General features: G+C 41.4%; 2 protein-coding genes and 2 pseudogenes across 2 annotated transcripts; 2 read left to right on the forward strand and 2 right to left on the reverse strand.

Moving 5' to 3' along the window:
- Positions 1-14698: 14698 nt before the first annotated feature.
- Positions 14699-15192, reverse strand: LOC147451385 (uncharacterized). The gene is made up of 2 exons (XM_086520915.1): positions 14966-15192; positions 14699-14858 (listed from the first exon to the last, which is right to left on the reverse strand). Exons 1-2 carry the CDS (start codon positions 15190-15192, stop codon positions 14699-14701), a joined length of 387 nt encoding a protein of 128 aa, XP_086377041.1.
- Positions 15193-28831: 13639 nt separating this feature from the next.
- On the reverse strand, positions 28832-29411 carry LOC147451386 (uncharacterized). The gene is made up of 2 exons (XM_086520916.1): positions 29097-29411; positions 28832-28987 (listed from the first exon to the last, which is right to left on the reverse strand). The coding sequence occupies exons 1-2, from the start codon at positions 29409-29411 to the stop codon at positions 28832-28834; spliced, it is 471 nt and encodes a 156-aa protein (XP_086377042.1).
- Positions 29412-40942: 11531 nt separating this feature from the next.
- Positions 40943-50902, forward strand: LOC147451387 (uncharacterized; annotated as a pseudogene).
- LOC147451388 (uncharacterized) lies at positions 43350-46713 on the forward strand (annotated as a pseudogene).
- Positions 50903-72089: the final 21187 nt, after the last annotated feature.

Raw genomic sequence — 72089 nt, forward strand, 5'->3', positions numbered from 1 at the left:
GTACAGGATCGTGTCACCCAAAAGTTAGATGCTTTCTCTTCGGTGTAGTCCTTTTTTAATTGTGGTGCTGTGGTCATTGATCCACTCATGCATGGATTATCACAACGTACGTTTGGTTTTAGCACGGTTGAGTTTGTGATGATATCTAAAGAGATACCACTTGACCTTTGTCACTATTGGCCCCTACTTAGGTCTTCTAGTATGTACATATATCTACATGCTTATGTGCATATATACTTGTGTCTACTACAAGAGGTTATGTGCACTTGTGATGGCTATAGCGATGAAAATACAATGGGTTTTTTTACCCCTTGGAGTCGCTAAAAGCGTCGCAACAGAAATGGCGTTATAAGCATCGGTATTAGCATCGCTATATGCGACGCTATATGCGTCTCTTTATAGGGACACTTATAGTGACGCATAGGGATTCTAATTTGGCAACTCATATAGCGACACTGTAGAAACTTATATAAAGACACCTATAGTGACGCGCCTGAGAATATTTTTTTTTTGGGTTGCACTGCATTTACCCATCAACCATGTTGAACATTGTTTCCAGAGTAAAGATACAAAACTCGCAAAAGTACTTTGACGAAAGTGAATTTACAAAAGTAATACAATGACAAAATTAGGCAAAATCACTTTATTGTTAAGATTTGACCAAAATATAACAGTTTTACAACACAATTGTCATTATTGAGAAATTAGATTGTTGACCAATAGTTACAAAATTTCATCTCATTATACATGCTATGCCAAAAGAAAACTAGTGCTATCCAGCTACGGCTAAATAGATATTGTCTAATCAGACGTCTCATCGCGTGCACGCAGTTTTTGTCATATTTTGCAGAAAAAACAATAAGACTTTCTGTAAGTAAGTATAAACATATAATTACAAAAGAAACTATTCTTTTAGCTTATCATTAAAATACAACAAATGTAAGAGAGTAAAGTGAAACACAATTGCTCGAGGGTTTACTGTGCACATTACATGGTTTCCTCCATTCTGATTATCATTTTGTTAAAAGATTTCCAGCTTAATGACGCATCCGTGGAGAGGAAAAGAGTGACCACCATAAACCTAACTCCAAATTTAAACCGTAATCCTGAAGGTAAATTTTAATATAAAAACTAAATCCAAAATCTAACTTAATCTCTCTCTCTCTCTCTCTCTCTCTCTCTCTCTCTCTCTCTCTCTCTCTGTCTCAAACATGCATGCACATACACATAACAAAAATGCAGATTTTTCAAATGAAAACTGCTCTTGCTACTTCTTGCGCTTCAACTGCTCTAATTTCTACTCAGCACCGCGAGTGCTCCCTCTCTCTCTCTCTCTCTCTCTCTCTCTCTCTCTCTCGCACACACACACACACACACACACACACACACAAGCCAACTTGATACGTTGTGAAAGTCTTGAGTTATCCACTTTCCTCTTCCATCACTCAAGCTCAACAGATGGAGAACGCTTTCAACAGCTAATGTTGTTGCATACCCTTTGAACGTTCCAAAGCTAACTAGCTTCAAACACCTTTAAGCTCTACAAAACACAGAGAGATGGTTGGGTCTCTTCTTCGACTCTAAACCTTAAATCTTGAGTTAAATCATAAACCTAACCCCAAAGCTCTAATATTAAATTTAAACATAAACTCTTACTTAAATATACAAATTAAATCTTGAACCTGTGTCAACTCTCTTTGTCTATCTTTCTTTCCCTAAGTTTCCCTTTATCTGTACACATCATAGTACCTCTATTTATAAAAACAAACGTTGATGAAGCTCTTCACCGACCAATGCACTATTTTCTTGGACAACACAGACAATATATTCAATCCACAAGGAGTTTATCGTATTTGTCTTATAAATCATTTTGAAATTTTGAAGACATTTAATATAACATTTCATTTCATATTTTCTCTCCTTTTCTCTATTTTTTTAATTCATCTCTCTCTCTCTCTCTCTCTCTTTGTTTTTTCCCCTTATCTCTCTCTCTTGCTCTCTCTCAATGCGTGTGTGTATTTCTTTTTTGTTTATGCATGTGTGTACATTCGCTCTCTCTCTCTCTCTCTCTCTCTCTCAATGCATGTGTGTATTTCTTTTTTGTTTATGCATGTGTGTACATTCTCTCTCTCTCTCTCTCTCTCTCTCTCTCTCTCTCTCACACACACACACACACACACACACACACACATACACAATGTGTGTATGTGTGTATGTGTGTGTGTGTGTGTGAGAGGGAGAGAGGGAAAGAGGGAATGAGAACATGAGAGAGAGGAGAGGGAAGGAGCATACCTGGCTCTTCTTCATGTCTTCATGTGTGTGTCTGTGTGTGGGCGGGGTGGGGGGGAGACAGAGGGAGAGAGAGAGAGAGAGAGAGAGAGAGAGAGAGAGAGAGAGAGAGAGAGAGGTGTTGGTATACCTGTTTTGCTAGAGCACCGAAACTAAAATCTGAGATTTGAGTTTTTGGCGCTCTCGGTTTATTTTTTTACTTCGTCGACGTCGCTATGCGATCGCTGTGCAAAAAATAACATAGCGACATGGATAGCGACGTCGTGGATTTTCACATTTAAGCATTGCACTGCTAGCGTCGCTGATATAAAGGACAACTTGTAGTGTACAGATATATCTATATATATATATAGAGAGAGAGAGAGAGAGATAGATAGATAGATAGATGAGTGAGTATGCGAGGGAAGCTAAATCTCATATTTCTCTTTATAATGTAGATGTCACATGCATGAGAGACCACCTGGTGGGGAGCAACTATCTGGATATTCTTTTGGTTGGTTCACATCTGAGTGGGGCTCCTATCTGGGGTGGACATGGCCTCTAGTGGACCCGAGTCTTGAGGCAATGAGATGAAGCAAAGAAAGAAAGATTATTTGTGGGTAGTTAACCCTAAACCATGAGTGTTATAGATATTTTTGTAAATGTAGATATGGCAGTCCTATACCTATCTACCTAGGTTCCTCCATAGGTGTTAGATCCAAACCTATAGCGAGCTATCTCTTTACGGGACCAATACCTCTGTTTGACGTATGCATTGTTTAGATGGTACAATCCGCAGTAGCTTGCGACCTAAGATCTTTTTCCACAATCGACGTGATGGGGGATTCAAGGAGGAGCTCCTTACATCCAGAGCCTCGCACGGTCAGCACCTCAGTCTATGGCCCCTTCTTACCATCCTACTTCCCTTCCATCGTAGCGTCTCACTCCCATGGCATCGCAGGGTCCCACGCCACTCCATTCCACTCCTGCTTTGCCAGAGTTCCGTCGACGCACTTCTTCTAGCGGTATATTCCCATGACTATTACCGCATATATTGCTTTTAAACCACTATCGTGTTTTTGGCCGCATACGCATTTTTTGTTCTATTCTCCTTTGTTTTTTCGCTGCAATGCTAGCGGTTGTGGAATGCTCCTCTCATAGTGTACTTGAGAAAACACAAAAAGTGCTTGAGGAGCTTATTGTTGCCTCTTCGAATGCATTGATTGGGAGAAGTACAAGAGCAGGGCCAATAAGCCCTAGGTTGTTTTCACTGGATGCAAAGCATTGAAATGTATCGATCGCCAAATACGCACAACAGGAGAGGGGCGAGTTGTGGAATGTGTGCAACAAGAGCAGCACAAGAAGGCATTGAAAAAAGATGTTATATTTGGCATTGTCTTGTTTGATATGTATGCCAAATGTGGTGCGCTTCAAAAAGCACAAAAAGTGCTTGAGGAGCTTAATGGTCTAAAATGTCGCCTCTTAGAATGTAGTGATTGCGAGATGTGCGGAACTAAGCGACATGAAACATAAATGTAGACCCTCATCCCCACTTTGCAGCATCCCAAAAAGCATGATGTACTTAGAAATCTTGATCCGCCAGCAGAGTCAATAGTCCTGCAGAGATCTCCACCATTTATTAGCTTGCATACACTCCCAATACAAATTATGTTTCAAAGATTCTAGTTTTTCACAGTGAATAGATTTTCCTTGTGTCACATTCTTCCTTGCCAGCAGCTCCCCAATGGGCATGGCCCCTGTTTTGATTCACCAAAGCAAGACTTTATGTCTGTAAGCATAGTTTGCATCCCAGTTGGGCTCAATTCTATATAGCCACCATCACCCCGGGTGTTGAAACCCCCACATCCTGTTGCATCTCTCATGGATTTGGCTTCCCGACACCAGCAATTGATAGAAGATCTTCGTCAAAGAAGACCACCAATTGATCAAAGTATTTGGGAGTTCCCAATCCCAAAACCTTTGAGATGAGTTTTGATTACATAGAATGTGAAGATTGAAGACAATAGTTGACAACAATGCCCAGGGTACTCTAAAGCCATCTCCGAGCCTGAACAATCTCTTAGCAATGTAACGAACTGTGCCATCCGAAACCAATTTCGAGCATACATATTTTCATGATTGCACAAGCATGTTATTGGTATTTCCACATAATTTCAATAGCGTAGTAGAGAACAATTTATCCCACGGAGACATATTCCAAAAACCATGAAAACACACAATAGCTTTGTCAATCAAAAATCATAATATCTTTCACTAGCATTTATCATTTACCAACATATGTCTCACGAGTGTAGCCTACCTAGCCAACATTAATTTGTGATTTCAAATGCAAAATTCCCCAAGCAATGGAGGTCTTATGGCTGGAGCCCCAAAATAAGAATTGCAGGTACCTAGATCTGAGACGGTTCAGAGTAGTATCAGACCAGTCAAGCAACGGTAAGAAATACAGCAAGTATGGAACGAGAATGGCCTAGATCACTCTAACCCAAACATGGAAGGCCATTCATGAGACTGCCAAGATGCCAATTTAAAACAGACCCTCTCTTCCACCCACTCAGTCAACTGTTTAGAGGTAATTATATATGATCATCAGAAGTCCAGACAATTAAAAAATCTGATCTCTCCCTCTCTCTCTCTCTCTCTCGGAAGTTGTTTCTATATTACATTGTTTTATACATGGCTATAGGATCTCAGCATAGCATTGCAATGAAAGTACTAGCCCAATGTGCAGCAAACTCAAGTTCAAAGAGAAAATGGAGTATGTACAAGTATGTTCACAGCACTATTCGCAATAGACTATTAGTAGACAGAGCGAACAAATTAGTGTATATATTTTGCAACGAAAAGGTATTGAATCACATTGAAAGTGCTAGCTATGAGGAGGAAATGCTAACCTAGTTGTATGATTGTCAAAACGAAGACGAAGAAGAGTTCAATGTTGGTGTATCCCAATGCACTATAGACAAAATAGAAGAGAATTTGATAATAGATGTGGAGGTTGAAATACAAGGAGAACCGCAACACTCAAATTACTTAGAACTAGATAACAACTTTACAGATTCAATATAGCCTCAGAGTAAAATGAAGATCATGTCAAAAACCATTGTAAAAGAGCTTGTATTCAAATGTGTTTTAGATTTCTAATTGTGCTAGGGGTATCTTGGTGGGCTTTCTTGAATCTATACTCATTTGCCATGCCAAACATAATATATATTCCTTGTGGAATATCTTGTGAATATATTACACATTGGTTACTATTTTGCATTAAACGAATAAGACAAACAATACGATAAAAATGGCCGCATGTCAATGTATAATATCCACTCCATCCATCAAAATTCTTGTAGCAAAATGGACATTGGGAAGAAGAGGATGCATCTGAAGTAGATGAAGGGACCAAATCTGGATGCAAGACAAGGTGGTTGATGTTTGTCCCTTGTACAGGTGTTGGATTCACTCGCTGTGTTAGATTTTGAACGTCCTGGTTGAAGCGGTGAATGATTTTCTCCATCCGCACTTGTGAAAGTTGGGGTGTCTAGGTGGCTATAGAAAGCCGTGTTATTTTTGCATCTTTCTTTGTCAACTGTGTCGTGTAAATATTTTTCTCTCTCTTTAACTGTAGGTCGGCGCCTTCCACTATCAATGCCAACTCATCTCGAGTGAAAGTGACACAACTCTCCCTTATATCATGAGTGGCAACAGTTGTCTCCTTTGACGAAAAGTCTACTTGTCGCTGTTGCACAAAGTGAACATATAACATTTTTGCAAAATATAGCGCACAATCTGCATTGTGCATGGGATGGCCATAAACTTTCAAGTAAATCCTCTCAGCATTTTCTTTGATCGCCTCATGGTTGCACTTTAAAACCTTCCACCTTCCTTTCTTGATCTCTGCGTCCTCACATGGCCATATTGTCTTGATCGTGTCCTTCGTCACTTCTTTATTGATCTCTTTCCATTGCATATGGTTTGGATTTGCCCATTTTGAGAGTCATCGAGCAGTGCACATCGCTTTTTGTGCCAACATATTGTGTGCTAGATGTTACCATATAGATGTGGTAGTGATGTGTGTGAACACACTAGGACCGCCGGGGCATTTTTTCCCTCTTTAAGAGGTTTTTTCCCCCGTGCATTGTATATATGCCCATCACTCTAGGGCTATCTATCTTTCCATTGCACACTAAGTAACACACTCTCTATTGTGTGCCTTGAGCTTTGTTCGTCTTCTCCAAGATGTGTGTGTTTCTCTGCAACCCTAATTCCAACAATTGGTATCAGAGCAGGTCACGTCCTCCCGGGCTTAGTCGCCAGCTGCTCTAGCACACGCCTGCTCACTTTCTCCGATTCAATGAGCTTTGGTGAGCGTTCGCAGGTCGACAAAAATTTTGGGAGCGCTCAAAGAGCTTGGTCTTCTCAAAATTTTGATTTGGGCTCATTTTGGTCTCCGTTTCCACTACAGCTAGTATTGCACAGGCTATTTCGTCATTTTGTGCAGAATCTCTGTCAATGCCGTTTTCTGGATAACAGGTGCCTTATAGTCTTCTATGGTTTGTGCTATATAGCTCAGGTTGTTCCCACTCCGTTTCTCCTATTTTCAGGCAGTTTTCACATCAGGTGCAACATTTACCATGGCTGACAACAACAACACAGATGTGTTCAAGATGTTTGCTGCTGAGGACAGGTTGGATGGGGACAACTACCCTATGTGGGCTTATATGATGCAACATGTTCTTGTGTCAAAGGGTGTCTGGAATATTGTGCAAGGCATTGATGTACGTCCTTGTTATGAGGATGTAGGCGATGTTGAGGATGTTGCACGTCTTGCTGCAAGGATTGCAGCTGTTAGAGTTGTTTTGCCTACGGCAGAAAAAGCTCGTTGGGATGTTAAGGATGCGCAAGCTCATGCATTGGTTGCGTTTTCTGTGAAGCACACCATTGTTCCTCACATCCGTTCAGCAAAATCTGCAAAACAAGCTTGGGATATTCTAGCAGGTCTTTATGCAAGCCGCAATGAGGCTAAAATTGCTTTGCTGCATAAAGAGCTGGAGTTGAAGATTATGCATGAGGAAGATGATATGGACACTTTCCTTGCTAGTGTCAAGGATATCAATGAGCAGCTTATTTCTGCAGGTGAAGTCATTTCAGACAGATCCCTTGTGAAGATTGTTCTTGATGCCTTACCAGATTCCTACCAGACTTTTGCTAGTACTTGGAGACTTATGACCCAAGGGAATCCTGAAGTTGTCAAGTTTGATGCATTATGCACATTGCTATTGCAAGAGTCACTTTCTAAAAAAAACAGGACTAGGCAGCGTGCAGTTGAACAGGCTTTTATTGCTTCTCAAAGAAAGGGTGGTAACAGTAATGCAGCCACTTCTTATGGTTTTGCTGCGAGTGGCAAAATTTTGTTCCTAATGCTTTTGCTGGCAGTACTTCTTCTGGAAATTCTGGTGATAAAGGCAAAAACAATATGCGTTGCCATTATTGTAAAGCCAATGATCACTTGATCAAGTCGTGTCCTAAGTTGAAGGCCAAAGAGGCTAAGAAGAAAGAGGGTGGTTCCACTGCAGATGCTAGTTCCACTACAAATGCAGCCATTGTTGAGTCTTCTGTGAAAGGAGACTGTGATGCTGATGTTGATGCAAAATGGGCTTTTACCGCAGACTGCACTTACAATCATGCTGTCCATGATGCATGCTTGTCAGTTACTGCAGATTCACATGTGTGGTATTTCGACAGAGGTGCTACAAAGCACATTACCTCACATCGTGAATTGTTTACGTCTCTTGAGTCTGTCCCTCATGGAAATTCAGTCACTTGTGCCAACAACGCCTCTTATCCAGTTCAGGGAGTTGGAAAGATTGTGCTCACTGCTGCTAATGGCAGTTCCTTCACACTTGTTGATGCACTTTATGTACCTGGGATCAAGAAGAATCTCTTGTCTGTATCCGCACTTTCTAGGCTTGGACTTGTAGTCAAATTTGTGGATGACAGCTGTATAGTTCATGATCTCAGTTTTGGTGATGAAATTGTTGCATCTGGGCTTTTGTGCCGTGGGCTGTATAAGCTCACTTTGTATGACAAGTGTGGACAAAATTTTACAAATGCTGTTGCAGATTCAAGGGCTATTTCAGTTGCAAAACTTTGGCATGCACGTTTTGGTCATCTGAATTTTGCCAGTTTGCTGCGTTTGCAGAAATCTGATATGGTTGCTTCTTTGCCACCTCTTGAAGCACTTGTCAAACATGTTTGTGAAGGCTGTATCTTGGGTAAGATGCAGCATTCTAAGTTATGGTTCAGTTCGGGCCACATGCAGGTTGCAGCTTGTGCATAGTGATGTTTGTGGGCCCATGAAAACTCCGTCCTTGGGCAATTACCTGTACTTTGTGACTTTCATTGATGATTACTCCAGGCATGCATGGGTATTTCCGCTTAAAGCGAAGTCCGAAGTTTTTATGTGCTTCAAACAATTTCTGGCTATGGCTGAAAATGTCTCGAAATGTACTATGGGCACCCTCCGTTCTGATCGAGGGGGGGAGTATATGTCTCATGAATTTAATGCATTTCTCGCTAGTTGTGGGATAAAACACCAATGTACAGTGCCTTATACACCTCAGCAAAATGGTGTTGCTGAGAGGAAAAACAGGTCACTGATGGAAATGGCATGATGTATGGTCAAAAGTCAAGCTTTGCCGCATTCTTTTTGGCTTGAGGCCATTATGTGTGCCACTTATGTACTTAACAGGTGTCCTATGAAAGCTTTGCAGTCTATTACTCCATATGAAGCATGGCATGATAGAAAGCCTTCTATTGAGCACATGTGTGTTTTTGGTTGTTTGGCATATGCTTTGGTGCCACAAGTGCAGCGTAGAAAATTGGATGATAAGGCTGTCACATGTATTTTTGTTGGTTATAGTGCTGAAAGCAAAGGTTACAGGTTGTATCATCCTCAAACAAAATGTATTCTGGTTTCACGGGATGTAGTGTTTGTGGAAGATTCTGTTCAGCCCTTGCTGTCATGTACTAGAGACAGTAATGTAAGCTCACAGGACATTTATGACACTTTGTTGGCTCTTTTCAGTGGTGGAAATAGGAATGTAAGTTCCAATGAGGCAAATCATTAAGAGAAACTTGGACTCAATTCTGGGCCCTGTAAGAAACGCCAACTCAGCATAGAGAGAGGTAATTATGAAAAATGCAAAAGTTGTTTTTTGGAATTCTATTTCTCATAGTACATACGTAAAAGTTTGCTCAATCACTTAAATGCATGTTCATACAAAATGCTTTTCGAGAGCCCAACTTAAGTGTACACAAAATTCCATGTCTGTGAATCTTAATGAGTGATGTGATGTGCGATGAGAGGAAACACATAAGAGTTGTTTTCAAAATACAAAAATAATGCCACTGAATAGAGGCACAAGTATCAATCACCTTTTTATGAAGTACTCGCAATTTAAATTCGAACAGATTGTACTTGATAGTGATTGATAGGTACTATTTACGACTATGAAGGAGTCAGAACCAAGCGAATAGAGGCGCTTGAGGGGTCTTTGGGATCTCTATTCGCTTGGTTCTGACCTTATGAGGCCCTAGGATTAAGATATAGTACTTTTTAAGCCCACGGATGCATCCGGAACGTCCAAAAACCATAGGATAGCTCTTTAAAACACAGAAATCTGACGTCTCTAGCTCAAGATATAGCATTTTTAAGCCTAGGGCCTCATGAGGTCAGTACCAAGCGAATAGAGGCCCTTAAGATCCCTCAAGGGTCTCCATTTGCTTGGTACTGACCTCGTGAGGCCCTAGGCTTAAAAGTGCTATATTTTTAAGCTTTGGGCCTCATGAGATCAATACCAAGTGAATAGAGGCCCTTGAGGGATCTCAAGGTCCTCTATTCCCTTGGTACTGACCTCATGAGGCCCTAAGCTTAAAAATGCTATATCTTGAGCTAGATACGTCAGATTTCAGTGTTTTAAAGAGCTATCCTATGGTTTTTGGACATTCCGGATGCATCCATGGGCTTAAAAAGTGCTATATCTTAATCCTAGGGCCTCATAAGGTCTGAACCAAGCGAATAGAGGTCCCAGAGACCCCTCAAGCGCCTCTATTCGCTTGGTTCTGACTCCTTCATAGTCTTAAATAGTACATATCAATCACTATCAAGTACAATCTGCTTGAATTTAAATTGCGAGTACTTCATAAAAAGGTGATTGATAGTTGTGCAAGATGCACAAGTACAAGTACTTCACTTTATATGATAGCAACAACGGGTCATAAAAAGGCGTTCGGCGCTTGTGCCAGATGTCATTATCAAGCGCCTTACTTTTCTGATGATAGTGACAATTTCACCAAAATGGTTTTCATGGACATTTTCAAAATGAGAAAAAATGTTTTTTGAACGTAACGTTAGCCTTCTTCCTATTGGCTAAGGAGCATTCTCTCACTAGAGTTGAAAGGCCCGAAAATGAGTCCATTTCTTTCCTAATGGTACAGCCTATGGGGGTTTCTGAAAATGTTTTAGATCAGCCTATTACTGATGCAGATGTACATGATGTACTTGATGAGGAAAGGGATGAAAATGAGCAGGCTAGAGGTATGCCTAAATGGCTGTTGCACACTTTGCGTGACAGTAAATTGGATGCACGTTTGTCTAGCCGTACTCGTTCAGGCTCTTGCCATACATATTATGCATCAGATTGTTATGCTTTGGCTATGTCTAGCTTACATGATGTTGAGGAGCCTCTGACTTTTGATGAAGCACAAAATTCAAAAAATTGGATGGCTGCCATGCAATCAGAATATGATGCACTTATAGAAAACTTACACATGGACTTTATGTGATTTGCCTCTTGGCAAAAAGGCCATTGGTACGAAGTGGGTTTACAAGTTGAAATGCAAGCCGGATGGTGAGATCGATCGCCATAAGGCTCGACTTGTTGCAAAGGGTTATGCACAGCAAAAAGGAAAAGATTATGAAGAGACTTTTGCTCCCACTTGTCGTATGACTACTGTGCGTTTTCTATGTGCATTGGCAGCTCATTTTGGTTGGGATGTACATCAATCAGATGTACATGGGTGGCAATCCTGCTGATGTCACTCTTTACCAAACTGCTGTTGGTTGCCTCATTTATGTATGCAACACGAGGCCGGATATTCAGTTTGCAGTCTCACAGGTCAACAGATTTATGTATAGCCCAGGGTCTAAGCATTGGCAGGCTGTCAAGAGGATTTTCCTCTACCTTAGTGTCACTTTACATCTTGGCTTGTTTTATCCCAAGGGGGGGATCATTACCGCCAGACTTACATGCTTTTTTGGACTCGGATTGGGCTGGTTGTTTTGACACGCGAGTGTCCACAAGTGGTTTTTGTTTCATGCTTGGCAGTTCATGTATATCATGGTTGAGCAAGAAGCCACCTACTGTGGCCACTTCGAGTTGTGAGGCTGAGTACAGGGCAGTCTTCACAGCTACGGTTGAGTGTGTATGGCTCAGACGCCTTATGGCCGATTTGGGTGTTGGACACGACATTGCCAACACTATCTAAACTGACACTCAGAGCGCATTGGTAGTTGCGAGGAACCCAGTTTTTGATGCTCGCACAAATCACATTGAGGTGCATTACCACTATGTCAGGAAGAGGCTCTCAGCAGGAGAGATCAGCTTGGCTTATGTGCCAACACAGGACAACCTTGCAGATCTTTTCAAAAAGGCATTGTCTCGTGAGAAGCTTGAAGCTTTCCGCAAAGCTTTGCACTTACTCCCCTTTGTGGACTGATCCTGTCCTCAGGGCATGGCACTTCCCTTTACTCATGTGCTAGCTCTCGTTCACCGCATCACTCGAGGGGGGATTTTTTACCATATACATGTGGTAGTGATGTGTGTAAACACACTAGGACCACCGTGGCATTTTTCCCTCTTTAGGAGGTTTTTTCCCCCCTGCATTGTATATACACCCATCACTCTAGGGCTATCTATCTTTCCATTGCACACTAAGTAACACACTCTCTATTGTGTGCCTTGAGCTTCCTTCGTCTTCTCCAAGCTCTGTGTGTTTCTCTGCAACCCTAATTCCAACACTAGAGACTTCATGCGCTGAAATGCGTTAACAGCCGCTCGTTGTTGATCATCAGGCACTGAGGATGTGCCAATATCTTGTTCTTCATCGGCCATTTTCTCTTGGAGCTGCAATCACATATAGACGAATATTCAATATCATTGGCAAATATATATTCTCACAATTAAACAGTCTCACTGATGCACAAGATATATAACAACTTCTCGTCCACTACATTAGACATCAGAATCCACTAAATCAAACCACAACTAATGCAACTAATTGAACCACAAGGAAAATTTGAAATACCAACACTCAACACGAAAAATTTGAAATGACTAAAGATAATTGACTCAATTAGGTGAACCACTTAAAACCAGATAATACACTTCAATAAAAAATAGAATACCCTGGACAAGACATGTATATCATAAAAAATTTTAGATCGGATAAAATGATGGTGCAAGTTCAACAAGGGGACGTTAGACAGGGTTAGGGTCTGTCTTTAATTGTTCATTTAAAAATATCAACACGTCAGAAGCATTTCTTCTTTGTTCCCGCTCGTTTAACTTCATCCAACAATCTACTTTAATCCAAATAGCCCTTATAACATCTTCATTCGGGTGGTGAAAAACTTCTTTTGAAAAATAAACTTTTCTAGCTGCACTCCAAAAATCTGCCAGCATGTAGAATAGATAGCCCAATGTATAAATGTCGCTCGATTTTGTGTATGCATCTTTGCACCGTGGATCGTATAGTTCTGGAGCAATCCATGGTCGCGTAGCCATCTTGGCATCCCCTGCTCTATGTGCCTCCAAAATTGTAGAATCCGATTGTGCGCTTGGATGTAGATAATTAATTGATGCGCGCTTAGCTGGCATTCTAAGCATCATCCCCCAATCAATGATGCCAACGCGGGGTTTATTGGTGCCGGGATATATATATTAAGGTTTCTATATTTAAAAAGAGATAGTGTTACTATTTAATCAATTGAGAAGCTCACCGATATGCTGTAGTGTGAAGTGCATGAGAAGAAGTCTCTACTCCTGCATGTGGCTGGGAGGATGTACCCTGCCCAGGACGTACGGGCATGCTGAATCTCCCAAGAATCTCGATGGTGGTATCTAAATCGGTATCATCCATCTCCTCATAATCTTCCATAGCCTCCGGCAAATCGTCTCGACATACTCTAGTGGCTCGTAGCAAACCCTTGATGATTGTTATCTTGACTCTACGACCTTGGTCACTCATTGCATCTATATATTTAAAACAAATATATGTCAAATTAGTGATATATTTAAAACAAAATCACTGCAAGCACCACCCCAATCAAATTTGATGTAGCTTCCAACACACATGCTTTCCATTCCTTTAGTGAGAGAGTACAATGGACACAAACAAAGTGATGACACTGTGAATGAAGGTACTGAGACTGAGAGATAGAGAGAGAAGAATACGACACCAGAATGTTGTCAAACCCTCCTCGGAAGGCCCCACTCTCTGTGGCGAGAATGGTCTACTATTGATTGCATAAAGATTCTCTACAATGTTTGAACTTCCCGATGATGTGGACGACAATGAGAACGACACTGAGACAGGCTGAAATCTGAAAACGCTAATGGCTGAAATTTTCACTCTTTATCTGCTGAATTCTGACTCTATGTCGGCGCCGATGTTGATGGCAATGATGCGACAACGACGTGCTGAAAACGAAGATGTTGAAATATGTGTTTTGTGGACGGACATTGCAAACAACACTGGATCTGACCGTGCGGCGAGGATCTGTTGCGGGAAGATGAGATCTGCGAGGTTTGGGACTTCTACTACAGTATTTGACTGCTGAAAACTGAAAACGCTAGTGCTTCTTGGGATTCCATCATGGTGAATCTACAAAACCTTGAAGTGTTATGTTGATACAAAAATACTAGGGCTGAAAATTGTCTCCTTGCAAAAAAGCTAGGGCTTTTGCTGGTTCCATAGACCCGACCTTGGTATTACAATTGCTGAACATTATCTATACCTAGCAAGCTCTATACAAGGGCTGAAAATGCTTTTATAATAATCTCTTGCTGTGCACTGGCCTTTCATATTTCCAGGCAATCTGCCATATACAAGGTGTGTTGATGTTATAAAAGGGAACATGTCCGAATGCATTTCCCAGTATACACTCAAGTCCTAGTGCTTGCATGCTTTTAATATCGTAAAACTTTATGTCCTATAATACCTTTGGTTGGCCATGTGGCCATACGAAGTGCCACACATGTTATTTCCATAATCCATGCATCTCCTGTTGCACTACAGCTGCATGCATGTCTCCAAAGTCCTGCTTCTTTGAAACATCTTGCTCCTCTTGCTACTATATAATTTGCTGAGTCCTCATCTGAGTCTCCTGAGTCTTGGTTGGGACCAAATATATGTCTCTCAGAGTGCTACCCAATGAGAAATCGGCCACCCCCTCCGTGCGGATCTCTGCATCCTCTTTTCTATCATCCAACTTGTAATCATCCGTATTTTTCCTGCAGTTTTATTATGTACCTCAAGCCTCGTCTCCAACGTAGTCACCGAGGGCAAAAGAGGCCACTTGACGATTGCCCCATTATTCTCACCTGTGTCATCATCTTACTTTGTCTCTGTGTCTGAGACATCATCCTCCAAGTCGTTAGTGTAGTACTCATCCACCACTGCTGTAAGATCATCCAGCACTTTGCGCTTCCTGTTTACCATTGACCTGCACCTTCCTACCTTGCCATTCATATATAGCATTCCAAGAAAATCCGCCTCGTTCTCTTGAATACCGTACTCAATCTCTTCTTGTTTGAGAATGAGCTTCTCACGTACAGTGATTGACATCTTCACATCCCTCAATCGTCTCCTGAGCGTAGAGAGGTTCTCCTTTCAATCTTCCTTACAATCTAGTAACTCTTTGATTTCATAGTCTATGCTCTTGTGAAAGCCTCGCCAGACACAACACGCCTTAGCTGTATTGCCTTAGCTTGCCATAGGCATCAGAGATATTTGCTGCAACCTGTTCCTCGTTGATCGCACCATGACAACATGGCGAAAATGCCAAGCTGCATGATGTATATCATGGTGTAGATGGCCAAAATGTCATGCTGCCTGATGTGGACAGAAACACCTATATGTACATGTATGATATAGAGGCAAGTAACTCCATGCCTAGATGTAGATGGAGCAAATCGCCATGCTGGCGAAAGAGAGATCACTAGAGCTAGAGCTAAAGATAGAGAAATGTCTTGAACATGTGTGTGAGCTCCATCCACGAGATTCCTTTCAAGCCATAATACATTGGCGTTGTAGAAAAGCTTCAGTCACTTGGGAGTCAATTGAAGTATCATGTAGCAAGTGTAATGCATCCCATCTCCCAAACCACTTCTTTATGTCTTGCATCCATCTCGTGCTCAAGATCTTGCTTTTATGTGTCTTTTGAACTTTTTTGCTTGCTTCCCATGCAATTGTAGGAAGTCGACGTGAGGGGTTTTGAAGCATCTTTATCATGTACTCCACAACCCTTTCCATGCCCATAACCTCAATTGGAAGACATCTTGAATCAAGAAGTAGGAGCATATATGGTGTTTGTGTGCTTCACTTGGAGAAAGTTTGTAAGAAAATGCTTTTGGACATTCTCAAACTCTTTCCAAGTAGACTTTGAGATGGTCCCACCCCACACTTCAACTCTATATAGAAGAATTGGTGTCACCAATGCATCAAAAGATACTTCTTGAGAACCCAACACTTGATGTTTCCCGCATTACACATGTTCTCAAACGCATAATATTCTCTCTTTCCCGCTTTCAAACGACGCATAGCACATTTATGCCACTTGTGATTGAATGGAACCTCAATGCATGGCTTCTATTTATGGTTGGTTTTCACAAGCATAACCTTTGTTTTGGATTCATTCACAATCAGCCCACTATGCAAGCAAAAGCTCTCAAGGACAACCATAAGCTTTTGTGAATCTTCTAAAGTGTGTGCTAGAAGCACTACATCATCCGTATAGAACAAAAACATGATTACCGCATTGCAAATAGTGACCTATTCAATGTCTTCTTCTTGCATAAAGTCAAGTACCATTTGTTCCAATTGATCAATGCATAGACCAAAGAGACTTGGTGACAATAGACATCCTTGTTTAACCCCAATAGTGCTTACAATTTTTTTTGAAATTTCTCTTTCAATGCGCATTTGAGAAATCACCTTCTCATACATTCGAGAAACCAAAAGCATAAACTCACTTGGCACTTGGATTTCGTCTATCCTTCTCCACAAATTGTTACGTGGAATCATATCAAAGGCTTTCTTAAAGTCCATAAAACAACAATACAATCGCTTGCCTTTCAACCGACTTTCCTCCATGAGAACACGAAGAGTGACAAGATGATCAATGGTGCTACGGTATTGACGAAAACCCGCTTGTCCCTTTGCACACTTGTCATTATCTTCAGTCAATCACTAAATTTCATCTCCATTACGCACCCAAACAACTTTTCCATCAGAGACCCAATCATTATAGTCCAGTAGTTGTTTACATTCTTTACATCCCCTCCTTTATGCAAAGGCTTAACCCAATTAGTACTCCAATCATAAGGCATACCATGTTGAAGTTCAAGGTTGAACATATCAAACATCAACTCATGGGTAAAATCGCCCGTCCATTTGATCATTTCCGACTTGATACCTTGAAGATCTTCCGCTTTACGAGTGGCCAGATTTTCAAGCCCACCATGTACATCGTCAATAGTAAAAAAACAGAGCATACATGGGAGTGAACCATAAAATGGCATTTTTTCATAATTTGCTTCCTCATATAATTGCCTACAATGTGGGCACATATCCACAAGACTCAAGTTACCAAAATTTTCAACCCGCTTGTCCCTCAAGTGTCTCCAAAATTTTCCACATGCATGTGCCTTTTCTTGGACTTGAAAAAGTTGTTGCTTTACTTCCCATCTTCTTCTCTTCTTTTGAATCAATGCCTTGTATGTATGCAAATGACTTTGATAGTTGTTTTTGTCCATAGTTGCATCAAGCTTTATCAAGGACTTTCGAGCATCTTGACATTCTTTATCAAACCACCTTTTGTGTGATCTATCATTGTTGATACCATGGATATTCTTTATGGAAAGGAATTCTTTGGCACTAGAACAAATAACTTTCTTGAGAGAGAGAGAGAGAGAGAGATAGAGAGAGAGAGAGAGAAATGATTGCAAGTAAGTAAAGAGCAACGATTATAAGCAAAGCCACCGTTTTGTGAAGTGCATCATGTGAGAGTGTAGAGGATTCTATAGAGTGCTTTGAAAAAAAGCTTTTTTACGTCCCCAAGATGGAGTTCAGAACTGACTTTCTACGCTTTTCTCTCTATCTTTCTCTCACTCTTTCTGTTTATCTCTCTCTTTCTCTCTACGGATGAGTCATTAGGTCAAAGAAGCAATTGTTGTGAAGAGATGTTGCACAAGAAGCACAACAATGAAGATCTTCTTTAAAGCACCATACAGAGGGAAAATCACTCTCACAATGTGCACAACACAAAACAATGGCTACATTTACAACACTAGCTCTTTACCCTAAACCCTAAACAATGGCTACATTAACGTATTTGTATATACTTACATTATACTTAATTGTAGAGAGTCTGTAACTATATATACTCAAATTAATGGGGGGTCAATAATACTTATATCTGTTTATGCATGTAATAAGGCACTGAGTACAGGATCGTGTCACCCAAAAGTTAGATGCTTTCTCTTCGGTGTAGTCCTTTTTTAATTGTGGTGTTGTGGTCATTGATCCACTCATGCATGGATTATCACGACGTACGTTTGGTTTTAGCACGGTTGAGTTTGTGATGATATCTAAAGAGATACCACTTGACCTTTGTCACTATTGGCCCCTACTTAGGTCTTCTAGTATGTACATATATCTACATGCTTATGTGCATATATACTTGTGTCTACTACAAGAGGTTATGTGCACTTGTGATGGCTATAGCGATGAAAATACAATGGGTTTTTTTACCCCTTGGAGTCGCTAAAAGCGTCGCAACAGAAATGGCGTTATAAGCATCGGTATTAGCATCGCTATATGCGACGCTATATGCGTCTCTTTATAGGGACACTTATAGTGACGCATAGGGATTCTAATTTGGCAACTCATATAGCGACACTGTAGAAACTTATATAAAGACACCTATAGTGACGCGCCTGAGAATATTTTTTTTTTGGGTTGCACTGCATTTACCCATCAACCATGTTGAACATTGTTTCCAGAGTAAAGATACAAAACTCGCAAAAGTACTTTGACGAAAGTGAATTTACAAAAGTAATACAATGACAAAATTAGGCAAAATCACTTTATTGTTAAGATTTGACCAAAATATAACAGTTTTACAACACAATTGTCATTATTGAGAAATTAGATTGTTGACCAATAGTTACAAAATTTCATCTCATTATACATGCTATGCCAAAAGAAAACTAGTGCTATCCAGCTACGGCTAAATAGATGTTGTCTAATCAGACGTCTCATCGCGTGCAAGCAGTTTTTGTCATATTTTGCAGAAAAAACAATAAGACTTTCTGTAAGTAAGTATAAACATATAATTACAAAAGAAACTATTCTTTTAGCTTATCATTAAAATACAACAAATGTAAGAGAGTAAAGTGAAACACAATTGCTCGAGGGTTTACTGTGCACATTACATGGTTTCCTCCATTCTGATTATCATTTTGTTAAAAGATTTCCAGCTTAATGACGCATCCGTGGAGAGGAAAAGAGTGACCACCATAAACCTAACTCCAAATTTAAACCGTAATCCTGAAGGTAAATTTTAATATAAAAACTAAATCCAAAATCTAACTTAATCTCTCTCTCTCTCTCTCTCTCTCTCTCTCTCTCTCTCTCTCTCTCTCTCTCTCTCTCTCTCTGTCTCAAACATGCATGCACATACACATAACAAAAATGCAGATTTTTCAAATGAAAACTGCTCTTGCTACTTCTTGCGCTTCAACTGCTCTAATTTCTACTCAGCACCGCGAGTGCTCCCTCTCTCTCTCTCTCTCTCTCTCTCTCTCTCGCACACACACACACACACACACACACACACACAAGCCAACTTGATACGTTGTGAAAGTCTTGAGTTATCCACTTTCCTCTTCCATCACTCAAGCTCAACAGATGGAGAACGCTTTCAACAGCTAATGTTGTTGCATACCCTTTGAACGTTCCAAAGCTAACTAGCTTCAAACACCTTTAAGCTCTACAAAACACAGAGAGATGGTTGGGTCTCTTCTTCGACTCTAAACCTTAAATCTTGAGTTAAATCATAAACCTAACCCCAAAGCTCTAATATTAAATTTAAACATAAACTCTTACTTAAATATACAAATTAAATCTTGAACCTGTGTCAACTCTCTTTGTCTATCTTTCTTTCCCTAAGTTTCCCTTTATCTGTACACATCATAGTGCCTCTATTTATAAAAACAAACGTTGATGAAGCTCTTCACCGACCAATGCACTATTTTCTTGGACAACACAGACAATATATTCAATCCACAAGGAGTTTATCGTATTTGTCTTATAAATCATTTTGAAATTTTGAAGACATTTAATATAACATTTCATTTCATATTTTCTCTCCTTTTCTCTATTTTTTTAATTCATCTCTCTCTCTCTCTCTCTCTCTCTCTCTCTTTGTTTTTTCCCCTTATCTCTCTCTCTCGCTCTCTCTCAATGCGTGTGTGTATTTCTTTTTTGTTTATGCATGTGTGTACATTCTGTCTCTCTCTCTCTCTCTCTCAATGCATGTGTGTATTTCTTTTTTGTTTATGCATGTGTGTACATTCTCTCTCTCTCTCTCTCTTTCTCTCTCTCTCTCTCTCTCACACACACACACACACACACACATACACAATGTGTGTATGTGTGTATGTGTGTGTGTGTGTGTGAGAGGGAGAGAGGGAAAGAGGGAATGAGAACATGAGAGAGAGGAGAGGGAAGGAGCATACCTGGCTCTTCTTCATGTCTTCATGTGTGTGTCTGTGTGTGGGCGGGGTGGGGGGGAGACAGAGGGAGAGAGAGGGAGAGAGAGAGAGAGAGAGAGAGAGAGACAGAGAGAGAGAGGTGTTGGTATACCTGTTTTGCTAGAGCACCGAAACTAAAATCTGAGATTTGAGTTTTTGGCGCTCTCGGTTTATTTTTTTACTTCGTCGACGTCGCTATGCGATCGCTGTGCAAAAAATAACATAGCGACATGGATAGCGACGTCGTGGATTTTCACATTTAAGCATTGCACTGCTAGCGTCGCTGATATAAAGGACAACTTGTAGTGTACAGATATATCTATATATATATATAGAGAGAGAGAGAGAGAGATAGATAGATAGATAGATGAGTGAGTATGCGAGGGAAGCTAAATCTCATATTTCTCTTTATAATGTAGATGTCACATGCATGAGAGACCACCTGGTGGGGAGCAACTATCTGGATATTCTTTTGGTTGGTTCACATCTGAGTGGGGCTCCTATCTGGGGTGGACATGGCCTCTAGTGGACCCGAGTCTTGAGGCAATGAGATGAAGCAAAGAAAGAAAGATTATTTGTGGGCAGTTAACCCTAAACCATGAGTGTTATAGATATTTTTGTAAATGTAGATATGGCAGTCCTATACCTATCTACCTAGGTTCCTCCATAGGTGTTAGATCCAAACCTATAGCGAGCTATCTCTTTACGGGACCAATACCTCTGTTTGACGTATGCATTGTTTAGATGGTACAATCCGCAGTAGCTTGCGACCTAAGATCTTTTTCCACAATCGACGTGATGGGGGATTCAAGGAGGAGCTCCTTACATCCAGAGCCTCGCACGGTCAGCACCTCAGTCTATGGCCCCTTCTTACCATCCTACTTCCCTTCCATCGTAGCGTCTCACTCCCATGGCATCGCAGGGTCCCACGCCACTCCATTCCACTCCTGCTTTGCCAGAGTTCCGTCGACGCACTTCTTCTAGCGGTATATTCCCATGACTATTACCGCATATATTGCTTTTAAACCACTATCGTGTTTTTGGCCGCATACGCATTTTTTGTTCTATTCTCCTTTGTTTTTTCGCTGCAATGCTAGCGGTTGTGGAACGCTCCTCTCATAGTGTACTTGAGAAAACACAAAAAGTGCTTGAGGAGCTTATTGTTGCCTCTTCGAATGCATTGATTGGGAGAAGTACAAGAGCAGGGCCAATAAGCCCTAGGTTGTTTTCACTGGATGCAAAGCATTGAAATGTATCGATCGCCAAATACGCACAACAGGAGAGGGGCGAGTTGTGGAATGTGTGCAACAAGAGCAGCACAAGAAGGCATTGAAAAAAGATGTTGTATTTGGCATTGTCTTGTTTGATATGTATGCCAAATGTGGTGCGCTTCAAAAAGCACAAAAAGTGCTTGAGGAGCTTAATGGTCTAAAATGTCGCCTCTTAGAATGTAGTGATTGCGAGATGTGCGGAACTAAGCGACATGAAACATAAATGTAGACCCTCATCCCCACTTTGCAGCATCCCAAAAAGCATGATGTACTTAGAAATCTTGATTCGCCAGCAGAGTCAATAGTCCTGCAGAGATCTCCACCATTTATTAGCTTGCATACACTCCCAATACAAATTATGTTTCAAAGATTCTAGTTTTTCACAGTGAATAGATTTTCCTTGTGTCACATTCTTCCTTGCCAGCAGCTCCCCAATGGGCATGGCCCCTATTTTGATTCACCAAAGCAAGACTTTATGTCTGTAAGCATAGTTTGCATCCCAGTTGGACTCAATTCTATATAGCCACCATCACCCCGGGTGTTGAAACCCCCACATCCTGTTGCATCTCTCATGGATTTGGCTTCCCGACACCAGCAATTGATAGAAGATCTTCGTCAAAGAAGACCACCAATTGATCAAAGTATTTGGGAGTTCCCAATCCCAAAACCTTTGAGATGAGTTTTGATTACATAGAATGTGAAGATTGAAGACAATAGTTGACAACAATGCCCAGGGTACTCTAAAGCCATCTCCGAGCCTGAACAATCTCTTAGCAATGTAACGAACTGTGCCATCCGAAACCAATTTCGAGCATACATATTTTCATGATTGCACAAGCATGTTATTGGTATTTCCACATAATTTCAATAGCGTAGTAGAGAACAATTTATCCCACGGAGACATATTCCAAAAACCATGAAAACACACAATAGCTTTGTCAATCAAAAATCATAATATCTTTCACTAGCATTTATCATTTACCAACATATGTCTCACGAGTGTAGCCTACCTAGCCAACATTAATTTGTGATTTCAAATGCAAAATTCCCCAAGCAATGGAGGTCTTATGGCTGGAGCCCCAAAATAAGAATTGCAGGTACCTAGATCTGAGACGGTTCAGAGTAGTATCAGACCAGTCAAGCAACGGTAAGAAATACAGCAAGTATGGAACGAGAATGGCCTAGATCACTCTAACCCAAACATGGAAGGCCATTCATGAGACTGCCAAGATGCCAATTTAAAACAGACCCTCTCTTCCACCCACTCAGTCAACTGTTTAGAGGTAATTATATATGATCATCAGAAGTCCAGACAATTAAAAAATCTGATCTCTCCCTCTCTCTCTCTCTCTCGGAAGTTGTTTCTATATTACATTGTTTTATACATGGCTATAGGATCTCAGCATAGCATTGCATCTTATTCTGCAATGCTTAAGGCATAGCTAAATAATCCTTTTTCATTCTAAGCTTTAAGAGACCCCATGGAAGTGGGGATCCTTTAGAGTGTTGATCACATATAGCAGCATTCACAGATTTCATTCACGTCTTCATGTGCACAGGGATTTCATTAACGTAATCACGATTGTGTGATTACGTCAATAATTCTAGTATTTACACAAGAAAATCACGTGATCACGTTAATTGTTAACGTGAATTTGATTATGACCTGCAAAAACCCATAGAGTCATTAGTTCTCCAGGGGTTTTATTCATCCCTGAGGGGTCCATCGGGCTTTTTCATTTTCTCTCGGCGGGCCCGCCAGGAAAAATAAAAGGCCGAGCGGGAGTTATTATATATAGTAAACAATGTGCTAACCGCTGTCCTTTAGCTAGTCAAATCCTTGGGGAGTGTATCCGAGTGCCGGGTATAGTCATCTCCTAGTGAATTTACCTAAGGTTACAGAGTCATAGGTCCCATTTTTGGGGCGAATGTAATTCTTAATTCGGTAACCACTCCTAAAATATTTTAATTTGTTTACCAATTTTAAGGTACAAAACCAAAACAATGAAAAATTTCGTCCAAGTATATTCATGTAGGGTGGAAGAGCGCTCATAGTCCACTCCATATTGTTGCTTTTTACATGCTTGATCAAGAGTATTGGAATTTAGATCTGATGTCTAATACAAAGGTGGTAAGCGATTTCTATCACGTGGTCAACACGTTCTACTTCAACGTTCAAGACCGAATTGATTGCATCAAAGAAATGCATGCATTTAGATTAAAAGAAGGTCCTTTTGCGAATGATTTTGTACATGTAATTGAAAAAGAGTTCCCTGCATGGAAGTGGTGGATAATGAACGGTGGAGAGAATTACTCTACCTTACGTCCTTTGCAATGAAAGTACTGGCCCAATGTGCAGCAAACTCAAGTTCAAAGAGAAAATGGAGTATGTACAAGTATGTTCACATCACTATTCGCAACAGACTATTCATAGACAGAGCGAAAAAATTAGTGTATATATTTTTCAACGAAAAGATATTGAATCACATTGAAAGTGCTAGCTACGTGGAGGAAATACCAACCTGGTTGTATGATTGTCAAAACAAAGACGAAGAAGAGTTCAATGTTGGTGTATCCCAATGCACTATAGACAAAATAAAAGAGAACTTGATAATAGATGTGGAGGTTGAAATACAAGGAGAACCGCAACACTCAAACTTAGAACTAGATAAAAACTTTACAGATTCAATATAGCCTCAGATTAAAATGAAGATCATGTCAAAAACCATTGTAAAAGAGCTTGTATTCAAATGTGTTTTAGATTTCTAATTGTGCTAGGGGTATCTTGGTGGGCTTGCTTGAATCTATACTCATTTTCCATGCCAAACATAATATATATTCCTTGTGGAATATCTTGTGAACAGATTACACATCGGTTACTATTTTGCATTAAACGAATAAGACAAACAATGCGATAATAATGAAGGCATGTCAATGTATAATATCCACTCCATTCATCAAAATTCTTGTAGCAAAATGGACATTGGGAAGAAGAGGATGCATCTGAGGTAGACGAAGGGACCAAATCTGGATGCAAGACAAGGTGGTTGATGTGTGTCCCTTGTACAGGTGTTGGATTCCCTCGCTGTGTTAGATTTTGAACACCTTGGTTGAAGCGGTGAATGATTTTCTTCATACGCACTTGTGAGGGCTAGGGTGTCTGGGTGGCTATAGAAAGCCGTGTTATTTTTGCATCTTTCTATGTCAACTGTGTCGTGTAAATATTTTTCTCTCTCTTTAACTGTAGGTCGGTGCCTTCCACTATCAATGCCAACTCATATCGAGTGAAAGTGACACAACTCTCCCTTATATCATGAGTGGCAACAGTTGTCTCCTTTGAACATATAACATTTTTGCAAAATATAGCGCACAATCTGCATTGTGCATGGGATGGCCATAAACTTCCAAGTAAATCCTGTCAGCATTTTCTTTGATCACCTCATGGTTGCACTTCAAAACCTTCCACCTTCCTTTCTTGATCTTTGCGTCCTCACATGGCCATATTGTCTTGATCGTGTCCTTCGTCACTTCTTTATTGATCTCTTTCCATTGCATATGGTTTGGATTTGCCCATTTTGAGAGTCGTCGAGCAGTGCGCATCGCTTTTTGTGCCAACATACTGTGTGCTAGAGACTTCATGCGCTGAAATGCATTAACACTAGAATGGTAACAGGACACTTTTATGTCCTTGGACACTTTTGTGTCCTATTAAGTGACCATTTTGCTTGAATTATTTGAAGAGTATGAAACTGAATTTTTAGGTGCTATATATCCACAAAGTTGCCTTATGAGCTGAAAAAAACTTAGCATTTTTTTTTTGAGTATCGATCTCATCATTAACCTTACTCTTGCACAACATTTTTGAACCTAAACTGTGTGAAAAAACAGGTCCTGTTTTTGGCTTTTTTTCAATTTTTGGCAACTATACCATTCTTAACTTCATGTTTGTGAGGTTTAGATGGCTAGAGGTTAGGCCTTCATAGTTCTCAACATGTTTTGATGCTTGTAGGGAGAGCTAAGTGTTAAAATTGAAAGTTATGAGCAATTTACAAGAATTGCATAATCCTGTTTTTTGTCCAAAATTAGCACTTTTATGATTTTTTTGGTGGCTTTCTTGATATCCAAAATTCAATTTTGATTGTGTAAGTGTAATGTATAACATAAAGCTAATCTTCCTTGAGTTTTGGGGGACCTAATATGCTATATAGCATAGTATATGATGATGGTTGAGTTTTTTGATTGCTGAAGAATACGATACATTTTAGAGTAGCAAGTATAACTTTCTCAATATTGCTAGTTTCTTAGGCCAATTGTGTGTATTTCATAGGTAGTAACCATATCTAATCATAGATTGCAAACTTGGCTAGATATTGAGTAGTTTCTATGGGTTTCTAGAGGTCATAATGCTAAACCCAGTTTTTTCTTGTTTGGTGTATTTAGCACTTTATCATTGCCCCCAAGGTTCCAATTGTAAGAGATCCATTATCCTTTTCACATGCTCCATGGCTCCTTTTGAATCTAGAGGCCCAAAGGGAACTAGGAAAACATGTATATAGTATCTGTATTGAGCGTGACTATAGAAACTTTGATGATAGGTCCCCAGAATGGCAAAAATGCAACTTTTTTGGACTTATGTTTTTTGCCCAAAAAAAAATTAGTGAGGTAAAAGCAACCATATGTTTTGGTCACCAACCCATTGAAATTAACGGGGCATTTTATCTCATGTCCTACAAAAATCTCCACTCATGTCCTACCCATTGAAGTTAACGGGGCATTTTATCTCATGTCCTACAATTGCTGTTTTGGGCAAAATGCACTGGTCCATCAACTTTGGAGGCTTGTAGTGACCAAGGGATGAGAAAAATTACAAGTTCATGAAAGGATTTTTCAAAATGACTGGATCTACTATGGTTTTGGAATTTTTTCCCAAAACCCTGAAAGGACACTTTTATGTCCTGTTAGGTTACCATTCTAGTGTTAACAGCCGCTCGTTGTTGATCATGGGGCACTGATGATGTGCCAATATCTTGTTCTTCATCGGCCATTTTCTCTTGGATCTGCAATCAACATATAGACAAATATTCAAAATCATTGGAAAATATATATTCTCACAATTAAACAGTCTCACTGATGCACAAGATATATAACAACTTCTCGTCCACTACATTAGACATCAGAATCCACTAAATCAAACCACAACTAATGCACCTAATTGAACCACAAGGCAAATTTGAAATACCAACACTCAACACGACAAATTTGAAATGACTAAAGATAATTGACTCAATTCGATGAACCACTTCAAACTAGATAATACACTTCAATAAAAAATAAAATACCCTGGACAAGACATGTATATCATAAAAATATTTAGATCGGATAAAATGATGGTGCAAGTTCAACAAGGGGACGTTGGACAGGGTTAGGGTCTATCTTTAATTGTTCATTTAAAAATATCAACACGTCATAAGCATTTCTTCTTTGTTCTCGCTCGTTTAACTTCATCTAACAATGTACTTTAATCCAAATAGCCCTTATAACATCTTCATTCGGGTGCTGAAAAACTTCTTCTGAAAAATAAACTTTTCTAGCTGCACTCCAAAAATCTGCCAGCATGTAGAATAGATAGCCCAATGCATAAATGTCGCTCGATTTTGTGTATGCATCTTTGCACCGTGGATCGTATAGTTCTGGAGCAATTCATGGTCGCTTAGCCATCTTGGCATCCCCTGCTTTCTGTGCCTCCAAAACTGTAGAGTCCGATTGTGCGCTTGGATGTAGATAATTAATTGATGCGCACTTAGCTGGCATTCTAAGCATCATCCCCCAATCAATGATGCCAACACGGGCTTTATTGGCTCCGGGATATATATATTAAGGTTTCTATATGTAAAAAGAGATAGTGTTACTATTTAATCAATTGAGAAGCTCACCGATACGCTGTAGTGTGAAGTGCATGAGAAGAAGTCTCTACTCCTGCATGTGGCTGGGAGGATGTACCCTCCCCAGGACATACAGGCACGCTGAATCTCCCAAGAATCTCGATGGTGGTATCTAAATCGGTATCATCCATCTCCTCATAATCTTCCATAGCCTCCAGCAAATCCTCTCGACATACTCTAGTGGCTCGTAGCAAACCCTTGATGATTGTTATCTTGACTCTACGACCTTGGTCACTCATTGCATCTATATATTTAAAACAACTAAATGTCAAATTAGTGATATATTTAAAACGAAATCGTTGCAAGCACCACCCCAATCAAATTTGATGTAGCTTCTAACACAAATGCTTTCCATTCCTTTAGTGAGAGAGTACAATGGACACAAACAAAGTGATGACACTGGGAATGAAGGTACTGAGACTGAGAGATAGAGAGAGAAGAATACGACACCAGAATGTTGTCAAACCCTCCTCAAAAGTCCCCACTCTCTATGGCGAGAATGGTCTACTATTGATTGCATAAATCTCTACAATGTTTGGACTTCCCGACGATGTCGACGACATTGAGACGGGTTGAAATCTAAAAACGCTAATGGCTGAAATTTTCACTCTTTATCTCCTGAATTCTGACTCTATGTCGACGCCGATGTTGATGGCGATGATGCGACAACGACGTGCTGAAAACGGAGATGTTGAAATCTGCGTTTCGCGGACTAAAACTGCAAATAGCACTGGATCTGACCATGCGGTGAGGATCTGTTGCGGGAAGATGAGATCCGCGAGGTTTGGGACTTGTACTACAGTATTGGGACTTGTACTAACTGAAAACGCTAGTGCTTCTTGGGATTCCATCATGGTGAATCTACAAAATGTTGAAGTGTGATGCTGATGCAAAAATACTAGGGCTGAAAATTGTCTCCTTGCAAAAAAGCTAGGGATTTTGCTGGTTCCATAGACCTGACCTGGGTATTGCAATTTGCTGAACATTATTTGTAGCTAGAAAGCTCTATACAAGGGCTGAAAATGCTTTCATATAATACTCTCTTGCTGTGCATTGGCCTGCCATATTTCCAAGCAATTTGCCATATACAAGGTGTGTTGATGTTAAAAAAGGTAACATGCTCGAATGCATTTCCCAGTATACACTCAAGTCCCAGTGCTTGCATGCACTTATCATAAAACTTTATGTCATGTAATACCTTTGGTTGGCCATGTGGCCATGTGACGAGCCACACATGTTATTTCCATAATCCATGCATCTCTTGTTGCACTACGGCTGCATGCATGTCTCCAAAGTCCTGCTTCTTTGAAACATCTTGCTCCTCTTGCTGCTCTATCATTTGATCTGAGTCTCTTGAGTCTTGGTTGGGACCAAATCTATGTCTCTCAGAGTGCTACCCAATGAGAAATCGACCATCCCCTCCGTGCTGATCTCTGCATCCTCTTTTCTATCATCCGACTCGTTATCATCCCTACTACTTGTCCTGCAGTTTTATTATGTACCTCAAGCCTCGTCTCCAACGTAGTCGCCGAGGGAAAAAGAGGCCACTTGAAGATTGCCCCATTCTTCTCACCTGTGTCATCATCTGACTTTGTCTCTGTGTCTGAGACATCATCCTCCAAGTCGTTAGTGTAGTACTCATCCACCACTGCTGTAAGATCGTCCAGCACTTTGCGCTTCCTGTTAAGCATTAACCTCCACCTTCCTACCTTGCCATTCATATATAGCATTCCAAGAAAGACCGCCTCGTTCTCTTGAATCCCGTACTCAATCTCTTCTTGTTTGAGAATGAGCTTCTCACGTACAGTGATTGACATCTTCACATCCCTCAATCGTCGCCTGAGCGCGGAGAGCTCCTCCTTCCAATATTCCTTACAATCTAGTAACTCTTTGATTGCATAGTCTATGCTCTTGTGAAAGCCTCGCCAGACACAACACGCCTTAGCTGTATTGCCTTAGCTTGCCATAGGTATCAGAGATATTTGCTACAACCTGTTCCTCGTTGATCGCACCATGACAACATGGCTAAAACGCCAAGATGCATGATGTATATCATGGTGTAGATGGCCAAAATGTCTTGCTGCCTGATGTGGACAGAAACACCTATACGTACATGTATGATATAGAGGCAAGTAACTCCATGCCTAGATGTAGATGGAGAAAATCGCCATGCTGGCGAAAGAGAGGTCACTAGAGCGACAACTAAAGATAGAGAAATGTCATGAATGTGTGTGTGAGCTCCACCCGAAATAGAGCAATGAAATATGACAATTTTCTATCTCGTTGGCCACAACATTACCTGTTTGAAAGAAGCATTGCGTAATCGTTGCTTAGAAGATTTTTAAAAAAAAATATAAACAAGCGTCGCTTAAGCAACCCAAAATGTTGCTTATGCAATGCTAACCAATGCTTATGCAATGCAATGCATCACTTATGCGACGCAAAATGTTGCTTAAGCAAAGGTAGTTTTTTTACTCATTGGCGACGCTTTTTTGTCGCTTAGATCCTCGTTAAGTGCCTCGCTTATGCGACAAACAATAGCGATGCAAGTAATGACGTAAATGTTTGTTTCTTCTGCCAGGTTGAAGTGTCACTAAGGACGTCGCTATAGGGAGGTAATTGTTGTAGTGAGTTTTGTATGCATCTAGAGTGGTTTTTGAAGAAAACATATAGTCAATCACACTATCACCATTGTGCTTTTTACATGTAAATTCATTGGTGCCTTGCCATAGAGATACACCATTTGCAATGAGTATTCCGTTACTATTTGACATATGTAGAAGTGACTTTCCATAGTGATCCAGTTCTTTTGCATCATTAGAACTTCGATTATGTATGTATGAGTCATCCATTCTTTTTGAGACATGTGGTATGTTGACTTGTTTTGTGTCGTGTTTAACGTATTTGTGCCAAAGACAATGACTCCAGCCAAGTCCTTGTAATGAGCAATGTCTTCCTCTAGTTCAACAAAGGACTGATCTCTATCCATATCCAAGCAAGCATAAAAGTTGGAGTCATAGTGAGAGGAATGTAGCAACCAGCCACAAACATGACTTGACCATTTGGTGGGCTGATTTTTAGCCATAAGTAGAATTTTATACTTATCTTCTATGACAATGGAAACATATTTCAAACCCTTTTTGGTCATACATGCTATGCCTCCTTGGCCTCGACGTTGCTTTGCATTTTTGGCCCACATCAAAGAATGCACATCGTATTTGTCAAATCCAAGAATTTTTTGTGCATCATGATCCAATGTTTCAACACAAAGTATCACATTGGAGTCATTGGTAAGATGATCAATGCCAATTCCCACATTCCATGGATACCTGTTACAATTTCAAAATCTTATTCACAAGTGTGAGTTGGTCTTATAGATCATGTGTTCGTATTTGTTTGGTGGACTTGCATCCTCCTCAAGTGACTTTTCTTCTTGAGATGACACATTAACCTTCTTGCTTCTTTCCTCATATGCTTTGCGACGTACATTTTGTTGCATAAGAGTCTGATCTTCATATACATTACAACCCGTTCCTTTGTGGTAGATCTCTTTATCTTTACCTCATCAGCCATGGTACATACAATAGGTCTTTCTCGCAAGCGAGGGGCTCCTTGTTTTCCAGCTTGATGTGCACCATAAACCATATTGATTCCAGACATGCCAAAGTATGTAGCAAAAAACTCTTCAATAGAAATCGCAAGAGATTGGGATTTTTGCATGCTTTCCTTCTTGATTCCACAAATGACGATGTTCCTTGAGCATTTTTGCCGTTCTTGCAATTCTTGAGTGTCCACATGCTCTACATTCTTTGCTTGGACAACGGCTTGCGTGATAGGAGATGTAGAAGCCACATTATCCTCACATATATCAACCCATGATTTGGATGCATTTCTCATCTCACATACATCATGGCGTATTGTATCTATTGTTTCCTCTTTCAATAGATGATCACTCTCAGATTTTCTCAAGCGCTCTTTCAATACATTCATGTCAACAAGAGAGCGCTTACATTCTTGAACTTCATTCTCAAGATGCGTTGTTTGCATTTCAAGAACCTTCTTGAGGTGCTCATTCTCCACAACAAGAACTCTTAAAGTACCATTCTCTATTGCAAGTGCATGCACCCAGCTCTTCCTCGTGCTTGTTGACGGTTTCTTGTAATGAGACCAAGTAATCCATGATCATTGCTTCTGTTGTTGTAGACAATGTGGTTAGATTAGCATCCAGATTCCTTGGATATTTTGCATCATTCTCCATGGCGAGTGTGGATTTTCCACCCTTGGGAGTTTTTTCTGCCATTTCCTTTAGATCGGAAAAAAATGCAAAGTTTTGACAGTTTTTTACTTCTGAGATGCTGTTACAGCAAAGCCTTTCATTGCATACCCTTCCACCGATATTTTTCTTTCAACTTGGAGAAGGTTTCCCACACACCCCTGTGTCCAGCCCATAGACTCTCATGAAACTCTTGCATGAGCTTTACTTGAGTCTCTTTTTTACATATAACCCGTTGTGGTGTAGCACCCTTTTGTTTAGGATCCTTCCATAAGTAACCATCCCTTAAAAAGTACCCATATGCTTTCCTGCGTATCCTCTTGAATTCTTATTCAGACCAATCATCCTGTTTTGTTAGAGTACTCAAGTACCTTCCAATAGAAAGCCAATCACCTTCATAAAGATCTTTCAAGAACAATTCAAGTGAATTAGTCATGCAGACATTGTTACCTTTGACATGAGAGATAGAATAGAATTTTGTGCCTACATCATCTCCCTCATCAATCATTTGTGACTCATCTTCATACCTTGCCCTTGATAGAATATCTGCCACTGTATTGTCTTTACCTGCAATGTGCTTAAACTCGGGATTTAAGGACTTAATGTAGGCAATCCACCGCAACATAGCAATGTCTAGTGTTGAGCAGCTTGTAATCATCCCAAGAAGTGGTAGACAATCTGTTTCTACAACCACACATGCACCAATTAGGTACTCTTTCCCACTTTTCAAGGTTGTAACCATACCCCATAACTCTCTCTTTATATGTGGATAGTTTCTTTGGCGAGCACTTAGTACCTTTGCTCCAAATCTTACCACATACCTGTGTCCTTCTTTGTCATCTTGCCCTATTGCCCATCCAATCCCTGTAGGACTGGTATCTACTGTCACAATCACTGGCCTTTGACACTCATAGTCTACCTTTCTCAAAGTCGTTGCTGACTGGAGTAACTCCTTTAGCTTTTTCATGGATTTTACATGTGCTTCTTTCCATTTAAACTTTTGATTTTTTCTAAGCAGCTGATAAAGAGGATCAGCTACATGTGCATAATGTGGAATCCAAATAACATAGAAGACACATGCTCCCAGAAACCTTCTAACCTCAGTGATGCTAGTGCATGTTTCTTTCATTCTTTGGATGGCATCTACCTTTGATGGACAAGGTTTCCTACCATATGGCCCGCACATGTGCCCCACAATGAGCACTTCTTTGACACCAAACATAGACTTTTTAATTCCTTGACAATGTAAGATTCACTTCTTCCAACCTAGAAAATTTTTTATCACAATCATTTATGTGATTTACCACAAACCTGCGACATCCCTTGAGATCCAAAGCTTCATCTTTGTCACTTTCTTCACATCCTTTGATAGGCAAATCATCAATGAAAGGCATTGTGATTTGAGTAATAAAGTCACGTAAGACCTTATTTATCCCATTCATCATATGTGCAACCGAGTTGGTTGCTCCCTGTGGCAAGGTACACATCCTTACCAAACCCAAAGGTGTCCTCATGGTTGTCAAGTCTCTGCTTTTGATTGCAAGCTGAAATTGATCATACCCTGAGTAGAGATCCCCCATTGAGTAGATTGCCCTCCCTGCAAACGCCTCTACAAATTCATCCACAATTGGACCTGTTCCTACATTTCTAATTGTCACCTTGTTCACTGGTTGCATATCTTGGATGAAGCGTAGAGAACCATTCTTCTTTGGAACTATGAACCACCTGTTTGAGTATGGAGCACAAGAAGGCTCCAAGATTCCCATTTTGATTTTCTCATTCAGTAGCTCTACTAACTTTGGCAAATGAGCCTTTGGAACCAGAATAGGCCGCAGATTCCAAGGCACATGAGGTATTGTGAAAATTACCATAGGAGCTACAATATAAGGATCAACACATCCTATCTCATGTGGCTCAAATGCAAAAGCCTTACCATGCTTTGAAAGCATTTCTTTGAAGCACTTTCTCTCCTCGTGTGTTAGAAACTCCTCGCAACCAATCTGCAACTCTTGAAAGGACTCCTTTGTGAAGGTATGCCCGATCTTTTTAGAATTCCGCAAACTTGGTTGTAAAGAATCCTGTTCAATCTTTTCCTTCTTGTTGGGTGGTAAGGGTGAAGCTACTGGTTTCACCTTCTTTGCTACACTCTTGTATTTAGTTTCAACATGGACTTCCTCGCCAACTGTTTGGCTTTCTTTAAAGGCTTCTATTACTTGATACATTTCCATAGAGCAAACTTCCACAACTTCATTTTCAAGATGCAAACTAGACCTCATTATAGCATCAAGCTCACCCATAGTATCTACAAAAGAAACATGTTCACACAAACCCAAAACATTTTCAGTAGGCTTTAGCAACCCACTTTTTTTCATGCCTATTTGTACATTATGTACATATTGCCTCTCATATCTCTTCAAATCTTCAAGTTTTGTAAAACATATTGATCCATTCCTTGTTACCAAGGAGCTCATCGAGAAAGTTTCACCTGTTTTTGGATCAAGCGAGACCCTTTTTCTTTCTGTACCACTGCAATCCCGCTTTACAATGGTACTTGGCCAAAACCCATCATTTCTCTATGATCATGAAACTCTTTGCTTACCTTTGGTAGAGGATGTTCTCTGAGGTTGTCACCATTTCTTTCATGGTTTACACAGACTGTGAGAAATCGGACAGCTCGTTTACCATCTTTGCTACGTATTCTAGCATATGTTGAACCATCGTCCATTACCTTTGTTTCCATTCAAACTCCTACAATGTAGGGTTGTCCAAGGATGAGATGATATGAAGATGTATCCTGTACAAAGAAGTTTTGGTCAATCTTTACATCACCTATTGTTACCTTCACACCTAGACATGCTGCATACAATTCACCGAATGAATTTTTTGCCACTTTTACCATCCAGCCATGATCTGTGTCCATCGGCCATTTGCACTTGTTGTAGAGACTCTTTGACATTATGTTTATTTCTGAACCATGGTCAATCAAGGAAACAAATGGCTCTTCAAGATCACCTACCTTGACCAAAGTTTGTGTAGTAGCCCTTGCCCAATGACTTCGTGAATAGTAACTCCTAGGAATATCTTCAACTTCTTCATCATCATTTGAGAAATACACTTGCTTCACTTTCCCACTAGATTGGTAGCATCCTACCACAGCTCCATCATTCTCCTTATTTTGCAGTTGCATCCCTTGTGTCTTTGAGGTTTCCCCTTCAACCTGTGGACGAGAAACTTTAGCAAGGGTTTGCCTCTTTCTCTTGATGATGTCAATGATCTCCTCATGGAATTCATGCTTTGCAATGCCAAGAACTTCTCCCAGAGTAAACTCAATCTTGCTATTCAAGATCCTTTCCTCCAAGACTTTCTTTAAATCTGTAGCAACCTCAATATTAGATTTTAGTTTATAAGTTGGGCCTTTTGTCTTACCTTTCGTTGGCTCTTTCTTCTTTCCTGTTGTAGACTCCTCCATGAGTACTTCAGGTGGAGATGCTCCTTGTGTTGAGGGTGTTTGAGAAGGCATTGAGTCGCTTCTTCCCCCACTTCTAGAAGATCTTTTTGATGGTCCTTCATCAGCATTCTCACGTCTGCGCTTCTCTTCTACAATTGCCTCATTTTGTTGGCAGTTTGTAATGTAGGCATGCACTGACAATGAGTCCACTGGATCATTCCATCCTGTTTCTAGACGTATGCAATCACCTGCTTCATGTAGAATCTCTTTTGTAAGCTTTCCCTTTTTAGCTAATTGTATGACATTTGGCCAAATTTGACCATGATGGTCAATCACCTCTTCATCACAAAAATGTTCAATTTTTACTCCATAAGTAGCTGCCTCAACTGAAGAGGTGGCATGCTTGGTTGCCATATCTTCAACTAAGGTTTGCATTCCCCCCTTCCCAAAGTTAGTTCTCAAGGGTAGACCTGTCTCTCTTAAGTGGATTTTACCATCCTTAAAAAAGACAACATCTTTTGACAAAGCATCACTAAAATCATCACAATCCCTTCTTACATGGTCTGTACTATCACACCAAATACATCTATTAACAAACCCTTCTTTGGGCTGTTGTCTTTGCCTAGGAAGTGGCCCTGATGGTTGGCCTTTTTCTTCAAGCTTTGCAAACTTCACCTTCAAGTCATGCATTCCCTTCACAAGCTCATCTAGCATGGACTCATCAAACTTAGGAGCGATAAAAGTAGGCTTTACCATTTTGTCAGAAGTTGAGGTGGAAGGACTTGTAGTGTTTACTACCATCTTGTCCCTTCTTCTTTGTCGTTTGGCAAGCAGTGAGACAGCACCTTCAACCTCATTCCAGTCGGTCTTTAGTCCTTGCTCAGCATCTTTATCTTCAAGAAGAAGCTCCAAATTTTCTTGAAACTCTTTACCTGCAGCTTGTAAGAAAAGATTTGTCTTCTCTGCATCTAGTGTGGCCCTTTCTGTCCTAGTGAGTTGTGCATAGCGCCGCTCAAATTCCCTAAGTAGCTCTGTTATTGATAGTCCTTGCTTTGGCTTGACTACCCATTCTAAGAATGTCCTTTTGGTCACTCTCTCCGAGTCCTCCATGAAATATTCCTCCTTTAAAGCTACTTTGAGTTCTTCCCAATTTCTCCCATGCCCATCTTTAATTGCCCTAACATGCTCCCTAATTTCTGGAGCAACAACTAGCTCAAAGCTTTGAATCATCTCACCTTCTGACACGCGATGCAGCTCCATCTCCTTCACATACTCGCGTAAGTACTTGGTTACATCTTTGCCATTGAACTGATCCATTCTGTTGACGACCGCTTGTATGGCCTTCGTTGCTGAAATCTCCCTTCTTTCAGTAGCATGTTGTTGTTGCATGAACATTGCAAATGCTTGAAAAATTTGCATTGTTTCTGGGTCAAAATGCATACCCTGTTGCTCAACATGATCACCCATGGTTACGCACAAACTCTCACCCTAGCAGATTCGCGTCGGGTTCACCAAAAATATGTCGAGAAATTTGCGGTCTTGCCAGGAAAGCACCGGGCTTATGGCTGTGAGAGTTTGTGAGAGAACTCAACAAAAACTATATGAAGGAGTTAAACCATAGATGCCATGAAGACTAGGGTTTGGAAAGAAGTGCAATCAAAGAAAACTCACTCTTTCTCTTTTGCACTCACACACACACAAAGAAAGAACGCAAAAGAGAATGTCAAAACAATACGAAGATGAAAACATCAAGGCTATGGTCATATCGTATCATGGGTAATATGAAGGGTTAATGGATGAGTTAATGGCATTCAACCTTGACTGACCAAATAGGCTACGAATTGTTCTTTGGAATTGTAGTTTTGTGCTTACCATAATATAGATATTTTGTCTAGTGATTGGGATTAATTGTGTGTACAAATCCTCTTGGTTCATAGCAAGATAACTACGCTTACATCAAAAGAAAAATTATAGTCTATGAGAGGTAGTATGATGGGATCCGGTGATAGAAGTATTTCATTGAGCCTTTCAGGGCCGAAGAGAAACACTATACGTTGTTGAAAGTGTATGTTGTGGCTAATCCATACGTTAATTCTAATAGATCGTACAGAGTGAAAGCGATAGAAATGATCATCATGTGGGTTATTCATCTAGGATAGTATGTGAGAAATGTAGATATGAGAGAAGTGAAGAGATGAGAAGTTTCCCTCCCAAGCCCTATTCTTGCCCGTAGGCAATAACGATACTGCGGGGAGAGATGTACCTGTAGCAAAGAGAACCTAGAGAGGATGAATTACTAAGAATGAGAGAGATAGGTTTGGTTAAGGAGATGAGATTAGATACATATATATATATATATATATATATATATATGTTGGATTAGAGATGAAAATGAAAACAACAAGAAATCAAGAAAACATCAATGTAGAACACATCTTACTTGAAACCCTTCGGCACCATTATTGATGGGAGAGAGAAAAAGAGTGGATAATTCCACTTTGATTGATACACCAAGTGCAAGACCTTCTTTGATTAGAGTTGATCTTCCAAGGTTAGCTTGTTGCAAGAATGGCTAGCCTCCCTCTAGGAGAAAGTGTAGGCTTGGGCTTATGTTAATGGCTAAGTACAATTAGGCATTACTACTCACTCCCTCGAGAATTCCTCTCATCAATGGCTTGAATGCTTGAGTTCATTCCAAGGAAGAAGAGGTCCCCTTTTATAGGTGAAGGGAACCCCCAAGGGTTTACACAAGAAGAGAGGAGCCAGTGTGAACAGGAAATGGAAAAGTTGGAAATGAGCTGCCCCTGCATCATGTGGGCAGACTGGGGTCCAGTATTTTGATCATATCTCCTCAACCGTGGGTCCAAATAAAAAAGTAAAAATATGGGCAAAAACTTCAGCTCATTAGCTACGATTTTCATTTTAAAATCCTTTTCCAATTCGGATTGGAACCTTGTGTAAAAAAATCATCAAAATAGGGTCCATTTATGGCAGCAAAAGTCTTCATGTGGTCTCCTTAGCCTAGACTTTCATTTAATTCCAAAGGACACCTCATGCCATATGAAAGCATGACATTGCTCCTTGACAAATTTTTGTAATCATGCTTACAATAATGCATTAAAATAAGTGTATCTTTGAAATCATGCCACCTAGTGTCCCACTAGGATTTGATTCTCTCCTAGTAGCTATTTAAAAAGAAATATAAGAAAAGTATAAAAAATACATAGAATATATATATATTGGAGTTTACCCTAGATATAGGATCTAGCTAGGGTGTGAGATGATAATGAAATAGTAGAAATAAAGAATCAATGCTTTTTGCCCCAAGTTAAAGAGGCGGAGCTAATGATGCTTTTCCCATAGTATTTTGTGATGGTAAAGTAAGGATATGTTACCCTTGAGAAAAATAATAGGATGAGATAGAAGGCTTATTATTATACTTAAATATGCATATGTACACTATAGGAAATATAATTATGTATCTAAAAAAATACAAGATAGATCTTGTAGCATGCATTCCCACTGTGTACGTGTCACAGCACGACAACGCCTGAGATTAAAATTTTTTGGTGCAATGGTAAATATAAACCCAAAATAGTCACCCACAAGACAATATAATCATTAACTCCATCATCCATAGTACGTATTGTTTGCAAAATAAAGATACAAAAATGACAAGCGTGAATTGATGGAAGTAAATAAATGACAATTGTACACAACAACAAAATCACTTGATTAATAATCATTGCAAATATAGTAGTTACAAACCATTGTCATTATTTAAAAAATATACATGGTTTTCAAAAATACATAGTTACATGGTCTCATGATATATAAGCTATGACAAAAGGAAACTAATGCTATCTAGCTATGGATAAACTGACGTCGTTTAATCAGACGTCTCATCGCATCCAAGCGGCGTATCTGTCGGATTCTGCAAAAAAAAAACAATAAGATAGATTTTTGTAAGTATAAACATATAGTGAGCGACGTTTATAAAACAAGACAATAAATAGAAAAGAATAAACCCTAATACTAATCATGCCGCCGCGAGAAGTAAAGATGTCTATAAGGGCGTTTAAGCCCTTCCTGCCTGCGTACTCATGCTCATATGGTGTGGGATCACGTCCTATAAATGACTGTTGGAGCTATATATGGCTCACTCTACTGAACTTGGTCTCACCTATATATTTGTATCTTGTCTTCAATATGAATCAGTCTTTGGGAGCGTATATGGTGTGTCTCTTGTCTCGTCTCTCTCTCTTTCTCTCTACATCTCAACATGGTATCAGAGCGGTAACGATCACGCGCCGATTCAATTCATGGTGACAATAGTATGTGTATGCGATTCATATGTAAAATTCAAAATTGTTAGGGCAGTTAGCCCAAAGACTATTTTTTGAAAGCTGAAAGGAGAGCTATGCCACGTTAGCGAAAAGACACAACTGAGATCGCGACTTTCGATCGTGACTTTTCTTTCTCCCACTTTGTCACTCTTTCTCTGCACCCGACGTCAGTTTCTTCTGCTTTATTGAACCTGCTCTTCTTGCAATCTATTCTGCCCTAAAGTAAAAGTAGACGTCAGTTTCTTCTGCTTTATTGAACCTGGTCTTCTCAAATCTATTCTGCTCTGAAGTAAAGGCAGGTACAACTCTCTCTCTCTCTCTCTCTCTCTCTCTCTCTCTCTCTCTCTCTCTCTCTCTCTCTCTCTCTCTCTCTCTCTCTCTCTCTCTCTCTCTCTCTCGTGAGATGAGTACGGATGCGCAAGTTATTCCAGCCAGGGGCTGTGTGGACTCTATCTTTCTACAGATTGAACTTGCTCTTCTCGATTCTATTCTTCTATGAAGTAAAGGCAGGTACAATTCTCTCTCTCTCTATCTCTCTCTCGTGAGATGAGTACGGATGCGTAGGTTATTCCAGCCGGGGGCTGTGTGGACTCTATCTTCCTACAGGGGTTGAAGCAGGAGCAGACCCCGCTGGGGCTGCATCCTCTATATTCCGCATGGTACATGCTCTGCACCTTGCGGGGTAGCCTTTGTTGCAGGCAATATCAAGTCAGCTAGGGGCTGCGTGTGGTAGATAGGACAACTTCGAACATTTTTGGTTCGACATCGGGCACAAGGTCCTTGCATTACTTTTGGCTTATGGTTCATGCCCGCAGTGGGCTGTGAATGTGCTTTTACCCGCCATGGGTTGTTGACTACTTACTCTCCACCTGGTTTCAGCTGAGCCAGAGTGTCGAGGCTTTTTGAGGTTATTCGGCTGGTCTCCCGAGCGGGGCTTGAGTCCACATTCTGTATGCAAGATAGGGTGAGCTGTAGTGCTCCAAACCCTATCCTACTCCTTTTTTGATTGAGCCGTGTTGGCTCCCCGAGTCAAGATGAGTCTCTCCTCACTGGTGGGATATGTATTGAGTTGGATTTACTGGTGACACCGGCCACTATAGACCCGGCCTTAGTTCGCTCTTGGGCTATGGTTTGAGCCCGTGTTCAGTGCATTGTGCCTCCTTATGCTATGTATGCACCTGGGGGTTAATATATGGTATACGAGCTCTTGAAGATGACCTCGCTAAAGGCATGAAAAGCTGGCCCAAGAGGAAGCACAAGTGAAAGAAGAGGGGAGTACAGATGCTTTGTGTGTGGACGAAGTGGAAGACCCGCCTGACTAGGGATACAGACGGTCAGGAAACTGTATGTTGCACCCTGAGTAGAGGCACTGTGGTGCTGATTGAAATGGGCGCCGATCGAAGTGACGGAAGCTGGCTAGGGCAAATTGATTGCTGTACTAATGAGTCTCCTAACTAGTTAGTCAATGGAGCCAAAAAGGGCCCGCTGATGGTGAAGACATGCAAAGCCGTTGGCAGGCATGAAGGGAAGGACAAGAGAGGTCTCGTCGTCATCATGACTAACCCTCGAACTCAATTGATAGGGAACGTGAATGCGTGTAGTGACTTCATATGGGACCTCGGAGAAGGTGCCCAATACTGGGATGCGTTCGATTATGGAACAACATGCATGCGTGGAGGTGCAGAGATAATAGCACGAGGAAATGCACTTGGCCGGGTTTGCCCGTCTTGATAGACGGGAGGTAAAAAGACCAGTATTGCTCCTAATGGATCAGAAGGTAATGACTCGAATGTAGGCCACAGATGGCCGATGGATTCCCCATAGAAAAACATGTTGGACGAACAGGAGATGAGCAACATAAACGCGAATCGAGGGGCCTGGTACTCACACGGACTGGTATATATCAGCTGGTGGGCACAGCCAGGCAGCAGATTATGCTGAACCAGAATGAGACTAGACAGAGGACAACGAGTAGACTGTCTGGGGTAGGAAGACGCATGAACAATCAGAGTGATTGACTTCGGAAGATGCGAAACAGGGCATGGGACCCCCAATTAGGTAGAGTGGGCACACTGATGATTGTAGCTTTCTTACGGTTGGTGCTGCAAGGGCTTGGTAGTCACGAGCAAGGCACGCAGGTGATAAGCAGCGTAAGGAATGTGACACGAACAAACGATAAAAAAAAGGCTCATTCATACGCAAATACAGGTCTCAGGGCAGCCTATAGTGGGGTTGCATCCTTGTCATCACAGGTTACGAGTGCAGACAATGAGCAGTCCTTCAGCTGAGCCAGAGTGTCGAGGCTTTTTGAGGTTATTCGGCTGGTCTCCCAAGTGGGGCTTGAGCCCACATTCTGTATGCAACACAGGGTGAGCCATAGTGCTCCAACCCTATCCTACTCCTTTTTTGGTTGAGCCGTGTTACGTGACACATCCATCCCTATGTGTCCGTGGACAAGCTACAACACGACAAGGGTTCAGTCAGTCTAGTCAGTCTAGTCAGTCTAGATTTAGACGTGATTTGGCACATTTGTGAGTCTATCCGTAGACCGTGCATGCCCAGTCACTTAGTGTAGATGCATATCCTTTTGTTGCACACAACATGATCATCAGTATCCCCTTCAGAATCCATCAAATTCAGTCAGGGGAATTTTCTAGTGCATTTAGCCTATTTTCCCTATTTTTGGTATTTTCACTTATTATTTTTAAGTGACTTTCCAACAAAAGTAGGTAGGGCAATTTTTCTAAGAAAATATATAAGCAAACCCAAGTTAGCACTAAATGGAAGAAGAGGCAGCAATGGCTCCACGCTCAATAGGCAACTTCCCAGCACAACCCCCCCGGCAAGAGACTTAGTGTTTTCAGCCAAGGACAACCTGGCATTTTCTCCATTGCAGATCAGCCCCAACGATTTTTATTGCAGACCAACCCGGCGACGGCCAGACACAGTAGATCAGCCTAGCGTTTTTGCATTTGCAGAATCCCAGCGACAGAAGGACCAAAATTCAGCCCTAGCGTTTTTAGTTGCAGATCAGCCCCGGCGTTTTGCACCTTTACCGCGACGGAAAGTGAAGGAACATCAGCGTTTTCAGTTTTCAGCAGTTAGTACCCGCAGATTAAATCCTGAACCTCGCAGATCTCATCTTCCCGCAGCAGTTCCTTGCCGCACGGTCAGTTTCCGCAAGATTTATAGTTTCAGCCCGGAAAACACAGCTTTCAGTATCTACGTTCTCAGCGCGTTGTCTTCGCATCGTCGTCATCGACATTGTCACTGACATAGACTCAAAATTCAACGAAGAGAAGATTAGCAGATTTCAGCCCATAGCGTTTTTGGACAGCAGTAGAAAGATTGAAGATTTTAGCACTAGTGTCATCGTCGTCATCATCGTCGACATAGCCTAGACTTGCATTAGTCTCATGCATACCATACCAGATTATGCAATCATAAGTAGACCACTCTCGCTGATGAGAGTGGGGCCTTCGGAGGAGGGCGCAACTTGAATGTAAGGGATGCGGGCCAGGTAGGGCCAGTTGATATGCGCCTAACCAATCGTATGGCGCTGAGGCGGGTGACGGGCTTGATGCCAAACACATCAGCTAATGGTACCTACAACCCAAGTATGAATAACCTTGACCCAAGGACGGTCGGGGATGCAGGAATGTCAACTATGAGCAAACTGTCTTGGAACATGGGTAGTAAAGAGAAGTGTGGAGATGCTTGGGAAGGATGGTTAGAGTCCTCGCAACCGGGGGGAATGAGCACAGAGTTACCAAAGGTGATGGGTGAGATTCTGATGCGGATGGACATTGATGTGCAAGAAGAAACAGGACGTGATTGGGGGTATGACCTAACAGCGATGCACAATGATCGGATTATAGCTGGGGTTATGGAGAGTCGACGGAGAATGTCCGCGAAGTTGACTTATGGAATGTTTACAGGACCGAAGCTATGCGGGGTGGATCCACTGAGGCTATCCGCCATAAGGATATAAAGTTGGGAGAAGCGAGCCCTGTCAGGGACGCACAAGCATGGAACTGAAGTGAGCAAGAATAGCAAGTTCCCGACTATGGTACCCTCAACGAGGGGCCAGTTGACTAGAGATTCGCAAAGCTGGGTTGAGTGCAGCGGGAGCCCCCAAGTCTGGTTTGAGGGGCCATGCACGATGCTTTTGGAGGGCTAGGTGTCCACTCTCTTGAGGTGTCCTACAAGAGAGAAGACAACCTTTGTTCTGGTCCGGGTAGCATGGACTATTGTAGTCAAGGCTAAAGAGTCGAACGAGATACAAGTACATCGCAAAATTGGGGCCCCATTGGGGACAATGTTTTTCCCGAATCATAGGGAGTTGGGAACGCCAGAATATCGAATCTGGATCTGTTACGATGCTCGTCTTATGGTACTGGAGCTTAATGCTCACTGGATGCAGCACTGAAGCTGGCATGGTGCTGAGTAAAATGGGCAACAACCGGGGTCACGGAGGGTAGCCAGGGCAGCCTGATTGCTGGCATGCAAGGAATTGAGGTTGGGCATCCCGTCAAGTCAGGATGAAACGCTGAACCTGGAGCGTTGCATGGATGTCTTGATGCGGTCCAGGAAGGTCCAATTGATATGCGTATAACCAATGGTATGTCGTTGAGGGCAGGGACGTGCTTGATGCCGAACCCATCCGTCGATGGTAGTTATAGTACATGTACGAGTAGCCTTAACCCGAGGATGGTCGGGGATGCAGGAATGCCAGCTATGAGGAAACTGGCTTGGGGCACGTGTTGTAAAGAGAGTTGTGGGGATGCTTGGAAAGGGTGGTCAGATCGCCGCATTTGGGTGGAATGAGTAGTGAGTTACCAGAGGTGATGGGTGTGATTCTGATGCAAACGGACATTGATGTGCAAGAAACAACAGAACAAGATTGGGGGCATGACCTAACAGTAATGCACAGTGATCGGACCTCAGCTAGGGTTATGGAGATTTGACGGAGAATGTTTTCGAAGCCGTCTTATGGGTTGTTTGCAGGAGCCAAGCTATGTGGGGAAGATCCATAGAGGTTAGTCGCCATAAGGATACAACTCGGTTGGAAAAAGCAAGCCCTATCGGGGACGAACCTGTATGGAACTGAAGAGGACACGAATAAACAGTTTTCGACTATGGTACCCTCGACGAGGGACCCGTTGGCTAGAGACGCGCGAAGCTTGGTTGAGTGCAACGGGAGTCTCCGAGCCTGGTCGGATGGGCCAGACATGATGCTTTTAGAGGGTTGGATGCCCACTCTCTCGAGGTGTCCTGCGAGACAGCACGCGACATTATTAGTGGCCCAGATAGCATTGACTATCGTAGTCCCGGTTAGAGAGTCAATCGAGATACAGGAACATAACAGAATTTGGGCCGAATTTTTTCTCGAAAATGTAAGGGCATGGGGGTTTTGGAATATCGAATCTGGAACAATTACTATGCTCATTTTCTTGTACTGGGTACTAATGCTCACTGTGCGCATCCACCTTCCCTATCAATTGAGTTCGAGGGTAGCAGTCTAGATTTTCTGTTGATGGTAGGCTTTGGCATCAGCTGTGTACTACGTTGAGGGGTCATTTTATATGCTTCTTTGAGGTTCTAGATCAGTCAGAGTTTTGCATGTCTGAGGGAGAGCTGGACCAGCAAGATGGATTATTTTATATATGTTGTTTACTTGAGTCGATCGCCTCTTCTTGTCTCTAGGTGATTGGCTGTCTTTTTGTATGTGGGATATGGTTTTGCCCCCTTTATGACATACCACGGATCAGCCTTTCGTATGTGGGATATGGTTTTGCCCCCTTTATGGGAGACCACGGATCAGCCTTACCGATGGTTTTGGAATTATAAGATGCTCCACCATCATTGGTTTTGGATAAGCGTAGTGGGTGATTGACACAAGAGCGTGGAATCGCTATCATGGTTCCGGACCAAATGAGTGACCATACACTATGCAGATTCATGGATCAACTATAGTGGACATGTGCGGATTGGATTTCTTACTAGTTAGGCACATTCTCCGTGTTGTTAGAGCTTAGTAGAGTGAGCTATTCCAGAGCTGTGCGTACATACATGTTGTGGGATCCCGGCTTGAGTAAGGGGACGTGCTCTATGTTGTTCAATTATAATCGCCATTTGGGGTTGGTTTGCATTGCCTCCTTGAGACTTGGATATGCAGGTTCAGGCTACAGTTCAGTCTTCCTACCATCAGCTCCAGCCCTCCTCTTGGGCCCTTTTTGTTAATCGCTTCTAGGCTCCCTTTGTCTTATCAAATCAGACCTACTTTTCTGCTCTTTTTTGACCAATTTTTGTGGCTTCTGTCTCGGAATTTTATCCTTAATGCAGCCCCCATTTGTTGGCTGGGTCCGGTTGTGTATGGCTGGATGACTGATATCCTGATAGTCTTTGCAAGACATGTAATTGCCTCTTGGTTATGGTGGACGATAGATGTACAAACCGGCCGACTTCAGAGAGGATCTATCAGTTGTTTGAGAAGGGATGGAGTACTTCATGTGAGAAGTGGCTTGTACATCGAGGGATACAATTAGACATGACAACTCAATTTACTGAGGAGGAGATGGAGATACACAAGGGAAGAAATTGAAAGGACATAGATTGGATGCTTGGCATCAAAGAGGTGATAACATTGACTGTCATGAGTAGGATGTGGAGACAATTTTTAGCATTTCTAGACGGCCTATGATGAGTTTAGATGCTTCACTCCTTGCATGGAGGACACAATGCCTTGTGTGGTTGATACGTAGTATGATAATGCTACGGACACTGATGAGTCCGTAGAGCTCGATGAGGGCTTGATAGAGTCTTATGCACATGACGATGGGGATGCTTGGGAGTATGTGGTAGATGAGCTCATTACTAGTGAGATGATGTACGAGGATGTGGACATAGGTGACGATGAGTTCTTGCCTCTTGTTGAGGAGGATCAACATGATGCTCTTATGAACGCCTATGGGGCTTGTGTGGTAGAGATGACCAGTGAGGATATGCATAAGCATCAGCACCATGAGTTGCCCCAGTTTTGTATGATCTAGAAAAGTCAATGTACATTGTGGAAGCCCTCTGCGGTGTGTAAGCACGACTTAGACAATGATGTAGATGAGGAGATTTGGCGCGATGTTATGCCCGATTAGATATTCTATGATCAGCCTATGTCTATATGCAAGTTGGGTGAGCTCAATGGGAGCCAGGTAGAGCCTAAGGGAGACCCTTGATCTGGGTATGATTGGACTTTGGGAGTGTGAGGATGTTATGCATGACTTTGAGTGCGAGATGGAGGAGATGGTGTGCGGCACATGTGGTTTCCGAGATGTGCTTATGGATAAGCGCGTAAAAACTGTAGTCCATGACGATATATTGGACATTATGCACAAGGCTCCTCATGTTGTCAAGCATCACAACTTGCCGCTTGTTGTGATGAGGAGAGTATTTGTGACTGCCTTATGACTTGGGCAAGGATCAACCCGTTGTTTCAAATGAGCCGATCAGGCTCCATGTAGTCTTTGCAGAGCTCGAGTCATTTTTGATCTTGGGCTTATCATCAATTCTGGGTTGGCTTGGCCGCGAGCTTGAGTTCTATGAGTGGCCACCTATTGATAGACATGCAGATCAGCCCGCTACGCTTGTGCCTCGTGAGATGTTACCTTCAGTGCATGCAGGTCTCAAAGACTTTACAGATTCATAGTATGTACAAAGATTTATTTCGGTCTTGATGAAGCAGCCTTATAGCTTTGATCTGTCTCATTTTTCCTTCTAGGCTTTCGTATGTTTGTATAATTCAGATCAATAATACCAAGGTTGTTTCATTTGTGTCCATGTTTCAAAATTGTGATGGGTAAGATTAGTTTTATTGGTGATTCCTTGGTCAAAATGTACGTTACATGGGACATTCTCATGGAAACATGAAAATTTGTTGCTGAGCATATTCTGTCAACCTCCTTTTGGGCTCTTTGCTGACCAGGTTTTGCGGCTTCTACCTTGGCATTTTATCCTTGATTTAGCCCCAGTTTGGGGCCTTTTGCATCAGCCCTTGAGAGGCTTTCCTCACTTTTTCATTTTCAACACAGCTTGGGGCTGATTTGGGTACAGGTCTTTGAGCAGGCCACAGATGGCCGATGGATTCCCCCTAGGGAAAAACATGCTAGACAAACAGGAGATGAGCAGCATAAACACAAATCGAGGGGCCTAGTACTCACACAGACTTGTATATATCAGCTGGCGGGCACAGCTAGGCAACATGTTATGCTGAACCAGAATGAGACTAGACAGAGGACAGTGAGTAGACTATCTGGGGTAGGAAGACGCATGAACAATCAGAGTGACCGACTTCGCAAGATGCGAAACAGGGCATGGGATCCCCAATTAGGTAGAGTGGACACACTGATGATTGTAGCTTTCTTGACACGGTTGGTGCTCCAAGGGCTTGGTAGTCACGAGCAAGGCACGCACGTGATGTTGAGCTTATATGTGAAGCTACTCAATATATGGCTTCTCTATATATGGCACTCAGGTCCCCTCTATATATACATGTCTATTCTAAACACTTTGGGGTTCTACTTCTGTGCTCTCTCCTTCTCTCTCAACATGGTATCAGAGCAGTACGTTTTTGTTTTCAATTTTTCTCCTGATCAAAATCGATTTTGCAGAAACTACCCGCGTGAGGGATCGGAATCGATGTGGTCTACAACTTTGCAAAGGGAAGTTTCTTCAAATTCTGCACCGATTTTGAGTTATCGTTCACGGACTGCGTACATACCTGAAAAACAGCTTCCGCGTTTTGTTTTTGATTTTTTTGCTAATTGAAAACGATTTTGCAGAAACTACCCGCTTGACAGACCGGAATCGATGTGGTCTACAACTTTGCAGAAGAAAGTTTTTTCAAATTCTGCACCGATTTTGAGTTATCGTTCGCGGATTGCGTACATACCTAAAAAGCAACTTCCACTTTTTGTTTTTGATTTTTCTGCTAATTGGAAACGATTTTGCAAAAACTACCCGTATGGAAGACCGGAATCGATGTGGTCTACAACTTTGCAGAAGAAAGTGGTTTCAAATTCGGCACCGATTTTGAGTTATCGTTCGTGGACTGCGTACATACCTGAAAAGCAACTTCCGCTTTTTGTTTTTTATTTTTCTGCTTATTGAAAACGATTTTGCAGAAACTACCCGCGTGAGAGACCGGAATCGATGTGTTCTACAACTTTGCAGAAGAAACTATCCGCTATAGGAGACCGGAATCGATGTGGTCTATAACTTTGCAGAAGGAAGTTTCTCTAAATTCTGCACCGATTTTGGGTTATCGTCTCGGACTACGAATATGTTTGAAAATCAAAATTTTACTTTTTGCTTTTGATTTTTCTCATAATTGAAAACTTCTCAATTATATTTTTCTTCATCAATCATATATTTGTTACTGACGTAACTTTGCTGCAGAAGCCAGTTACACATCGTTCCGATTCAGTCGAGCCGTTGATAATCGTCCAAATTCTATCGAGCTACTGTTGGTACATGATCTTTTGTTATATGATATACTCGTTCATTGATTCTGGTATAATTATTCTTTTAGAGATATAGTTTACGTCGTTTTATTGATAATTTCTCATTGATACCATAGTGATTTTGATGGTACCATGATGATGTTTTGTTAATACTTTGGTCATGGTGATTTTCGTTGATACCATGATGATATGCCATTGATACCATGGTTATTCTCGGTGGTGCCATGATGATATTTCATTGATACCATGGTTATTCTCGGTGATGCCATGATGATGTTTAGTTGATACCATGGTTATTCTCGGTGATGCCATGATGTTGTTTCGTTGATTCCATGGTGATTTTTGTTGATACCATGATGATGTTTTGTTGATACCATGGTTATTCTCGGTGATACCATGATGTTGTTTCGTTGATACCATGGTTATTCTCGGTGATGCCATGATGATGTTTCGTTGATACCATGGTTATTCTCGGTGATGCCATAATGTTGTTTCATTGATACAATGATTATTCTCGGTGATATCATGATGCTTTTCGTTGATACCATGGTCATTTATTCATTTTTATTGATATAATGATGATATTTTGTTAATACTTTGATGGTATTCATTGATCACTACATTGATAAATGTTGTTTTATGTAGTATATACACATATCATTTGTATCACGTAATCACACATTTTGTACTTTTACGTTTATACTTTATGTACCATATGTTGTCGTGCGTATATATGTCGTCAAAAGAGTGGCGTCGCGAACCATCTCTTATGGCATTGTGAACGTAATTATTTCATTAACGATGCTAATAATTTTTATGACATGTTCTTTTTGGAGTCTATGATCTATGTAGGATTGATCAAAGAATTGATTTTATGAAGACAAACTTGGTGACAATAAAAGATTTATGAAGATATGTTTGGTGATGCCATATTGATGACAACATGAAGACATGTTTGGTGATGCAATATTGATGACAAGCTACACAGCAGATTCACGGAGACACTTTTGATTACAAGCTAATCGATAGCTTTTATACCTCTTTATTGAACCTTTGTATTCATTATTGTATTTGATAGGATAGGAGTAATGTAACTCTTCATAAAACATTCATTGTAAAAGGAGTGATGTAGCTCCTCGTAAACATTTGTATAGTTAATGATTTTTATAATATAACGGTGGGTGTATATAGAGCTGTGGGTTTTTCCCTTGATCCACCAAGGGTTTTTTCATCCACAGTTAGGGACCCTTATTTGAGCGGGGGTGTTGAGCTTATATGTGAAGCTACTCAATATATGGCTTCTCCATATATGGCACCCAGGTCCCCTCTATATATACATCATCTCATGTGTGTATTCTACACACTTTGGGGTTCTACTTCTGTGCTCTCTCCTTCTCTCTCAACACGTGATAAGCAGCGTAAGGAATGGGACACAGACAAACGATAACAACAGGGTTGATTCATACGCAAATACAGGTCTCGGGGCAGCCTACAATCGGGTTGCATCCTTGTCGTCACAAGTTGCGAGTGTAGATAGTGAGTAGTCCCACAGTGGGGGCTGTGTGCAGGTGGCAGTCAGAGCCCTGAGCGGGCCAGTTGGAGCCGCAGGCCATCCTAGTTGGGGTCTACACCCGGCCCTAGTTTGCTCTTGGGCTCTTATGGAGCTCGTGTTCAGTGTATTGTGCCTCCTTATGCTATGTATGCACCTGGGGCTTACATAGCATAAGGAGGCACTTATGGTGACAATTTTTGCATGCCATGCTTGGAAGCAACTACTCTGCTATTGGAATGTGCAAATGGTGGAAAAAGTCGAGATCAGTCTCTCTCTCTCTCTCTCTCTCTCTCTCTCTCTCTCTCTCTCTCTCTCTCTCTCTCTCTCAAGTACTCTAAGAGCTGCCCTAAATATACACAACCAAAATACTTCTATTAAACATAAAGTGTTGATTTTAGAAATATTTATTTAAAAAAATATATTATAAACGTAAACTATTGCAAAAATGTATACATTTCACATTAAATCTAACCCTACACAACAACTTCACACTCAACCATTAGCTAACTGCCCCATTCTAGTTACAAATTTTATTTTTGAGCGTTGATTCTTGTTAACTGTGGTTGTTTTGTGTTAAGAAGAATATTATTAGTGTTTTATGTGGCGTTTATTTCTAATCAATCTAATCGTTGATTACGTTTTCTTGTTAATGACACCCTGAACTTCATCTCAATTTTTCTTGCTGTTCTACTCAAAATTTGGAGAAACGGAAAAAGCGCCATGGATTTAAGTTCTTCGATTTGAGTTTTTCATGCTGTTCTTCTCAAAATTTGGAGAAACGGGAAAAGCGCCATCCTCGAGCTCTCTGATTTGAGTTCTAGGTTTGCATTAATCGGAGTTCGTAGCAAAAAGTTATGATGTTTTTACTACAATTGAGCTTGACGCAACTTTCTTCGTCCTACTTCTTCGTGAAGCATCCGCGATCGTTTTTCTTATTTTGGCGTTAAATTTTTCGAGAAGATTTAGCTTTTTGCTATTCGTATTGTGGCCGTCAATCTTGCGTCTCATGCCACTCTATTTTGAGGACTCGTTTATTATTAACGTCTCCTTTACCCTAATTTTTTTTTGGGTGACGTCTCTCACATCTTTGGACGTTTCTTGAGCATCCTTCTTACCTTTATCGTTGACAGAACACAGAACTCATATCTCTCTCATTCTCAATTGCGGTCTTCACTATATATGGTGTGCAGATTCTGCGATCCTATCTTATACGTCTTCTCGCAACAAGATATGGCTATGAATATTCTCGTCAATGGCTTTCCTTCTGGCCAGCGTTCTGTTCCTCCTTTCCAAGGTCAAGGATTTCCAGGCTGGAAAACAAAGATGTTGTTAATTCTTGAAGGCGATGAACTCTCCGATGTTGTTCTTGGAAATCGTCTTTGTCCGCCTCAGCCTGTTGATACGGATAATGATAACGTGCTTATCACTGAAGGACCTATATTTGAAGATTGGAATGTTGCCTATACGGATTGGCAACGACATGATAAAGCAGATTGTCGGTATATTCTTTCTGCTCTTACTGATTCCCTTTTGCTTGATATGTATGAACTGCCTACTTCCCACAACGTATGGAAGTACCTTATTGCAAACTTTCAGAAGAAATCTGTTACAGAAATACTTTATTTGAGAGGGTTGCTTAACAAGTTACAATATGAAGTTGGTACTGCCATGACGGGACATATTGAATCTTTCAAATCTATTATTAATCAACTTGCTTTTGCCGGTGATCCTGTTCCACAAAAGCAACTGATTACACTTATCCTTGATATGGTGAAGGACTCTTCTTATGATATCATTGTTACTATTCTCTCTAATAAATATGGTCTTGATTTCGACCAAGCTTGCATGTCTTTAATTGAATACTTTGATCAACGTCAAGAACGTCGGAATTCTAGTCACGATACAGCTATGATTTCACAAGAGGAGACTGAGTCACAACAGATGGAACGTGCTTTTTATGCTCGAAGGCGTCCATTTCAACGAGGAAACCGCAGAGGTGGCCATCGCGGTAATATTTTCTCTCATCTCAAATTTCCTATTAAGCAATGTTCTTACTGCAACAGAAATGGCCATACTAAAGATGATTGTTGGGCACGTCAATATGATGAAGAACAAAATATTACCACAAAACAACCACGTTTATCTAGAGACTCTTCTTCTTCTTCTTGTGAATATTATGGACGATCTGATCATCCCACTCATATGTGCTATAAGCGTCGATTCGACACAGATCGGAATAGAGCATATGCTACTGAACATCAAAACAACATTGTACCAGAAACAAGCTGCGTCCTATGTTCAGTTGCTTCAGACAGAATACTTCATGTACGTGATGGATCACTTTTTTTTGTCGATTCTGGTGCTACAGGAAATATGACATATCAGTCCAGGTGGCTCCATAACTATCATCCACTGCCAGTTCAACGTGTTATTTATCTTGCTGATGATACTACTTGTCAAGTAAAGGGTATTGGAGACTTCTATCTTGGTACCTTATCTTCTTCCACTCGAATTTTGCGAGGAGTATTACATGTACCAGATCTTCAACGTAATCTTCTTTCAGTTGCTAGACTTGTTGATCTTGGTCTGTTTGTTGGATTTGATCATACCAAATAACGAATTGAGAAAGATGGACAGACTATAGCCACTGCTCCTCGAAACGGTAATTTTTTTGAACTCTCTCTCAACGATGCTGTAGCAAATATTGTCACTGCTCCAGGTGATCATGATTGCAAAGTATGGCATCACCGTTTTGTTCATGATGATTTCTCAAAACTCCTTGATCTTCAACGTCGTGATCTTGTTCATGGCATGGATCTTAAAGCCCATCCCCATATGGGAATTTGTGAATTTTGTGCTCTTGGGAAACACAATCGTAAACCCTTTCCTCTTTCAAATACAACTCATTCTCATGACATATTGGATCTTGTTCATACTGATATATGTGGACCTCTACCTTCTTCGAGATCACAATATCGCTACTTCATTACTTTCATTGATGATTTCTCAAGGTATCCGACTGTATTTCTACTTAGAAAAAAATCTGAAGCCTTATCTGTTTTCAAAAAATTCCACAAGGCTGCGGAACTTCAAACTGGTCGTTGCCTTAAGAAGCTTCATAGTGACAATGGAGGCCAATATGTTTCTCGAGAGTTTGTGAGTTACTGTGCTGACAGTGGAATTCATCATAAACACACTATTCCATATTCACCTCAACAGAATGGTATTGCTGAACGAAAGAATCGCACTATTCTCAATGCTGTAAGATGTATGCTAATTCATTCTGGCTTATCTCGTGTTTTCTGGGCTGAAGCTACTTTGACAACATCATTTATTCAGAATCATCTTCCTACTACTGCACCCTCTAGTAAGATACCCATCACAGCATGGACAAGCGACATTCCTTCTGTATCTCATTTTCGAACCTTTGGATGTATTGCTTATATTCATGTTCCCAAAGAAACACGAACAAAGCTTGATGCTCCTGGTCTTAAAGTTATTTTTATTGGATATTCTGAAACTTCCAAAGGCTACAAATTCTATGACCCTTCCTCCAAGAAAGTAATTGTGAATCGTGATGCTACTTTTAACGAACAGCTTATGGGAGGCTCATGGTCCATGGATGATTCGGATGATACTAAATCATTGCTTCAGGCTTTTCCATTTCTTTCAGAAGATGAAACTCTTCCTATAGCGCAACTTTCCTCTTCACAACCATTCATTCCCAATGTTGCCAATGATGATATCAATGATATTTTGTTTTGATTTTGAACATGGCTCATGTCATGTTTATGATGACGATATTGCTGATAATGCTTTTTCTACTTCCGAAGATCCAATTACTTATGATGAAGCTATCTCTCCACCACAAAAGGATCAATGGCAAGAGGCTATGGAAGCAGAGTACGATTCTCTTATCTCTAAAGGTACATGGATACTAACTGAATTACCTCCTGGTCGTACAGCTATTAAATGTAAGTGGGTGTATAAGACAAAAGTAAAAGAAGATGGATCTTTTGACAAGTTCAAGGCGCGTTTAGTTGCAAAAGGTTATTCCCAAGTAGCTGGTGTTGATTATCAAGAGACTTTTTCACCAGTTGTTCGCATTACAAGTGTTCGAGTTTTATTGGCATTTGCTATTCAATTTGATTTAGAAGCTCATCAATTGATGTGCGAACTTCTTTTCTTAATGGTGACTTGGAAGAGGAAATTTATATGGAACAACCAGAAGGGTTTGTTATTCCAGGTAAAGAAGACCTTGTTGCTCAAGTCCATAAGGCACTATATGGTCTCAAACAAGCTTCGCGAGCCTGGTATACAAAATTTGATCTTTTTCTCACCTCTAAAGGATTCATCTCTTGCTCGTCAGACCCCAACTTATACATAAAACGCCAAGGTAGCAGTTTTGTGATTCTTGCTCTTTATGTGGATGATACCATCCTTGTTTCCAATGATTTGGGATTTCTTCAGCAAGTGAAAAAGTTATTGTCTTCTACATTCGATATGGTGGATCTTGGAGAGATTCACTCTTGTCTTGGCATTCAAATCCAACGGAACCGTACAAAAGATATTTTATTCCTTCGACAATCAAAGTTTATTGCAGATACTATTCAAAAATTTGGTATGGAATCTGCACATTCAACCAATACACCTTGTCTTGCTAGCTCTACGAAGAATACTTCTGACAATGGCGGTCAACTTGTCACAAATCAACCTTATGCTAACTTGATTGGATGTATTCAGTTTGTTGGCATGAACACTTGTCCTGATATTCTGTTTGCTGCTAATTATCTTGGACAACATCTTGTATGTCCTTCTCTTAATCATTGGTCTGCTGCAAAGCGTGTATTGAAATACTTGAAAGGCACTACAGATTTTGGTTTAGTCTATCGACGACAACTCACATCGGATTCTATGCAATCTCTTTCTCTTTTGGGTTACACAGATGCAGACTGGGCAAGCTCACATTTATCTATGCGATCTACTAGTGGAAATTGCTTCTTTATAAATGGTTGTCTTATTTCTTGGACCAGTAAGAAACAACGTTGTGTTGCAATTTCTACGACTGAGTCTGAATATGTTGCGGCATCACTTGCAGCTTGTGAGTTGATTTGGCTTCGACAAATTCTGGTTGATATTGGGCACTCTCTTCTTTCTAGCACACCCTTGCGGTGTGACAACCAAATTGCTATTAGTCTTGCAAAAGACTATGTTCAACATAATAAGTCAAAGCACATTGCTGTCCATTATCATTATGTCAAGTATGAAGTACGCAAAGGAACCATTATGGTTGAACACTGTCCAAGTGACCAGATGATTGCAGACATTTTGACCAAAGGCCTGAATGAGTCACGTTTCATCCTCTTGCGCTCGGAGCTTGGAGTTGCTTCGGCCTCACTCTTTCTAGATTAGCTTCTTTGCTATTGTAATAGCTTTGTACATATGACATTGTAATCTTTTAGGTACCATGCACTATGCACACTCCACATTTGCACCTTGTGATATCTAAGTCACTTGAATATTTGTACATAGATGCACAATTCACTTTCACATCATCACCACTGGTTCATATTTCACATTGTATAGGGGCTTGGGTTTTTCCCTTGAACTCCTCAAGGGTTTTTTCATCCAAAGCTAGAGACCTTTGTTTGAGTGGGGGTGTTGGAGCTATATACGGCTCACTCTACTGAACTTGGTCTCACCTATATATTTGTATCTTGTCCTCAATATGAATCAATCTTTGGGAGCGTATATGGTGTGTCTCTTGTCTCGTCTCTCTCTCTTTCTCTCTACATCTCAACAATGACCACTGTCAAAACATGCAAAGAATCCATTATGTTAGAATTTCAAATCCCATAAACCCTAAACTATCGAACATAGATGCGAAAACACTTACAAAATCGGCCTCAAATGATGCCTGCCCGCCGCTCCCCAAGTGGTGCGAGCTCCCTGCCTCTACTCGCGCTCTGGCTGCTTCCTTTTGTTGCTTCCACTTGTCGGGATTCTCACGCACTTCTTTCTTTGCATGCTTCCAATCTTCTTTGGCCAGCCAATCTAGTCTATTCCATCCACGCTTGATTTCTTTTTGCACTTCGAAACGCTTATGCTTGCAGTATTCGCGCATTCGAACCTTCATAACATCTTCATTGAAGCGGTCATCCCATGTTGGAACGGGAAACTCGTCATGAAGCATGTTGATGACTCTGTCTTTTAATTCATTTGGTACTTCACTCTAGGTGTTTAGTATGTAGTGTCTAAACACCTAAGAGCAAAGACCGCGCATGCGCGAAATCACCTTCTTGCCGTCATCATCCAAGATGATGCCGCCGTTGAAGTCCACGAAGTAAGGCAAGCCTCTCTCCGCTGACGCATGAACCTGGGTGTCTCGACAGGGGTCTCTAGTAGCGTGTCAACGTGGGTACGGACGCCAGGTGTCTCCACTGGAGTCTGAGCCCCGAAGCGAGGAGTGTCCACCACTGGAGTGACTCCTGTAGGAGTAGCTAGTGGTGTGTAGTTGTGGGGAACGGCACTCAGCCGCGCAAAACTTGGTGTCGATGGGATGCCGTGGCTGGTGTTGGGACGGGAAAAGAAGGGGAGGGTAAAGAGCCTCGTCAAACACGAGGCGGTGTCGAAGCATCGGTGGCGCCACCCCGACAACAACCGCCACCGCCACCACTAGAGCGCTGGTGACTAGACGAGTGTGAAGATCGTCTCGTCGACACCGAAGCTTCGGAGCGCACTGAGGACTCCGAAATAGAGGGAGATGCGGATGGAGTAGGAACGCATGATGGTGCGCCAGAGCGATGACGCTCCACGTACCACTGTCTCTGCTAGGGTGACACAGAAGAAAGAAACTCCTCATCATCCATACCTGCATTAAACACATGAACATTTAAACTTAATATTGAATGAATGGAGTAGAAAACATGGACAAGTAGATAGAGAGAGAGAGAGAGAGAGAGAGAGAGAGAGGAGGAGGAGATGCTCATCGTCTCTGCTAATGAGAACATACCTAGAGCATACGTACCTCGAGTGGAGGCAAAGACCATTAAATACAATGACGCAATGACGCATATAAATACAATGACGCAATGATGCAAATACTTAAAGAGTTGGAGAATCGTACAAGAACTTGAATGTGCTTGTAGCTTTGGAATGTTCAAAGGTAGCAGCAACAGAAAGCGTTCTTCTTCTATTCAACTTGAGTATGGTTGATGGGTGAATGCACTGCCACCCAAAAAAAATTTATTCTCAGGCGCATTGCTATAGGCGTCTTTATATAAGTTTCTGTAGTGTCGCTATATGAGTCACCAAATTAGGAACTGTATGCGTCACTATGAGTGTCCCTATAAAGAGACATATATAGCGTCGCATATAGAGATGCTAATAGCAATGCTTATAATTCCATTTCTGTTGCCACGCTTTTAGAGGCTCCAAGGGGTAAAAAAACCCATTGAATTTTCATTGCTATAGCCATCACAAGTGCACATAACCTATTGTAGTAGACACAATTATATATGCACATAAGCATGTAGATATATGTACATACTAGTAGACCTAAGTAGGGTCCAATAGTGACAAAGGTCAAGTGGTATCTCTTTAGATATCATCACAATCTCAACCGTGCTAAAACCAAAGGTACGGCGTGATAATCCATGCATGAGTGGATCAATGACCACAACACCACAATTAAAAAAGGACTATACCGAAGAGGAAGCGTCTAACTTTTGGGTGATACGATCCTGTACTCAGTGCCTTAATACATTTAATACTCAGTGCCCTCCATTAATTTAAGTATATACAGTTACAGACTCTCTACAATTAAGTATAATGTACGTATATACAATTACGTTAATGTAGCCATTGTTTAGGGTTTAGGGTAAAGAGCTAGTGTTGTAAATGTAGCCATCGTTTTGTGTTCAACGCATTGTGAGAGTGATTTTGCCTTTGTAGGGTGCTTTAAAAAAGATCTTCTTTGTTGTGCTTCTTGTGCAACATCTCTTCACAACAATTGCTTCTTCGACCTAATCACTCATCCGTAGAGAGAAAGAGAGAGATAAACAGAAAGAGTGAGAGAAAGATAGAGAGAAAAGCGTAGAAAGTGAGTTCTGAACTCCATCTTGGGGACGTAAAAAATCTTTTTTTCAAAGCACTCTATAGAATCCTCTGTACTCTCACATGATGCACCTCACAAAATGGTGGCTTTGCTTACAATCATTGCTCTTTACTTACTTGCAATCATCGCTCTCTCTCTGTCTCTGTCTCTCTCTCTCTCTCTCTCTTCAAGAAAGTTATTTGTTCTTGTGCCGAAGAATTCCTTTCCATAAATCATCTCCATGGTATCAACAAAGATAGATCACACAAAAGGTGGTTTGATAAAGAATGTCAAGATGCACGAAAGTCCTTGATAAAGCTTGATGCAACTATGGACAAAGACAACTATCAAAGTTATTTGCATACATACAAGGCATTGATTCAAAAGAAGAGAAGAAGATGGCAAGTAAAGCAACAACTTTTTCAAGTCCAAGAAAAGGCACATGCATGTGGAAAATTTTGGAGACACTTGAGGGGCAAGCGGGTTGAAAATTTTGGTAACTTGAGTCTTGTGGATATGTGCACACATTGTAGGCAATTATATGAGGAAGCAAATTCTGAAAAAATGCCATTTTATGGTTCACTCCCATGTATGCCCTCTTTTTTTACTATTGAAGATGTATACGGTGGGCTTGAAAATCTGGCCACTCGTAAAGCGGGAGATCTTCAAGGTATCAAGTTGGAGATGATCAAATGGATGGGTGATTTTACCCATGAGTTGATGTGTGATATGTTCAACCTTGCACTTCAACATGGTATGCCTTATGATTGGAGTACTAATTGGGTTAAGCCTTTGCATAAAGGAGGGGATGTAAAGAATGTAAACAACTACCGGACTATAATGATTGGGTCTCTGATGGAAAAGTTGTTTGGGTGCATAATGGAGATGAAATTGAGTGATTGACCTGAAGATAATGACAAGTGTGCAAAGGGACAAGCGGGTTTTCGTTGATACCATAGCACTATTGATCATCTTGTCACTCTTCGTGTTCTCATGGAGGAAAGTCGGTTGAAAGGCAAGAGAATGTATTGTTGTTTTGTGGACTTTAAGAAAGCCTTTGATATGATTCCACGTAACAATTTGTGGAGAAGTATAGATGAACTCCAAGTGCCAAGTGAGTTTATGCTTTTGGTTTCTCGAATGTATGAGAAGGTGATTTGTCAAATACGCATTGAAAGAGAAATTTCACAAATTTCTGTAAGCACTATTGGGGTTAAACAAGGATGTCCGTTGTCACCAACTCTCTTTGGTCTATGCATTGATCAATTGGAACAAATGGTACTTGACTTTATGCAAGAAGAAGACATTGAATAGGTCACTATTTGCAATGCGGTAATCATGCTTTTGTTGTATGCGGATGATGTAGCACTACAAGCCATGCTTAACATTAGCGACGCTCATAGTGCGACGCTCAAAAATGAGAATGCACGGCATCACTATATGTGTCGCTATAGGCATCGCTATGAGCATCGCTATATTACTTGTAACATAGCGACGCTCATAGCGATGTCGATAGGGATAAAAAAATAACCAAGAGCGTCCAAAAACTCAGATCTCAGATCTCAGATCTGAGTTTTCGTCGTGCGCTCAAGCAAGCAAGGTAACGCTCTCCCTCTCTCTCTCTCTCTCTTTCGTCTCCACACACACACACACACACACACACACACACACACACACACACACACACGAGGAGAGGAAGGAGAGCCAGGTATGCTCCTTTCCTCTCCTCACTCTCATATTCCCTTCCCCTCTTTCTCTCTCCTTCTCTCTCTCTCTCTCTCTCTCTCTCACACACACACACGAGGAGAGGAAGGAGAGCCAAGTATACTCCTTCCCTCTCCTCACTCTCATGGTCCCTTTCCCTCTTTCTCTCTCCCTCTCTTTCACACACGCACACACATACACACACACATTGTTTTTTTGAGAAAGAGAGATAGAACGAGAGAGAGAGAGAGAGAGAGAGAGAGAGAGAGAGAGAGAGAGAGAGAGCACAAGCATTAAAAAAAAAACGCACACACATGCATACACAAAGAAAGCACACACACATTGAGAGAGAAAAAGAGAGAGAGCATGCATAAACCAAAATAGCGCACACACACATGCATAATCAAAGAAATCACACACACATTGAGAGAGGAAAAGAGAGAGAGAGAGCATGCATAAACCAAAAACGCGCACACACACATGCATAATCAAAGAATGCACACACATTGAGAGAGGAAAAGAGAGAGAGAGAGAGAGAGAGAAGAAGAAGAAGAAGAGAGTCTTAACATCATAGGAAAGTATCCCAAGAGACCTTAAAGATCTACTCGACAGGAGTTGAACTCAAGACATGTTATTCATAAGGGAAATGGCCTAACCAATCTATCACACTTCGGTGATAGAAAAGTTATACCATTTTTCTCCTTTTTTTATTGGCGTGCACACACACCCGAGAAGAAGAGAGTTTAATTTAACGTCGTAGGAAACTAATTAAAGAGACCTAAAAATCTAGCCGACGAGGAGTTGAAACCAAGACTTGTTATTCAAGAGAAAAATAGCATAACCAATCTACCACACTTGGGTGATAGGAAGGTTATACCATTTTTCTCTTTTTATTGGCACACACACACCCACGCACACACACACACACACACACACACACATACACACACACACACACACACATGAAGAAGATTGTTTTAACGTCGTAGGAAATTATCCCAAAAGACGTTAAAGATTAGATTAGATGTAGACTTACATTAAATTAGATTTAGGTTTATTTAAGTTAAATTAGATTAGATTTAGGTTTATTAATTTAGGTTTATATATGTTATATTAAATTAGATTTCGGTTATTTAAGGTTAGAAGGAATGGCGAGGAAATCGTTTAAGATAAGGTTAGAAGAAATGGCGAGAAAATTTCCTGCGCTCACAGCCTCGACAGTCCATGCGGACCAGCAATTCCACCTGCATGTTAGACTGCGGCTACCATACAATAAGCCGTCATGTTCAGCTAATGGAAGAGAAAATTGAGTATACACAGAAATTAGTGATGCAAGATGACGATTCCAAGGGTCACACACACACACACACACACACACACCACATCCCGTCAAATCTAGAATAAGAATTAAGTGCCTTGAGCAGACATCAGCTACATTGCAAGAATGACATACCAGCATGCTACAAACAAAGATCTACTATGAAAAAATGTTAAGATGCTGTGAAATTCTACAACTAGAGAAGAGGCAAAGGGGTTTTGTCCACTACATGCAGTATCATGTAGACGTGGGTATGTAGATTTCTTGTACCCACAAATATAGGCATTGACCAATAAAGACGAGATTATAACCCGATGGTTCTGATCTCCGTGCACCTCTAGACCGAGGTGTGCGGGGATTGGACATGACTAGAGAATGTGGGGTAGTTTACAGTCTGAACAAAGAGAGAGAGAGAGAGAGAGAGAGAGAGAGAGAGAGAGAGAGAGAGAGAGAGAGAGAGAGAGAGAGAGAGAGAGAGAGAGAGATAAAAGACGAAGAATGTCAATAGAAGATTAAATTTATTGTACAGGTTATAAGATTTTTACCCTCATTATGAGTAGTGACGAGGATTTGGGGCCGTCCAACCGAAACACCTATTTCTCAACGAGGATCTTATGTCCTTGTAACCATTGCAAGCATGTTGTGTGACGGACAAACCGCGTTTCTTTGCAGCACGTTCGCGAATTTGGCGAGTTCAATCCATCTATTACAGATCGAGTTGTTGCCAATTATAACTCGTCGGACTCTGATGCTAGCCAATAGGCAACAATCTTGCAACCCAATAGACGTGTTCGCAGGCGCTTTGGTCAAGCGGCATATGTGAGGCCACAAGATGTAACCTCTGACAGCTCAGAGGATGATCATGCAGACCACATTCCCAACGAGGCAATGTTTGAGCCCAAATTGATGAAATGATCGAGACGATCATGGATTCAGAAAGGCTTGTCTATGATGATATGAAAAGTGAAGCCGATACGCCATTGTATAATGGAGCACATGTGTCTAGATTGAAAGCGCTCCTGGTTCTTCTCAACATGCAGCCAAAGTTTGGATGGAGTGACACTAGCATCACAATGCTTTTCAGGTGATCTATTACAATTAGTTTACTTTAATAAAACTCTAAATGTATAATGATCTGATAGATTTTTACACAATTGTACCATATTTTTATGTTGTGTAGATTGCTCAAAGAGCACATACTACCAATTGATAATGTGATGCTAGATTATCTAGAGGAAGCAAGAAAGATTTTGCAAAACTTGGGGATGGATTACAATTCGATCCACGCTTGTCCTAATGACTGCATTCTTTTTAGAGGGGAATACATAGACATGGAGAAGTGTCCGAAATGTGATTCTGAAAGATATCGAGTAGATCTCCACGGAACAAAAATTATGCAAAAGGTTTTGCGACATTTTCCTCTGCTTCATCACATCAAGCATTTCTTCGAATGTAAGTCCATGGCCGCCCTAGCATCATGGCATGAGGAGAATAAATCTTTGGATGGTGTGCTACGGATTCCTGTAGATTGTGCAGCCTGGAAACATATAGATGGAACATAGACGTGTTTTACCAGGGAAGCTCGAAATTTGCGCTTAGGCCTGGCTATGGATGGCGTAAATCCATTTGGTCAAAGATCAACATCTTACAGTGTATGGCCCATTGTCATCGTCAACTACAACATTCCCCCGTGGTTGACTAGGAAGAAGGGGCACCTATGGCTAAGCTTGATTGTGCCGGGGCAATATAAAGTGAAGAATATGGATATGTATCCTTGTCCACTATTGGAAGAGCTACAACAATTGTGGATTGGCATAGAGGTGGTGGATATGAGCCGACACACAGGTCGACGGAATGCTTTGATCAAAGGCATTCTAATGTGGACCATGCATGACTATCCCGGACTAACAAAATGCTCAGGTGATCTATTTACACTCCTCACTCAGACACTGTAAATCTTGCTTTTTCTCAAGTTGATCTATTATCATGTGTATACATGCAGGGATTCAAACAAGCGGATATAGAGCATGTGTCACATGTGGACCTAGACTGAATGCATGTAGGACGCCCTCACTGAAGAAGCAAATCTATGAAGGTCATCAAGTGTATCTTCCAGAGAATCATGTGTTATGCGATGGCTTTTTGGGAAGAGAGCCACCGAGGATGTCTGCACAAGCATGGTTAGAGCAGAAGGAGATGTGTAATGACGGATTGCCCCCAGGGATGAAGAGACTATTTCTATGGTACGAGTTACCATACTGGCCCCGAGTCATGATCAATCACTTGCTCGATCCAATCCACATATTCAAGAATGTGGGTAATCTACTATGGGACCATCTGACCGGAAAGAAAGATACTTTGGGAGCCAGAGTTCACCTTAGAAATGTGGATTGTATGGAGCAATATTGGCCGCAAACAGCGTCCGATAGATCGATAAAACTCCCTAAAGCACTATGGATTTTCACAGGAGCCCAAGAACGCAAAGTAAAAGAGACCATTCGATCTTTGCGGACCCCCACTGGCATAATGAACTCACTTCGAACGTGTATTACTAAAGAAGGAAAGCTTACCGGTTTGAAGTCACATGACTGGCATAAAATGTGTCAGGTATGTTCATAGTGGAGTATATCATAGTGAGAATTGTGTAACAAATTCGTGTGTGGACGTACTTTAATATCATTGTTGCACGTGTTTTGCAGTTTATTTTACTGGTTTCCATTGAGGGATGTCTGTCTCTTGACGTCCATAACACAATCTACAAACTTGCAAAGTTGGTACAATGGATCTCACCAAAGGAGATCAACGTAGACTCCATACCATTCGCCAAACTAAACGCTGCGGAGGTTGTGTGTATGTTTGTGTTAAGTATGGAGCCTGATTTACCCTTGTAATTTTCTGTGGTAAAAGCGCACATTTGTAAGGCCCCCATTATGAGGAGAAGCCATCGTGCGTGAAGGTAAACCACTCACCGGAAACCAAAATTTTCACAGTAAAAAACCAGGGGTCTCACAGGAATATTCCTTTTCTCTGGAATATTATAGCCGGACAGCGGTCGAAAAGTGGTCGGAAAACAACAGGTTGGTTGGCCGATGCCGGTAGTCAATGGCCGGTGGCCGGTGGTCGGAAGTCAATGACCGGTGGCCGGTGGTCGAATTCAAAAGCGGACTTGTCTTCTCAAGGGCGGCCACACATGGGCGGATTGGAGAGTCCGATTTGGACTTATTCGCACAAGGGCGGCTACACATGGTTGCCTCTCATAAGAGAGGGCAGCCCTTTTGGCCTATAAAGGGAGGCCATTTCTACACACATTTCATAGTGTGAAGTTGGTGCAACAAGGTGAGTGTGAGGTGGTGAGAGTGAAGCAAGGCGGGAGCTCCATTAAGGGTATGATCCCTTTGTAAACTACTTCTTGTTTTGAAGTACTAAAGCTATTGAGTGGCTGCTTTCCTGTGGACGTAGCCCACATTGGGTGAACCACGTATATTGTGTGTACTCTCTCTCTCTCTCTCTCTCTCTACTCTATAATCTCATGTATGTAAATATGTCTCTCTCCATTAAGTAATCTACTCAATTATCTATTTAGCTACGTCTTATTTCCTGACAACTGGTATCACAGCAAGGTTTGCTTGTAGCTAAATTATATCAAGGAAAGGATTCCTTGAATTGAGTGGGAGTTATGGCGGAGAAAGGAAAGCTCAAGATTGAGAAGTTCAATGGCAAAAACTATTAACATTGGAAGATGCAGATTGAAGACTATCTCTACCAGAAGGACCTCTATTTGCCGCTAGGCGGTCTTGCAAAGAAGCCCCCAACAATGGCAGATGAAGCATGGATTGTCCTTGATCGAAAAGCACTGGGAACAATCCGGTTAAGCTTGGCGTCAACGGTGGCCTTCAATGTTTCGGAGATGAAGACCACGGAGGACTTGATGAAGTCACTTGACGACTTCTACGAGAAACCATCGGCATCCAATAAGGTATTTCTTATGAAGCGCTTGTTCAATCTAAAGATGGCAGAGAATGGTTCAGTTGCAGAACACCTAAATGACTTTAACACAAACATAAGTCAACTTCGATCAGTGAAAATCAATTTTGATGATGAAGTGCGAGCTCTCCTTATACTATCATCTCTATCGGATAGTTGGGACAGCCTTGTGATGGCTGTAAGTAATTCTATCTCTGGTACAAATACTCTTAAGTTTGATGATGTTGTGGGTGTTCTCCTAAGCGAGGAAATGCGAAGGAGAAGCACAGGAGATTCATCAAGTACTGCACTGTCAGTGGAAACAAGAGGAAGGCCTAAGGAAAGGTTCAAAAACCAAAAGGGTCATGATCGCTCAAGGCAGAGTAAGTCACGCACAAAGTCAGTTCTTGAATGTTGGAACTGCGGCAAGAAGGGCCACGTCAAGAAGGATTGCTGGTCCAAGAAGAATAAGGAGACAGAGTCTCAAGACAACAAGCCAACATCGGAGGCCAATGTGGTAGGTAAAGTAGAGCAAGATGCTCTAATTCTCTCATTAGACAATGTTTCTAGTTCGTGGATAGTAGATTCCAGGGCTTCATTCCATGCGACACCACACATGCAAAATTTCTAAGACTACACCATTAAAGGTAATTTTGGGTATGTATACTTGGGAGATGATGAAGCTTGTGAGATTGTCGGCAAAGGTACAGTTTCTGTCAAAAATGCTAACGGAAATGAAGGGAAGCTTAAAGATGTTAGGCATGTTCCTTCTCTTCGCAACAATTTGTCTCTACAGGATAATTGGACGATGAAGGTCACAACATTGCATTCGGAAACAAATGGTGGAAGATCTCAAAGGGATCTTTGGTGGTTTCCAAGGGAGAAAAGGTCGGTACACTTTACTTGTGTACTGTTAGCACACAACCTTCAGCTTGTGCAGCAACTACAGAAGTTGACAGTGCAGTGTGGCACTATCGGCTTGGGCATATGAGTGCCAAAGGAATGCAAATCCTTCAAACAAAGAAGCTTCTACCAGGCTTGAAAGAAGTGGACTTAGAGTTCTGTGAAGATTTTGTTTATGGTAAACAAAAGAGGGTAAAATTTCAAAAATCAGGAAATGAAAGAAAAAATAAAAAACTTGAGTTGGTTTATTCTGATGTTTGGGGTCCTGCAAGTACACCATCACTTGGTGGCTCATTGTACTATGTAACATTCATATACGATGCGACTAGAAAAACATGGGTTTATGTCATGAAGAATAAATCTGATGTAGTTTCCATATTTTAAAGGTGGAAAGCCTTTGTGGAGAATGAAATAGGTACCAAGGTTAAATGCCTCAGATCCGACAATGGAGGTGAATATTGCAGCCAAGCTTTTGAAAGCTTTTGTGCTAGCAATGGCATTCCTAGGCAAAGGACAACCCCAAGGACACCTCAACAAAATGGGATTTTGGAAAGGATGAACAGGACAATCATGGAGCGAGCACGAAGCATGCGGCTACATGCAAGCCTACCGCTTGAGCTTTGGGCGGAAGCTGTAAGTACGTCTATGTACTTAATCAATCGATCACCCTCAACGGCATTGGATGGGGGAGTTCCAGAAGAGGCATGGACAAGTAAACCGGTGAATTATGCATTTCTCAAAGTGTTTGGGTGTGAGGCTTTCATGCACATAGATAGAAGCCACCGACTTTTTGGATGATTTCGACATTGCTTGTATCGTCTCCAACAAAGATGACGATGCTTCATGACTTAGAATTTTTCCTCTACTGATGAAAGTAGAGGCCAAGTCCTTGTATAATGCATTGCCCCAGGCCACCAAGAATGCATGGGATGTGTTAATGGCTACTTTTGTAAAGAGGTTTGGTGGAGGCACAACCTCGGAGAGGCTATGGCAGTTACTGACAGAATTAAAGCAGGGAGGCCTGCTGGAGTATGCCACCTACGAGTCCAAATTTGTGGACTTATGGGAGAGATGGGTTGCCTCGCTGGAGGAAGGTGAAGGAGCGCCTAATTTCCTAAAGAAGGACCGTTTCATTGCTGGTCTATGGTCGCCGCTTAGAGAGAAGGTGAAGGGAAGGTTTCTTGCAACATATGAATGAGTTGGCAGTCGAAGTAGCCCGCCTTAAAGACAAGAAGCTACGCATGCAAGCAAGAGTAAACAAGTCAGAGGAAAAAAGCTCGATACAACGAACCCTAGTGAATGCAACAGCCAATCATAGAGTCCAACCGCAGGAGGCATCAGAAGAGCAAGACCTGCTGAGTCGTATCACCACCCAACTAGAGAGTTTATCTGTGCATCCGGTGCAGCAAGGGCATGCACCTGGCAGGAACCCAAAACAAGGAAGAGGACAACGAAGGAAGAACCCAGAGTACCACTGTTACAACTACGAGGAAGATGGCCATGAAATGTACTACTGCCCACACCCGAGGAGGCAGAATTTCAATAGAGGGGGGAGACAGAATCAGATCTCTCCACCAAGAGCAAGACCACCGCCACTCAGGCAACCAATCCCACTTGTTCAAATCACACCACCAGCGGTGCAACCACAGCTAGCCACACCAATTCGACACCAGTCACCAATGCAACCACCACCACAATCACCACTTACAATCATCCTATGCCCACCACCAATTGGTACCCGCACACCAAGTATCATTGGTCTTGCAGAAGAGGTCAAGATGAGTGTAACAGAAGAAGGATTAAGTAAGAAGACTATTCAAAGAACTGAAGCAGTGGAACAAGAGGTTAAAGAATCAAAAGATGCTACCCAGATGGGGGAGGTAAGTCAAGAAAATTGTGTTACAAATGTGAGTACATCTTTAACCTTGGATGAAATAGGCACCAAAGCGATCAATCAACAACACTGGGCAGTAAGCGTAAGAAGGTGTAAAGTGTTGATTAGGCCTTGTCAGAGTAAGAGGAATGGAAAGGTCATGAAAGATACAAGAGAAGAGGAAAACCATCCTGTTAGCAAGGCTTTGCAGAAGATGGACAACATATCAAGCAAAGGGGAGGGCTTTGAAAACGGAAGCCTGTACACCAGCATGGACCCAGGAAAGTGTAGCAAGCTAAAGGAATCTTGCATCAAGGCAGTTTCACTAGAGGACCATAAAAAAGAGGTAAGTATGAATGAAGGTTTGGAGTTGGATATTTCTCCAGAGGCTTGGCAGCCGAGCAAGATTTTATTGTGTGGTGTTATAGACTTGGAGATGGGTACTGCCTCTAGTCTACTGAAAGATGTTATAAACTTGGAGATGGGTAATGCCTCCAGTTTATGTGAGGATGTTCATAGTAAGTTTGATGATCAATATGTTGCCAACCTTTTAAGGATGCTCCAAACTCCTCCACAACACAGCATTGTGTTTGCATGGGATGCATCAGACCTATGGCTATGGCTAGCTGCTATAACATATAGAGAGAAGATCAGCATGGAGATAAGAGCAAAGAAGCCATGGATAGACAAAAGCCTGATAGAATGCAAGAATGAAGACCTCATTCACAATTTGGTACAATTTTTTACAAATAGTGCATCCTCTCTTTGGAGAAAGGTAAGTGAATTACGCTTGTATTTAAGCCGCAAGGTAGGCGGCTTGCTATTAGAGTCAATAAAGGAAGCTGACATGTTTGAGCACACCCAAAAGAAGCATGATATGCTTGCAGTGTTTTCTAGTCATGGCAGTAAGCAGGACTCTGAAGACAACTTGAGCTCAACTTGAGCTCACCACACCAACAAGGCGGCCATATATGGTGGATTCTTGGTACACTCTTGGGAATCATAATTTTTGGTTTTGTCTTTGCAGGAGCCAAGATGCTCATTTCCCCTCTCGCTACTGGTGGTTACAAATTTGGTCCAATTTGGCATGCAAATTTTATTGTTCGGACACTGCAGACAATGATTCTATTTTTCACTTGGGATCCAGGAGGATACTGGCACAAAGTTCTGGAAGCCATGGGCTTCCCCTTTAATCAACCGACACTATTCCAAAAAACAAGCTATCACCCGGACCTGTTACAGATTAACGAATATCCCAGAAATCTCACCAATGGCCAAATGGAATGGATAGTTCAGAAGGCAACTCGATATCGGATCCTACAGCTAAGCGGAAGAAGAAACAGATGAGCTAGAGGCATGAATGCCTCTAGCCAAAAGGGGAGGGCTAATGATGGGGGCTTTTCACAATCCAAGCTCCCATACCCCTCTTCTCTCGTCCCCACCCCATGAAAACCCCCTCTTAGGGAGGGAGTGATAAAAGGCATTGGAAAAAGTAAGAAAAAAATAAAGTATGAGAATGTAAATATATGAGAAAGGTAAAATAGGCCACCTCATGCCTACGGGGCAGCCCATCCCCACCTTGCCTCCTTTTTCTTCGTTGTTGCCCCACCGTGTGTAATCTACTATGGGACCATCGGACCGGCAAGAAAGATACTTTGGGAGCTAGAGTTGACCTTAGAAATGTGGATCGGATGGAGAAATATTGGCCACAAACAAGAAAGTAAAAGATATCATTCGATCTTTGCGGAACCCCACTGGCGTAATGCACTCGCTCCAAACGTGTTTTACTAAATAAGGAAAGCTTACCGGTTTGAAGTCACACGACTGGCAAAGAATGTGTCAGCTATGTTCATAGTGGGAATTGTGTAACAAATTCGTGTGTGGACTTTAATATCATTGTTGCACGTGTTTTGCAGTTTATTTTACCGGTTGCCATTGAGGGATGTTTGTCTCTTGACGTCCGTAACACAATCTACAAACTTGCGACGTTGGTGCAATGGATCTCACAAAAGGAGATCAACGTAGACTCCATACGATTCGCCAAACTGAACACTGCAGAGGTTGTGTGCATGTTTGAGAAACATTTTCCTAGTACCATGCTAACCTTTCAGGTGCATCTTCTTGTTCACATAGTTGATGAGGTTGAAACAGCTGGCACAAGGGATATGTACGTCAGAAGGCACGTCTGGAGGGTAGCATGGCAGAAGGTTGGCTGGTATCAGAGTCCCTAGTGTACATTGATGAGTGGCTAGACAGATTTGATAAAGCCCGGGACACGCTATGGAAAACCATAGATGATGAGCGCATATCTGGAATTGTCATGTGTAATCTCGATGTTGAGAAGAAGATGACGTAAGATCTAGAACCTAAAATCAACCAATTTTTCATGCTTCACAATCCAGTCATGCAGAAGTGAATTTCACAATATGAGGATGCAAAGCAAGAGCGACAAAGGGAACGAATTGAGTGGAGACGGGGAAGACGACCACCGATGCACTATCCGACGGGTCTGGAGAGCCTACCAACATACATGAGCTTAAGATGGTTGCACAACCAATTGAAAAGCGCACAACATTGCGATGAAGAAGTGACTGAGGAAGAGTGGGAGTACTCTAGGGGTTGCGCGACCAAGGTAAGTTTGCAATGTACGACTAGTAACTTTCTAGATGTTTGAACGGCCACTCATAATCTTTGTTGGTTGTAGTATAAGTCATACACAGCAGTATGGTGTAAAGGTCGACATTTTAGGGTGGAACGGATCGACAAAAAGCGTTTTACTTAAGATTGTGGAATCATGGCAAAATTTGAACAGTCTAGTCGACGACAGTCCTCTGATACAGATCCTGTGATGGCGGAACTCACTTACTTCGGCACGCTACGTGAGATTTTGAGGATCGATTATAGAGGATTTTTTGTCGACTTGTTCGACGTGCAATGGTTCAAGATAATCATGGAGGGTCGCAACGCTACTGTGCGTAGAGGAGAGTCTTGTTTTGTTGAGGTGGATTCAACTAAGAAATGGACTGACCTAAGAGACACTTTCGTACTACCCGAGCATTGTGAACAAGCAAGTATGTAAATAGTTAACATCCCATTTTAGAATTTATGTGCTTGGAAGCTCTCATGTAAGTTATGTGCCTGTGGCAGGTGATATTTCATCCTAAAAAGTCTGCATCAAACTAGTGGTACGTCATAGAGGTAGCCCCTCATAGTGCACGGACGTATGAAGACTACCATGTTCCAATCACAGCGGCATCAATGGAGGAGATTAGAGAAGATGTTCAGTCAGAAGCCGTGGAGGTGGTGCGAGACAAACACGAGATGACCGCTTCAATAAAGATGTGATATTGAAGGTTCGAATGCGCTAATACTGCAAGCATAAGCATTCCAAAGTGCAAAAAGCAATCAAGCATGGGTGGAGTAGACCAGATTGATCGGCCAAAGAAGATTGGAAGCATGCGAAGAAAGAAGCGCACGAGAATCCCGACAAGTGGAAGCAACAAAA

The sequence above is a fragment of the Adiantum capillus-veneris genome, chromosome 9, assembly GCF_014529385.1.
Source record: "Adiantum capillus-veneris isolate H3 chromosome 9, ASM1452938v2, whole genome shotgun sequence".
In the NCBI taxonomy this organism is placed as follows: Eukaryota; Viridiplantae; Streptophyta; class Polypodiopsida; order Polypodiales; family Pteridaceae; genus Adiantum; species Adiantum capillus-veneris.

Coding starts and splice junctions, on each gene's coding strand:
- LOC147451386 (XM_086520916.1), bottom strand. CDS start 29,411: ATGTCAATCACTGTACGTGAGAAGCTCATTCTCAAACAAGAAGAGATT. Junction 28,988..29,096: donor CGTTGGAGACGAGGCTTGAG/GTACATAATAAA, acceptor CTCATTGGGTAG/CACTCTGAGAGACATAGATT.
- LOC147451385 (XM_086520915.1), bottom strand. CDS start 15,192: ATGTCAATCACTGTACGTGAGAAGCTCATTCTCAAACAAGAAGAGATT. Junction 14,859..14,965: donor GTCTCAGACACAGAGACAAA/GTAAGATGATGA, acceptor ATAAAACTGCAG/GAAAAATACGGATGATTACA.